The sequence below is a fragment of the Platalea leucorodia genome (assembly GCF_965183815.1).
Source record: "Platalea leucorodia genome assembly, chromosome: Z".
Taxonomy (NCBI): Eukaryota; Metazoa; Chordata; class Aves; order Pelecaniformes; family Threskiornithidae; genus Platalea; species Platalea leucorodia.
The window spans coordinates 73,433,888-73,505,976 of record NC_138858.1 but is presented as its reverse complement, the minus strand read 5'-3'; positions in this window follow the sequence as shown (position 1 = coordinate 73,505,976).

Sequence of the window (72,089 nt, the reverse complement as noted above, 5' to 3'; positions counted from 1 at the left end):
CTATGAGGACTATCGTTTTCTGAAATTGACCTCTTGCTTCCTTGATCTTAGCCTGAACGTGCTGCAAAAGTCATTCCTTCAACACTACAGAGTCAGGCAAAGCTAAAGGTATAATGTGGTTTCCCTGACTCTTCTACTGTTATTACCAACATAGATTTACATGATGCTTCTGGTTACTGACCTAATGTATTATCTACTGAGGATATAATTCTATTAGTATGAGTTCATGTGACAATAGTTTACATAGTATGTATGTATTTGTTTTACTGATGAACAATCCAGATGAATATATTTTCTGGTTTTCGAAGTTCTTTCAGTAACTGAAGAAAGAGTGTTTAGGAGAATATTTTCTTTTTAGAAATACCAAAATAATTGTTGTAATTGATTTAATTCCTGGGGGCACGCTCAGAAAAATAGTGTTTTTACTTTGTTGTTATTATTGTTTTACTCAGGCAGAAGTCCCATTCTGGAAACGTCATGTGAAACAAGGGTCCTGTGGAAACTGTGAGGACACAACCCAATTTCCGTTTCAAATATTTCCAGTTTAAATAGACAAAAGACAATGAAAAATTATATTCATTTTCCCCATTTTACACATAGAAGAGGGGCTAAATGCAGTGGCCAAGGTAGTAATGGAAAGAAATTTCAGTCAGATTTACGCTGTCCCAGATCCTGCTGTAAAACACGCAACTAACCTTCCTTCTATGTATGTATTTTCCATTTTAAAATCAGTTCTTTCATCTTTTACTTTGAGCTCCTTCTAGATCCTGAAACTCCAATAAATGAAGGTATTTCACACCTCGCTTTTTAACTGTAAGTGCTGGAGAATGGATCAGGTACTCTGGAGAATGAGTCAGGTATACTTCTTGCTATATACTTGAATGGATTGTGGGATTCAGGATCTGTTTTAAGTTGCACAGTGCCACCTGGTCACATACTGTAGCTGATATTACTTATTCAGATGTTATAAATTTTCCATGTTATTAATCTTCAGTCTACTTTTCAGTCAAACCTTTGTCTTGTTACTCATTCTTAAAAAGTTTTTCCCACTTTTTGTTCATCTCCTATATTACACTTTGAGTAAAGCACTGGCTTGGTTACTAGTGTGAGTTGAACATCATAGGAAATGGATTAGAGTAATGGAATAAATTCTTCCCTGTTTTTTATTTTCCTTTGTTTTGTTAGCTTTTAAAAAGTTTAATTTTTTCCAGAGATAAAAATTAAGTTCAGAATAGCTGCTATCCACATAAATAACTTATCCAAAAGTAAGATACGTACACTTAAAAGCATGTGTCTTAGATAATGTTTAGCTTCAATAGTTCTTAGCTGTCAAATAGCCTGGGAAGAAGAAATGCTGTTGTTCCTGAAGTTCTAAACTCATTTTAGTTCATGTGGTTCCAAGAAAAAAAAACATAAAAAAAATCAGATGCTAATCTTTTTGCTGCACCCTAACCAGGAATTGAAAAGGACAGAGCTGAAATGTACTTGCTTTCTGGAGTTAATATTTGGTGCTACTTATATTTTAGATCATAAGTTTTAGGATTTAGTCGCCTGCAAAAAGAGTGATCATGTTTTAAAAGACAAAGGTACTGTGATAACCAAGATAACTGCCAACACTGTTCCATTGACAATGTGAGGAAGAGTTACTACCAATCCTAATTCAGCCTTACACCCATGAAACTACCAAGTATGCCATGCATATTTTCCAAACAAGCAATTTATCTCATATTTTCATCATTAAGTATAATTTATTATTTGATTTTCTTCACAGAGAAGAAAAGAATGTTAAGAGACTTATAGTATATAGCAGAAATTCTGTCCATACCTGTTACCAGAGTGGTACTCTTATAAAATGTAGGTGTTCACATACGGTTTAATGACTACTTTAAATTTGATGGTAAACAAAGGGGGAAAATTGGATAGTCTAGCTGATTTATTTTAAAAAGATGAAGTGGTTTTTTTCCCTTGAGGATAAATGTAAAATATTTTCCTCAAATAATCCTGTCAGTTTCAGTAAATCACTGGCAAAAGATAAAAAGATATTACAAGTAGGCAGGGAGGTGGAGAGAGGGACACTACGACTCAGAGAATGCTAGTGTAAACAGCAGAACTTAAATGTGATTCACAGCATCTATAAGTTCTGTTATCATAGCTGTGGATTGTGACTGGATTTGCAATCTCTGCTACTAGTCCAATGGGAAAACTGCATTTCACGGGGAAGGTAGTTTCTGATTGAAAGGAGTGGATATACTACCTCAGTAAAGATGGACGTAGTAAATGTATTATAGGAGTCAAATTCAGTTATGATTATCAGACTATTTGGGACAAACAACTTCATTTACTTATAGTGATGGGTTACTTATTTCTTTTTCTGAGAAGTGTTTTGTGTTGAATAGGTTTGAATTGATCATTTTGATTTTTAATGTCTGTTGACTTTAAGATGCTGCTCTGATAGACAGAGTTTTTTTCTAAGCAGAATTGTAATCCAAAACAAAATAAAAAGACCCCAAAACTAACCAGCAGTGGTGTTATGAAGTTGGAGTTCCAGCTGCAGCTCCAAGAGGAGTGGCCACAAACAGCTACCCACACAGGTAGTTATTTATGTTTCTGTATTAAAACAGTGGCTTAAGTGCAAGAATTTAGCAATCACATTTAGGAGGGGGCAGGGGACAGGTAGCTATTCTAGTCTTTTCAGAGGGACACTTGACACTGCATGGGTTGTCTCCATCGAAACCACAAGTTACATACTGTTCTAGTTGCAGAAGGAAAGATAAGTGGTGGGGAGAACACTGCGTGACCAATCCGTACAATCCCAGAAAAAACATAACAGATTTAGCTAGGATTTCTGATTTTTCCCCACTTTTTTCCAGTCTTTACCTAGAGGCAGGATTGGAAGAGAGTGGCTTGAAACTTTCATGCCTCCTCAAGTCCTCCATGCAGGACCTCCAGACTAGGCAGTAATCTGGCTTCATTTCCCCTGTTTTCCTGCCTTTCCAGAGCTGAAATATAACAAAGTTCTCAGCTAGTCCTCCCTTACTCACTGACCACCAGAAACTTGATACAGTCAACAAGGAGAAGGCAGTTGCTAGAGAAAAGCAGATGGAAAGAATATCTTGTTACACAGATAATTCTGCTTTTTATTTTTAGTGAAAAACTGGTAGGAACAGCAAGGGCAAGATATACAGCTGCAGCAAGCCGGCTGCTCTGTGTTGCCACTACTTATCCATTTATTCTCCTGTCCAGACTAGTTATCGGAATAAACCTTCAAAAGATTGAATCTTTTGGGAGCACTATGACAGAATGTTATTAGGATCTCTGTATTTCTGGTAGAGAACTTGGTCATTTCTTGTTTACTTGCTGAAGAATTAATAGCAGCATAAGAGAAAGATAAGACATCAATCAGTAAATTGATCAAAACTGGAAATTTCCATTTCATGGGTAATTCTGACATTTCATCAGAAAACAAATTGATTTATACATTTTTCTCTCTGTTGGAGAAAATCCCAAATATTTATAACTTGATGGTTATTTAGGCAACCATAGAGCTTTTTCTGTGCAACAGAAAAATATTTTATGTCTTTGACTTTCATAGGTTTAGTATCCACTTCCCCTGCCCCTGTCTACCTGTGTTTTATATATATTTCTGGATCAACAGTGTTGCTTAAGAGTTTTTTGTATGAATTGCAAAATGTGTGAGAACTCTGGGGACCAACAAACTAGAAGCTCTGATGGCAAATTAGAGTTGGTATCATTTTGTAATATGCCACCGATATAAAGTGGCATTGCTCCAATGGAATCCAGGAGCTACCTCTTATTGCCCCCTCCCACTTTTTCATAAAAAGATATCAAACAGAAATATTTGTGAAATTGGTTATTTTGTTCATCTCTTGTGGCTCAAACTGTTATGGATAGCTAAGGAACATATAGTATAAAATGCACAGATAAGACTAGGGAAAAAAACCTCAAAACTATGCTGGAGCAGTTCTTTATTCTTCAAATAAACTTACACATTCAGTTAGGCTACAGTTAAACAGAGTAGAATCTTTTTTTTTTTAATTTCAGGTTAGTATATAGACTTCCATAAAGCACGCTACTGACTGGGAGTGTGAGGGCAGTTACACGTGGATTTAGCTGGGACCAAGCTGGCTGTCTCTTTCTGAGATACCAGACCTGACAGTGGTTGGGTGACAGTGCAATGACAGTAACAAAGACATAAATTGTTAAATTTTATACTTTGGATCAGTACCTGTTCTCAACTAATATTGCTACCAGTATGGATAATGTCTGATGTAGCTCCACATAGCTTCGTGAATATATTTGTTAGTTGTTTTGTTTTTCAGTTTCTTTTCAACCTTTTTTTTTTCCTTCTTTGATGATACAACACATAATAGAAGTTAGCTTTGGGAGCTCTTATTTGAGGAAGAACAGAGATAAAGGCAGAGTGATGACATGGTCAGGTCAGGGCTGTGATCACTGAAATAGATGTCTTCTGTTGTATTCTACCTGTTGTACTGCAACAAATTTTTTTTTTTTCAACAGTGTCCATTGAAACACAGAGCAGTGGACACAGCATATTTAAATAGTTCCCATTTAGCAACAAAAGAGGGGAAAATTTAAAATGTTAAATAAAAAGACCCAAAGGACTATTGCAAAGCACTGAAGTAAAAGAAATATTACTCCTTCCTGATCACGTCTGTTTCTTCATGGACTACTGAACTCCCAGTGTCTAACATTCACCTTAATTTCTAAGTTTCTCTGTGTGGAATGAATAATCTAGGTTTAAATTCTATGAACAGACTCTTTCATGTGTTTTCTTTATGTCTCATTTTCATCAGAGCTGACTGGGAAATTATTTCTCCTTAAACATATTTTGGAGGGAAAAAAAAAAGATAATAGAAAGTATTGGTTGAAAAAAGGTTATTTTAATACCTGTGGTTACTTAAAACGCGATGAGAAATAGTTAAAAATTCAAGTCAATTTAAATCTGATCCTGATGGTACTTGAGGTCATTTGAGTATTTTTACTTAAATGATAAATAAATAATAGTGAATTTTTATAAAGTGATTCAAGAAGAACATGTGAAGACAGGAAGATTCATTATTCCCGTTATACAAATCAGCAAACTGAGGGAAAGGATGTACATTAGATTGTCCAAAGTTACTCAGCAGGCCACAGATAAAACCTAGACTTTTAGCACTCCAGATGTTTCTTCTATTTGTACTATACACTGGCTTAATATTTCTCCTGGATACCACTGTGTCATTCTAACATTAGTGTTAAAAATCCCAACAAAATGAAAACTAGCTCAGATTTCTAAACTGCAGAGATTTTTTTTTGCTAATGACTAGAGACATATTCACTGCATTACTAAACCAAGACAATATATTCTGAATGTGAACTTTGAAAATTAAACCAAAGCAAAACAGTTGGTTTAATAATGTCATCCATACCTGTGCAGGTATCCTGTGCTATGCAACTGCTATAAAAATGAAATAATGTCTGCCTCCTGGGGATGTGAGGTATATCAGCATATTACATGTTTAATGAGCAAACATTCAGTTTAGACATGGAGATGACATGTTGGTCTGATCATGGCACAAGCTGCTATTTATGCAGATTTTTCTTTCAAAGGGCCTGTGGAAGTTGCTGACTCATGTTTTCCTTTCTTAGGAAAAACAACTCTAGTAGAGAACTGGGCACAAATGATCCTGTTTTATCAGGCACCCAGGCACAAGTTCTGCTAAACAGCTCACTCTTCTTCAGCACTGCACCTCTATGTCTAGCAAGGAACACAGAAAGGTATCTACACTCAGCAAGAGGTTTGGCTTTCTTTTTTTGAGTGTGAATTGCTCCTCACTTACAATTTACATGAGTGTGTGGTACATGGATTCCTCTTTAGGCTAAATCTGTCTTTTTCTGGAATTAAAGAAGCAGTATGCATTCTCTCAAGGAGACTTCATTTGTTTTCACTGTTCTCCAAGCTTCTGTTCATGAAAATATGATAAAAATACTGAGCTTAATTCTACATTTTCCTTGATGAGTGAGAAACTTTTTTACCTTTTTTGAAAATGTCAGCGTTTTTATGAAGGTAATACATGGCTTGTCCTGTTCTCTGGGTTTCAGATGAATGAATCCACGTGTTAATGTCATTTACCATTTGTGTAGGAAAACACATCCTCTGATTACTCTGATTATCAGAGTGGTTATAAATCAAATCATCCTTCACTTTCCTCTGTAACAGCTGTAATTCTTAAGATGTGAACATCATGAACTGTTTTCCAGGTCTTCAATTTTATTATCAAAATAGAGCAATCTTTCCTGGATCACTTGAAAATCTCACTTGGAAGAAATACTAAAGTCTTTCACAAAACAGGCTCCTTTTCAATTTTTTTTTACAGTTTCCTGCAGTTACTTTTTTCTGGTTTCAAGAGTAAAATATTAGTAATCTATAGTGACTTGTGCCAGATATGTATACTTTAGGGAGAAATTTCAAGACCTAGATTCTAATGGAATAAGAAACAATTATCCTGACCTAGGCTGACCTTCTGTAAAACATAAATCGAAGAATAGTAAGTCTTGCAGTAAGACAATATTTTTTCTGTCTACACTCCAGGAAGACCCATCCTTTATTTAAAGATTCAAATGTGAGAAAAGAGGAATTTTCTTTAGTGTTTAGTTTCAGGTTTCAGGACTTAAATATTAGTGATCTACAGTGACTGATGTAACTCTAGGAAAAATTTCATGACTCAGATTTTAAGGGTAGAAGAATCAATGATCCTCATCTAGGCTGACCTCCCATAAAATGCACAGCAAAGAGCAGCAATTCTTGCATTAAGAATAAGAAGTTTCTTCTCTGTTTTCTGTGGTTTTGGAGTTCTGTTATTTGATTTTTAATCCATTTAAGATAAGGTGTTAAAAAGCTCTGAATGTCTTTTACAAGGTTATGTCTTTTACAAGGTTATGTCAATACAAGGTATAATCCAAACTTTCCAGATTGTTTAAGAATAAAAGGGTGTGAGATGTGTTAAACTAAATCATCTAACTGGATATAGGCTTCCTTCTTCACTAAATTATCAACATCGCATTTTACTTTTTATTAAACTGGCTGTATGCCGCAAATATTAAACCCATCTTTCTGTTTAAATTCATGTTTAACATTCACATTTTTCTGAGCTCTGGAATTTCCCAGAATTCCAAGATTCTGCAAGTGAAATCCAGCGTCCTACAAATTTTTAAGTAGCATTTGCTCCTTTAGTAGATATTGCTGGATATGACCTGTTCCATGAGAAATGCAGGAAATAGTTGTTAAACTCAGGCATTTTTATCTTACACGTTATTTCTTTTCTGCTCTTCTTAAGTGTTACAGATTTTCATTATTGACATGCCTTGAAGTACAGCTAATGGCTTCTCTTCATAGTTTAACCAGAAAGAAGAGGCTGAAGCTAGAGCAATGTCAGTGAATGTGAAAGCATTTCCGCCTTGCACATTTGTTAAAGAGGATTTTTCTTGCTTTAAAACCCTTTCTCTCTCCCCAACAAACAGAGAAAAAAGATGGTTGTCACACCAGGGTCTGTTGTCCATATTCCAATTTACTGACGATAACATCCTTTTCTTCGTTACAAACAAATGATGAAGCTTCACTCATGGCAGAGGACATTGAATACTCAATAGATCCTGAGGAGCTCCTCCTTCATCACTTATTTTTTCAGTCAGTGACATACCTGCTAAAGGTGTGAGAGCTCCTTATTTTATGACAAATTCTTCTGAATTGGGGCAAACTTTGTATTTTTTCTTCTGGTTGCCTACTTATGAGTGCCTCTGTGCTGGCAGCTTTGTTGAACAATTGATATGACCATTTCTAATAAGTTTGAGAATGCCTATCTACTATCTCACCGGAAAAAGTATTTTTTTTTTTCTCTCCTTTTAGAATGCCCAGTGAAATGAAGCTTTCCAAACTGCCAGGAGCAAAAATTATTGTAAATTTTCTTCTTTCCTTCCTAGCAGTTTTAACACATTATGCCTTCATAGAAGTCCAAAAGTTGTTTAGGAACGTTGGTTCTCTACACGCCAGACAAAAGAAGAACTTTAACACTATTCTCTGAAAATAGTGTACTATTTAATAAACCACATGTGATTACAATAAATGTTATTAAATGTTGATAGCACACTTAATCTTAAGAGTTTCACCTACACTTGCTTGAATATTTTTATGCTAGCATACTATATATTTAATTAATACTTAAAGCAGTGTTTGGAGTAGTTTTCCTTTAATTTCATCAAATTAGCTTGAAATAAACATCATAGCTTAATGAATTTTTGAGATAGCTCAAAATTTTGGCTGTCCAGGCACGTTCAAGAGGCAATGAACTGCTGCATTCAGCAATAAAGCTGGTTAAGGGTCTAGAAAACAAGTCCAATGAGGAACAGATGAGGAAACTGGGGTTGTTTAGCCTGGAGAAAAGAAGGCTCAGGAAAGACCTTATCACTCTCTACAACTACCTGAAAGGAGGTGGGGGTCAGTCTCTTCTCTCAAGTAGGAAGCAATAGAACGAGAGGAAACGGCCTCAAGTTGCACCAGGGGAGGTTCAGATTGCATACTAGGAAAAATTTCTTCATTGAAAGGGTTGTCAAGCATTGGAACAGGGTGCACAGGGAGATGGTTGAGTCCCCATCCCTGGAGGTATTTACAAGATGTGTAGATATGGCACTTACGGACATGGTTTAGTGGTGGATTTGGTAGTGTTAATGTTTGGACTCAATGATCTTAAGGGCCTTTTCCAACCTAAATGATTCTATGATTTTATGATGCTATGATTTTCTCTTGAGGTCTTTTCAGAGGCTGGTGACAGAAGAGCAAACTGAACCACTGAAGTAAAATGAAAAAAAAGATCATAAATTAAAATACTGAATTCTCAGCTTCAAAAGCTAGCATCACACAAGTGTTATACACATAGAATGTGCTTGGTTCTTCATTGAGTGATGTCTTTGTGCTGTCTTTCACACTTATTCAGGCTGTAATGGGAAGGACATCAGATTAGATTATAGTGCTGCTCTTGTTTGCAAATGCAATGACTTTACGAAGTGTAAGATTACAGAAAATGGGAGGCAGCAACGCATTCCTGTAGAAGAAAATTAAAATATGTAATTTAAAATTGACAAAGAAAATAAAATTTTGAAAATCAAACTGCAAGTAGAAGGTCTAGACAGTATTGTAATTTCTGTGTTGTCTTGAATGTCTAGATTCATTAGCAAGGTTAGCATCATGCACCTGTTCATGCTGGCTGTAGGAAGAACAATATACACAATGAAACAAAATGGGAAGGACATGTTAGGTCAGAAGGAAATGCACGAAGTACTGTGCTCTAGAAACTAAGGATGTATGCTATTGTCTCAGTTTAGCTCTGTTTAGTGTGCTTTCATGTTTCTAATCCTTGATGCTTTCTGAACAGTAACTCTAATGTACTTTTGCCATGGTGTGACAATTTGTGAAGAAAAAGCAGGTAGGGCTTGGCCACATCATGAGGGCAGTTAGTCTCAGGAGTCTTTTTTGTACACAGGCAGATGGAGGCCACTCAGCTGCTAGAAGACAGACAGATAGCAGCAAAAGAGCTAACTGATACCTAAGTCACAAAGTTGAAGGTCATGCAGACTCAAGGTTTGACATTTTACATTTAGATTTACATGTTTTATGATGTTTTCAAATACATACTATTGCTTATATATGGTTCCTGTCCCCTCCCTTCCTTGCAACTGCTGATGAACACCTCCCTCACAAAGCCTGAGAAACCCCTGCATATTTATTTCATTACAACAAAAGCTAGGCCAATGTTGGGAGCCTGTCTTTTTTGTCCAGTGAGCTGGTGTCAGTAGCCATACTTTAGTATCTGCTAGGTCTTCAGAAGGCACTATATAGTGATTTCTGTCTAGCTAATCACCTACTTGGAAGAGCGGGAGAGCATATATTATATCCTTTGCTCCTTTCCTTGTTAATATCCTCGACTGCTTGTTTGCATAGTAACAGGCAGGTAGCTTTTCAACAAACTCAAAAACAGCATGCAAAGATGCCATGACCACGGTTTTGGAAGGACAATTAAACAGAAGATTATAACATTCACTTTTGAGGACATTTTTATTTTCTTGAAAGTTTCAATCTCTAGTGAAATCAAATAAACACACTACAGCATGCACATCAGTGGAAAATACATTTGGAAGGATGCATTTAAAAGCAACAGACTGTATTCCTGTGGGACTAAGCCTACCAACCTCATTTTTGAGGTGATCAGATTCTTTGTAATCTCCAGGGAACTGTCAGACCTTACCTCTGAATGGGAGACTTTTTTTTAAAAATGTGTTTCAGGTCTTCCTTCTTTTAGAGGTGCTTAAAGGGATAATCAGCAGCATTCTGGAAGCATAAAATAAAATACATAGCAATGATTTTTAGTGAGCACAGATAGAAATTTACCCACCTATGCTTAAGTAAATAGTGATAATATTGTATCAGCACATATACAGATATTCGGATTTTAGGATACCAGTCTGAAAAATTCCTATAAGTTACAGCTGAAATCAACAAGACAAACAAAAGGTTTAAGAAAACACATGGTTTCTACCATAGGTCTGACTGATCTGACACTACATCTGCATCATTGTATAAGATAATAAACCAGCAAAAATACCCTAGTTCTTATGATTTAAATAAAGAAGATGAACAAGGGGTTGGGGAAAGAAATTATGATGATCCTAATGGCATAGAGAAAATAAATGGAGAGAAAGAGAGATTTTGTGGTTTTCATAGATCTGCAAGTATGCAACAAAGTCAAAGTAGACTATAAAATACCTGTCATACTCCTCAAAAATATTTTTACAATTAAATTTTTAATATATTTCTTATGCAGCCTAATTGAAAAAAATCACTCTGTAAATCAAGCCAAAGGAAGAATAAAGTCAAGAATGAGAACAATAAAAAAAAAAAAAAAAAATCAAGTCAAACTTTTATATGGACAGTAATATATTAAAAAAACATTCCGCTTCAAGCTGTTGTTTTACTTAAGAAAAACATGTATTTTTCTTCTGGCAAGTTTATGCTTTTATAAAAGTCCCTTTATATATTCATAAAGTGGTAGTGACTACACAGAAAAGCATATTTTGTACAGAAAGTATTCTAACAATCTTAGATCCAAATACAAGTTGATCTAAAAGAAAGCCATATTGATTGTTTCACACGGGCAATTGCTTTTCACTCAGGTCATGAAATTTGTATTTGCTTTACAAAAAAACACCAAATCTGCATCCAGCTCGCAAAGAAAGAATACACTACTGTATTCATATCTGTGTTTCATTGCCAAAGGAAAATCAGGAAAAATTAAGAGTAAAACTGGTGTTAGAGCTGATTAATTGTCAGCATCTTGTAGTTGTTTTACTCATCAATTAATTTTTGTTTCTTTTGTAATTTTCTGTTTTGAGACTGAAAAAAAGAAAGCTTAAACCTTTTTACTGTCAAAATAATTATCAGTTGACATAAAGTTTAGAGTCCTGATGATAAAGCTGGCAACAGACTATCTTGTCACTGCAAAGAAAGAGGTTCGTATACAAGAGAATACTCCGTTGACAGAGAGACACAAGCATCTGCAGTGAGCCAAAGATCAAAATAGGCTCCAGGGGAGAGTGCATGGCCTACAGAAATATAAATCATTTGGAACAGAGTATGCATTTCTAAAGGGATATACTGCTTCTTTATACTGCCTTTCCACCACTCTTATTTATGAAGCAGAATGCAATAGAAAATTGTACTCTTGAGCTTCTGAGATTTTTTAGATACGACAGTGCCAACACTTCTGCAGTGTCAGTCCTAAATGCAGCTGATATTAAAAGTTCAAATCCAAGTGGTTTGAACTGGCTAGTTCTGAAGGGAAATATTATTTCCCTTTTTGGTTTCTTGAATGAAAAGAGATAAAATTCAGGCATGAAAATACTTGTATTTAAAGCCAAAACTCAGGGCACTTTGCAATTTCCTGGTTCAAGTTAACAATTGTCTTTAACTCATTCATGAAATAATAGCTTCATAGCACAACAAAACCCAGGAATGACTGTCATTTAAGTGAAGGAAATGGCAGTGAAAAAAAAAAATTATATTACATTTGCTTTACAAATCCATGTGAAGGGTCGTTTTGGGTTTTGGTTTTTTTTGGGGGGGGGGGTTGAGGGGTTTTTTTGTAACTTTCTTTGAGGTCTGTGATAGCAAATAAAGGAGAATGGCTTGAGCTGGCCAAATTGAAAACAGTAAGGCTAACCTGAAAAAGATGTCTTGCAGGATTTCAAAGTAGAGCAGAAGACGAGGTACAAGATTCAGACCATATTAAACCAAGAGTTGTTTTATATTTTCTCACCTTCAAGTAAACTGAGTTGAAGGTCAAACAAATGAATTGCCAATGTTATCAGGCCCTCCAGATCACCCTGGGTACTTCCGTTTCCCTATCAAAGCATAATTAGGCAATTCTCCCAGCAAAACACTACGTCTATGTTGCAGTATAGCAATAGTAGAGAGCTTCTTTTCCCTATCACTTACAATATATAGCTTGGTAAATAGACACAGCAGCAACTTCAGTGTCATTTGTCAAATTATTCTGGTCCTCGGGACAGATCTTTGATTCTCAAGCCCATGCTATACTGCTAGCTAAGATTCTTACCATTTTGTTACATCAATGTGTGTTTTCAGAGAAAGTTATGCAGATGGAAATATTGCTAGCTTGAAGTTTTTAGATAATATAAACATATATTTTGCTTATTTTTAAAAGAATTTCATTTACCAAAGTCTATGATAAAGTATGTTTCTAAAGCCTGCAGAGTTTTGTAAACTATTTGAAGATGGCTCTGTGGAGATATATTCTGTCAAGAAGCTTTGTGAGAAATATCAGTCTGGCAAAGCTGGAGCATCTCATATGTCTTCAGCTGCATCTTTCCCAGTTACAGCTGAGGAGAGATGGGGTTGGACTCAGTGACACTGAAATAAAAATTATAACCTCTTTCATAAAAGATATTCCTAGTTTCTTTCCTTCACAATGAAAATAGTTACTGAAAACAATTGTGAAATTTTAAACAGACAACTGTTAAAATCTTTACACTTTCAGAAAGCCTTCAGAGATTCTTTCCCGCCACCTCTGAACAATTATTACTTTCGGCTCACTGCTGCTTCTCCTTTGCTCCATCTTAAACCCAGAAATTATAATTTTCAGAGATCACCAATTGTCGAGGACTAACCAGAATTGTCTCGACATTGCCGTTCTACCGCCATCTTCTGGGTCCGACATCCAGCCCCCGACGAAACCACCACAGCCCATGCAGAGACCAGGACACGAAAGGCGGGACCATGAACTTGCACACATGCCTGCGCAGAGACCAGGGCATGAAAGGCGGAGGCCAGGACGCGGAAGGTGGGGCCATGGACTGCACGCACGCCTGCGCAGTGACCAGGGCGCGAAAAGCAGAAGCGCAAACTGCATGTACGCAGACCTGTTCTGCGCATGTGCATGGCCCTATAAAAGGACCGCGTGCGCCTTTTGAGGCTCTCTCTCTCTCTCTTTTTTTCTCTTCTCATCCTTCCCCGCTGGAAGGATGAGAAGGAGAAGCTTCCTTGGAAGCTGCTCCTGCGGACACAGAGACTGGACCGACTGGACCTTTGATCGACGGGACAACGCTGGACTCGGAGTGGCGGTAGCTAGTCCCCCTACGTGGCTCTTTTCTCACCCGCCTGAGCACGCTCTTTCTATTTTTGTCTCTTTTTCTCTGTCTCTTTTTTTCTTTTTCTCCCCCCCCCCCCCCCCCCCATCTCCCTACCCGGTCCTCACCCCTTCGTTCGCCAAAATAAAGTCAAAAGGTTGTACGGCATTTGACCTCGTTTGCATCTTAATCTCGTCTGAAACCTCTCCCGACATTGGATAGGGACAGCAATGCAATGTAGAAAGGAAAATAGTTAGGGACAACAAAAATCAGAACAGATCTCAGCCACAGATATGAAAAGGCACCTCCTTGGATATTTCTTTTTTTTTTTTTTTTTTTCCCCCAAAGCTAAGAGTCTGTGGTTGGAAACAAAACACAGAAAGAACATGTCTGTGGAGGCAAGGGAGGGGAAGGCACTGCTGCTGCTTGTGGACAGACGAGTGGGTTGGGCACCTGCAGCAGCCACTCTGTGACTTGATCCCATGGACATGGGAAGTGCCAGGGCTAAACCCTTCAGGAGGGGACCATTCTGTTTCTCCATTGAAAACCCAAATGTGGACCTACCATGTGCATAATAAGCAAATGTAATGCACGTTAGCATTGCAGTGTTATCAAGGCCAAATACAATTCATGTTAGTACTGAAGTGCTTGATAAATGCATGCTATTTGCCTGATAGGGTGAGGAAGTGTTTTAGCCAGTTTAGTAGGAACGCGAGACATTATCACCAAAAAAAACTTCATTTAGGTTAGCTTCTTTTTTAGACCGGTAAACCTGACTTACTCTTACCTGAGCTGATATTTTTTGGTTAGGTTATAATTTCAATTAATTCATTCCCTTGCATTTAGTAAAAAGAAAAGCATATGTATTTTCAGATTTAATTACTTCTAAATCCTGAGTGCCTAAGAAATACCTTGAGACTTGTTCTTTCGGTACTTTTCCCTTGTAGTTCCTTAATAAGCAAAAGTGTCTGATCACATAGGAACAATATCATAAAAACAATCACAGCAGCCAGCTGAAATCTCTTATTAAATTTCATAAAATTTTCAGTCTCCTACATGTTTTCCTGGAGAAGGTATGCAGCACAGCATAGATACAATCATAGCTCACAGATGCTTCCTCCATATTTTTATAAATTAAGTACTCTCTCATGCTGCTTAAAAAACAGAGCTTAAATAAATAAATAAATAAATAAACCGATTAAGATTCAATGCTATCCACCAACATCTGAAACTGTCTTTTTTCTTGAAAAACAAAAAGTCATATGAGGTGCACAAAAAGTTTACAAGATTTGCAAGGTTGTTCTCTGATGCTATTCATGGCACCTGAGAATACAGGTCTGAGACTTAGAAATTCAGAATAGGCTCATTTGGAAAGGAGGCAGTTTACAAACTAGTAAGAATTAATCCAAAGGATATGCTGCTCATTAGAGTTTTAAGAGGTTGCACTTTCAAAGTTTGAAGCTCAGTTGCTTCAAATCACCCATGCTTACAGGCATCTAAAATATTCATAGTCTATGGATCTCTGACAGGATAATACGCATCAGGAATCTCACATAAATATCAGCGTGTGAATTCTTTTTAGTTAGTTAGTTGAAAAAAATATGATTCGATGTTCTCTAAGGTGTGGATCTGTGAAATAATACTGCCAGAAGTGATCATGCCCATACGAGAATGAGTAAGAAATGCATATCCTTGTAACACGTAAAACATTACATCCCTAGCAAGTAAGTCAATCTAGCTAATTCATATCATGTGGTATGACTAGAAATATTTTTCACTGATTTGAAGAATGATATTTTCAGTCTACATTTTGTTAGTGAGGCAAAAATAATATCTACCTGTTTAGAAAAGAGTCTCCTTTTACAGCTGCTCTACACACAATTAATACAAAAAGAGAGTGAGAGATTCAGCTGGTATTTACAAACTCACTCCACAGAGGCTATGGTGATTTATACGTGTAGAGAATCTTCCCTGCAATACTACTTTTGCAAAAATTAATTATGTTTTAGAGTCATAGTAATATGATAATATGATGCAGAAACTTTATCAAAAGCCATATTAATTAATTCTGGCACTAGTCACTGATCATTAGTTCATGCACTGTAATAATCAGTACCAGAATCAACAAATCCTATGTTCTCAGTTAATTTCTCTGTTTTTAAAAGGGAGCCAGCTCTAACACTCTTTTAATAAAATGAAAACGAATCTCTGATATTTGATAGATTAGAAAATTTTAATCAATTTACACTTTATTAAAAAAGCTTGAAGAAAACTTATGTTCCTATTATATTGCTACCAGAATCTGGCAAAGGTTTATTATATCTCAGATTCTTTCTTTTTATCTGTAGCCATTTTATTTTCTTAACTAAATGAGAGTGCATCCATGTCCTTTCTTTGGGTTTTGGCATTTAAACAATATTTTTTACTTTGTAGTAGAATTTAGGTCAGCATTTCTAATTATCCAGTTCTTTTTAATTTCATCTTGCCTAGGCATAAAGGACATCATAAATGCTAGAGTATCTTATAGGAATATTTTACAGTTGTATGTTACTTAAAATATTACTGGAAGGTTGGGCCCTGCAAATATTTGCACATTTATTTTAAAGCATATAACTTACTCGAAGTGTTAGTTCAAAAATGCGTGATGGGCTGAGATCACAATGTCCTACAAAATAATTCATATTACAGAAGAAAAAGTTAGGCAGAGAAGCAGGCAGACATAGTGTGCTTGTCTTAAGCAGACACTTAAGAACTTCCTTTTTTTAAAAATCTGGCTTAAGGTTGCCAAAAGTTATACTAGCTTCAGTAAAGCTGAGATTTTAAGCAAGCTGCAGGAAGCAAGTAGAAAACAAGAAGAGAATGCCCAAGAGGAGAAAAAAGGAATAATATTATTTGCAGCATGTCTAAGAGTGGATACAATTTCAGGATTCCAAAATACTTCAATATTTGGGATCAAATCTGTCCAGGAGTAAATCAGTGAAGTTTCACTGAATTCATTGGAGCTATACTGAAATAGTTTTTAAATTTAATCTCTCACCTTCCCCCATACACCTCATATTATCAACTCCTCTATTACCTTGGCAACATCTCTGTCATTAATATCTGTGAGCCCTATATAGGTATTGCTTTAGCTGATCTTCATGCATATTTAAAATAAACTGTGCAAAAATCTAAGTTTCATTTTAAGGTAACCAAGTCCAGAGTTATCTTTTGGGCTGTATCTTACCACAACATGGTTCTTGCATGAAGAATTCATATGACTTTTCTACATTTCAAGTATACACAAACAGATTAAAAAATACGCAAATATGTGCAGGTACACTTCTGGCTGAACAAAAAGATCAATCTAAAGCAAAGATGTTCTTATACTAATGAAGTTACAAGGCATACAATAGCCTCACCACCATATCCTGTCTTTTAGAAAGTCTTTGCGTCTCACAGAATTCATATGTATTAGCTGCACAGAATTGCAGAATAGCTGAGGATGACAGATCATGGATGGACGGAGATCATCTAGTCAAAGCCAGAGTCAAAGAAAGATCACCTACAGCAAGTTTTCTGGGACAGTCTTCAGGTTTTAAATATGTCCAAGGATGGAGACTCCACAACCTCTCTGGGCAATGTACACCAGTGCTCAGTCACCCTCACAGTAAAAAAGTTTTCATGTTTAAATGCAATTTCTTGTGTTTTAATATTTATCCCTTGCCTCTGATCCTTAACCCCTGAGAAAAGCCTGGCACTGTCTTCTATATGCCTGCTCTTCAGGTATTTGTACACATGGGTAAGCTTTGTGCCTGAGCCTTCTCTTCTCCAGGCTGAACAATCCCAGACCTCTCAGCCTGTCCTTATAACAGAGACGCTCCAGTCCCTTCATCATCTTTGTGACTCTTCACTGGACTGATTCCAATATGTTCAAGTATTTTGTACTGGGAAGCCTGGAACTGGACCCAGCGCTCCAGATGTGGCCTCACCAGTGCTGAGCAGAGGGGAAGGATCATCTCCCTCTACCTGCTGGCAATGATCCTCCTAATGCAGTCCATAAAGCTGTTGGTTCTCTTTGCTGCAAGGGCACCTTGATTGCTCATGTTCATCTTCCTGTCCACTGGGAATCCCAGGTCCTTTTCTGCAGAGTTCCTTTCTAGCCAGTTGTCCCTCAGCATTTTCTTGTGCATTGGTCTTTCTTTTGCTGCTGATGTACCTAAAGAAGGCTTTCTTGTTGCCTTTTATGTTCCTCACCCAGTCCAAATCTGATGTTTTTCTTTCTTATCTCCCTCCCTGCATCTTCTAGCAATGTCTATATTTCTCCTGGGTCATCTTACCCTGCTTCTAATTCTTGTAGGCTTCCTTTTTGTGTTTGCGTTTTGTCAGGAGATTCTTGTTCATCCACGCAGGCCTCCTGCTGCCTTTGCTTGATTTCCTGAATTTCTCCATTCAAGCTCAAGAACAGAGATAGACCATTCTTGAGCTTGGAGGAGATGATAATTGAAAAAGAATAATTTCTTCTGGACCGCTCTTCACTCCAGGGATGTTTCTCACTGCATTCTTCTAAGCAGTTCCCTGCCAAAGTCTGCTCCCCTAAGGTCTGGGATTTTGATCCTGTTTTTGCCCTGCTTCTTCCTCTCAGGATCCTGTACTCCACCATTTCATGGTCACTACAGCTAACGGCTGTTGGCAGCTTTCCCTAACCAGTCCTTCCTGGTTTATAAGAGTTACACCCTACACAGCATCTCTCTTTGATGGCTCCTTGATCATCTGTATTAGAGAGTTATCATCAATGCACTCCAGAAACCTCCTTGATTGCTTGTTCCCTCTTGTGCTGTCCCTTCAGCAGACATGGGGGACTAGAATCACGCCAATGAGGACCAGGGCCTGAGAAGTGGATGCTTCTTCTAGTTGTCTGAAGAGGGCCTCATCTACTTCTTAATTAGAAGGTCTATGGCAGACACTCATGTTGGTCTGCCCTCTTAACCCTTACCCATACGCCCTCAGCTGTCTCCTCTCCCATTACCAGGTCACCTAAAAGATCCTGACACAGAGCCCAGAAGCTGCTGCACAAAATCCTGCTTCTGTTGGGTCTCTCTGCTAGCTGTGCTTCCAATTTTTATACAAATAAAAATGGAAACTTTAGCAATGCAGGCACTTATGATCCAAATATATTCTTAGAAGCACAAAGGTAATTACATGGACATAATTACCCACTTTCATAAAAAAAATGTTTTATAGCAGTTCTCTAAAAATGAAGTTTAATTAAATAAATAAGGATACACTGGATCTATATGGTAGGGTAAATAAGGTCACGCTCCTTAATAAAACAGCTCGTCACCTGTTGTCACCTCTTATATTCATGTGCAGAGCACTACAACCTACTTTTCCGACTACACGCAGAAAAAAGCAAACTTCCTTTCCCACTTCTAATCACAGTTGCTCTAATACCATCACAAATTAAATAATTCATTTGGAAAATACCAGTCTTTCTCTTCTATTTGGGAAGAAGTAGTATTGATGAGTTGTTTTGCTGTTAAGCGTTCATTTCTTCAAACCCAGGTTAATCACTAAATGACTAATTTAATTAATAATATTTGACTAGTTAGTTATTCTTTTAAAGAAAATCTAGTTTTTTCACACATCCTTATTTTTCAAATATGAAATTTTAACACTTTATGATAATTCAGAATTAAATTTTTCACATGTAGAATATGCCCAAAGGTAGTTGAAAAAGTTCTCTAAAGCAAAAAATACATTGATTTAAAGCTATTGATTAGATGCAAGGCACCAATTAAATGCCCAGCAGTTACATTAAGGCTGTGGCTACTTGTCAGTGCTACTTAGATGGCTACTGTCTGGAGATGGGGAAAAAAGTACAATAACAGAGGAAAGAAAAGAGTTTACATTTTTTTCATTGCTATATTCACTTACAAGTCAAAAATGAGCATTTCTTAATGTAAAGATGAGAGAGTAGTTGGAGAAAGGAAGCATGTATGATACATTTTTAAACCATGATTATTTCTGGCTTGAGACAAAATAGATAAGCAACAACTGTTTCTATGTTGTGATGCATAGAGTGAGCTGATACAGCAGGGAAAGATTGTGGTACCCTTGTTCTATGAGCAGGAACCATTAAGCAGTTGCTCTAGTGAAAAAGAAACAGAAGTTGATACTTATTTCTGATTTGAATTCGGTAGCCATTTAAAAATCAATTCTGTTTTCTACACTTTTAATTAGGAAGCAATCCATTAGAACCAAACAGCATAGATATCTTATGAAAACATTAACGCAGTCCTAGCCAGGTTTGCATCAAGAGGTTTATGAAGTTAGGTATTTAGAGATAAAATAATAAGGGAAAATTTCCCCATCTTTTCTATTCATCAGTCACATTAATGGTACCAAAATGTACCATAACGTTCACCTTAAATTAACTATATAACAAGGAAATGGATTTTTTTTTCTCATTCTTGTGTCTCTGCTATAACTTTTATCAGTCCTTGTAGAATAAACATAATGTCTACTGGAGAACTCATGGACAATTCATATTCTCATGATAATCTCTTCTTTTTTTTTTTCCTTTTTATGAAAGTAACACCTCACTTTATAACAGCATATGGCAACTTTTTTTCTGCTTGGCTTTCTCTTTTGTGCTATGCTTTTGTATTACCACAGCTTTACAAATGCACCCATCCATTTCCAAAAGACCATTATTTCACTACTAAGTTAGAACATTGTTTTCTATTACTGTGTGTACTCCAACTGTTGTTGTTACTAATTTAGTGGAAGTAACATGTACTATAGCTTCCTTTCTTTTAAAGCAAAAACTGTTTTGTCTGACAAGACTGGAAGTCAACTATGTTGCTGTTACTGAAAAAAAAAAATCTCATGAAAATTCATGCAAAGTCACTTTATGTGAAAAATTCATAATTTAAATGTGAACAAACTTTCTCAACTCAGTTAATACACCTTATGTCATAAGAATTAAAGATGCAGTAGCCAAAAATTCTCTGTTCTTTCAGCAAAGAGAAGGAATGGTGCCAAAATGGCCCAGTTGTGAACACTCTAGGATTGATGAAATTTTGAAGAAAAACAAGCTGGTAAGTTACTCAGAGAGGTGGTGTATGTATTTACACGGACTGCCCGTGACCCATCTGAAATTTGTTTACACTTTTACCATCAAAAGCTATCTATGAATTCAACAAATCAAGATTTCACAGAGGAAAGTTCTATGAGCCATAACTACAACGCATTGTGGTGAAAGTCTTAATCCACTGGGGGACAGTCTTTGAAGACCTTTGAATTTTTATTTTTCATTGTTACAACAGACCCAATCCAGACACCTACTATTTCAAGTCCAGATAAAACATGCTAAAAGGCTGCTGCTTCCCTAAGCAAAGCCTAAAATAAGGAGACAGAAATTTAGGAGTGTGTTACTCCTAGTTCACAGGAAAGAAATGGAAGCAGATGACTACTTACTGCTCACTACTCACTACTCATTGCTTACTTCAAACAGCAAGGCAAGCCCCTAATAGAGGTGGAGGTGGCAGCTCTGTGTCCTGAGGCAGCTCAACAAGCTCCATTCTCCAAATGCAGATGACTGGAGAGTTAAATCCACTCTGCCCAGTAGGCTTGGAGCTATTACGGAAAGGTAGGAGGTCTGTGCACATACCCTCATATCACAGGCTATAAAGAAAAGGTCAAAGAGTAAGATCGAAGGAATGGGGCCAACACCACAGATCCTTAAACTACAGCTTTCCATTTTTTCCTGGAAGATAGCTCTCAGTAGAAATGGCTTGGCATTTTATTTCACCATTGTTTTTTCACTGGACCTTGCTGAGAAAAAGGAAATAATGAAAATACAGGAATGTAGTGCTATGTTCTACATGTTTCCTTCTTCCTAAAAATATGTTAAAATGTCCTTTCTAACAAAGCAACACTTACTTAAAAAAAATGACAGATGGCTTCTGAAACTAATAGTTCAAAAGCTTGTTTTAAAATAACTTTTTGGCTGACCAATTTTCAAAGGTAACTGAATTAATTGTATTCTAGATAAAATTATCCAGAAGGAAAATGAATTAAACTAAGAATAAGGCCATAATGTAAAATTTTATTTATAATTTTTACTTATATCTAGATTTTATTAATAAGACCTCCAATATATTATGTTTCAGTGATTTTTTCATACAGAGACACTGATCTAAGATACATCAAGGGAAAAGACTTACCATTCTAGTCTGGTGTAAGTAGCTGTTGAGTTCAGTGCTGTGAGTATATTTCTCAGGAAAACTGTGTGGTTTTTTGTTTTCTTTCTGTGAATCATATATTCCTTTCAAAAATTAGTGCAGTCTCAAACTATTTGAAGCTTCAGTTCGTGTTCTGCAGGTATAACTGTTTCTTTGCAACACACCTCAGTGATAACAATAATGACCAAAACCCAGACATTTCTGCTTGTTTAAGTACTTCCCAGTGTTGCTGCCATTCCCATGAAAAGGTAGGTGAGACAAAACCCTTTATGCTCACTATTAAGGACATTTATGCAAGATAAAGAAAGTGGAGGCTGAAAACCTTCAGGCTTTTTAGAAAAGTACATAGCACCAATAGGGTATACTGATGCTTCTAGACCACTGTTGCAGGAGAAGAGTCAGAACGCTCAGACAGATCTGATCTAGTAGTTAGTTTATTGAGTTTTAATCAGTAAATTTAGGTATGTAAAATATTTAATAAGTACAGATGGATTGGCAGTCAACACTAGTTACTACACTTAAAATTACTATGGGATACAGAGATTATCGCTTAAGCTTACTATTCATATCTTAAAAGTTACATGCATGAAAAAAATGTCACTTATGAACTCATCAACATCTGGTGTCAGGTAAGGGATCTCTCAGCCTCGAGGGGTAACCTTGAGAGGCATCCATGCTCAAGGGGAAATCGCTGCCGTGCAGCCAGCTGCTATGGAGGGAGAGCTCAACCGACCCTGATGGCTGCAGATATTTATAGCGTAAAGTGGTTGATTTGTAGTCAGATTTTCTGCTGTGTTTATACAGTTTTGGCTGCTTATCAACCCAGTCTCCAGCTAAACTGTGGGTTTTTTTGTTTTCATGCTGCATTCTCACAGATAGCCTCACACAATAGGATTAACTTGGGCTAGGCCTACTTGCTGAGTATCTGCTTGGACCAAAGTTCAGTTAATTCCAACAAGAGAAGTGCATCTGTCAGAAACATATGCGGTGTTAAACAATTAGGATGCTCCATCAGTCCCGTCAGAGCATTTCCAAGCCCACCACCACCTCCAGGAGTCTGCTGACTGCAGAAGTGATTCAGACTGAGGCACAGTCACAAGAACAGGATTAGTGTCCTCTTCTGAAGCACTGATCAGGAGTAAGACATCTTCACAGGAACACCAAACTTTGTATCTCTTTATTCCCCCTTTTTTTCCCCTTCCAAGTTCTTCGCAATCACCAAAGTACTTTCTAACAGCTCCCTCCTGTTTATTCTTTCACCGTAAGTCCTCATTTTGCTGATTTATGCCCTTCCTTACTACCTGTGATAGGGTTGCCCTGGTAATTTCTCTCTTGACCAGTAATTCATGTTAATTTCTCCTTCTGTTGCACAGTTTCTTATTTCTGTCATTTCCCACGTTGCTATGTTGTTAGTTCAGCCACTACTGAAGGTTGTTCAAGCTGTATATCCTGTACCCCTTCTTTGCTATCTGTAAGACCTTGTAATTTTTCATGCTGTTATCTTCTTAGTGCAGCCACACTTCAGGGTCGACACTCCACATGTATGCCAAAACATAGTTAAAAAAACCCAGATGGCAAAAAAACTTCTTACAATCGCTTGTCAATGAACAGCTTTATGAACTGTAGCACCAAATTGTTCTATAAGCAAGTCATTCTCTCCTCCACCAGTATTCAGTCTCCCGTGTTTGAAACTTTTCTTCTCCATCAGAAATGTGTTTCAATAGAAATGAATGATCCATTTTATGGATTATAAGATAATAATTTCACTTTCACTGTATCACATCCAGGATTTTCTTCTCGGTGGCCATTATTGCTGTCAGTAGAACTGAAGTTACAATAAGTCAGACCAGAATTTCTGTATAATATTTTTCATAAAAGACAAAATCATGCTCAAAGGTCTTTGAAAGATGTCACCAAGTGACATCAAGATGTCACGATGTCTTTCCAGGAGCTGTTGACATATAGGCACTAAGTAAGCAGCAATAGAACAGCAGTATAAATGCAGTCTTGTGATTAAAAGGTTTTTGCCTTCCATAAGATTTTTACTAGGAAATCTAATAACCTTATAGCCAGTTTGTACAAGAATTAAATATTTTACTCCTGAATACAGATATTTCAGATCACCATTTCTGACACCATTTATGTTGACTGCTAAATGATTTCTATATTGTCCCTTTAAACAGATGAATCACCACCAGCATCAATATCTACATTTGCTAAACAACAGATGGCATTTGTTTTCTTGGAACAGATTCCCTACGAATTCCTTGAAAGAAGGTACTGTCATGTGTGTGGAGGAAAAATGGGCTATTCTGAAATGGTCTGTCCTTGTCATATGCCTTGGACCCCATTTTCTGTCTTTTTATGTGTTGGTATATTTTTCTTCTGAGGAAGTCCCTCTTTCTTGGAAGGAAACTGCTGTATTAATTGCCATAATTTTATTCTTCACTTCTGCTCCTCTCCCCATCTCTGGATGTTATGAAAGAGATAATTATGCAGGGCTTAGCACACAGAGAATTCCAGTCTGCAAAATAAAATTATAATACTTTTCATGAGAGGTAGAATTACCAGCCTGCACCACATATGTTGTCATTGAGTAATGAAAATGTCCTAGGCCTCAGATTTTCTTGTGTGTACGTGCAGTCTATCAGGCAGGAAACTCTGTCTGCAAAATAAAATGATTACAGGACTCTCACTCACAGAGAGAATTAGTATTCAAGAGAGACAATGATTAATGAATGCTGCTCAGGGTTCTGCAGCAAGGTCTGCACAACTTGGGTCCCAAAATACAGATGGAGAACAACAGTGGGTTTAATTAAATAATGCAGGAAACACTAATTTTCTGCTGCTAACCACTTTAGCATCTTTTCCCACAAAGGCAGGAAGAGTGAAAAACAGTACCAGTACAGAGTGGAAATATTTGCATCTCTTTTACCACTGCATTTTCTCTTTCTGAACTATGATGGTACAGAGCATTAAGCAGATATACTCTTCCATTTAAAAATGTGGAGTCAGCTGCCTAGTACTAACTGGAGATGATCTATTGAATTCATAGTAATCTGTGTTTAAAAACACACATGAAAGCCTGGACCACAATTTTAAATTTTTAAATTTTCACTATCCCCTTAACTATAAATTGTGTTTGGCTTTATTTCAGCCAGATAATTAATTACAGACTGTATAAACACTTGTATAAAAAGAAAAGATTCTTACAGATTCTTATTGCCCAATGCTTCAATCTATCTAGATCCCTCTGCAAGGCCTCTTGACCTTTGAGGGACTCAACTGCACGTCCTGGTTTGGTATCTTCAGCAAACTTGCTAATGGTGCATTCAACTCCTGCATCCACATCGTTGATAAAAATATTGAACAGAACTGGCCCTCGAATTGAGCCCTGAGGAACCGCTGGTGACCAGTCACCAGCCAGATGTAGCCCCATGCACTACAATACTTTGAGCTCTGCCATCCAGCCAGTTCTTCACCCAGTGCACCATGTACCTGCTCATCTCACAGTTGGACAACTTGTCCAGAAGGATGTTGTGAAGGACAGTATCAAAAGCCTTACTAAAATCCAGAAAAAATACACCCACTGCCTTCCCTCCATCCATGAAACGGGTGACTTTATCACAGAAGGATATCAAATTAGTAAAACAGGACTTTTCCTTTGTTTCCACATTGACTCTGCCTGATGATTGCATTGTTCTTTGAATGCTTTTCAGTAGTACCCAGTATGATCTTCTCCATAATTTTTCTGGGTACTGAGATTAGACTAACAGGTCTGTAGTTTCCTGGGTCTTCCCTCATGCCTTTCTTGTAAATTGGAATAACATTGGCTAGCTTCCAGTCCAGGGGCACCTCACCAGACTCCCAAGACCTTTGGTAGATGACTGAGAGGGGTCCTGCCGTAATACCCACTACCTCCTTCAGTACTCTGGGATGAATCCCATCAGGCCCCATGGACTTAGGAACATTCAGCCGATACAGCTGCTCCTTTACAATCTCAGTGTCCACAAAGGGGAAGTCAATGTTCCTGCAGTCATGGTCCTTCAACTCAAAGGACCAGGCAGCCCAATGTCTATTGGCATTATTAAAGACTGAGGCAAAAAAAAATGTTGAATGCTTCTATTTTTTTTTTCATCCTTCTTTTTCAGGTGACCCTTTTCAACAAGTATCAGTCCAAGGTTTTCCTTGGACCTCCTCTTGCTATTAATGTACTTTAAAAAGCCTTTCTTGTTGTCTGATACAACACTAGCAAGTTTCAACTCTAGTTCAACTTTAGCTTTTCGTGTCTTCTCTCCTGCATATGTGAACCACAGCTCTGTAATCTTCCTGCAAAGCCTGACCTTACTTCCAGAGATCACAATTTCTTTTTCCTCTTCAGCTTCATGAGGAGTTCCCTGTTCAGCTAAGCTGGTCTTCTGCCCTGTTTTCTCAACTTATGGTGCAATGGGATTGCCTGCTCCTGTCATTTTAAAAGGTAATTCTTAAAAACTGACCAGCACTCGTGGACTCCTAAGCCCTCAAAGGCAGTTTCCCAGGGGACACTGCTAAGTGCTCCTTGAGTAGCATAAAGTTTGCTCTCTTGAAATCCAGGGTGGCAACTCTGCTGACATTTTTTATCCTTACACTGAAAATTTTAAACTCAACCATTTCATGATTACTGTGCCCAAGACAACCACCTACCATCACATACCCCACGCGTCCTTCTCTATTCACAAATAACAAGTCTAGGAGGACATCTTTCCCAGTTGGCTCACTGAGTACTTGTGACAAGAAATTATCTTCAACAAAGTTCAGGAGTTTCCCAGACATGCTTGTCACAGCAGTACGGTATCCCTAGTTGTTGTCTGGGAAGGTGAAATCTCCCATGAGGACAAGGGCTACTGATCCAGAGATTTCTCTAATTGCCTATAGAATAACTCATCAGTGCTATCATCTTGGTTTAGTGATCAGTAATAGGCACCCACTATGACATCTGCTTTGTTTTTAATCCCCCTAATCCTCTCCCAGAGGCTCTCAACCACATCATCGCTAACTGTAAGGGCTGTACAAGCAAACCTCTCCTTTACATACAGTGCAACTCCTCCACCTTGTCTGAGCCGCCTATCCCTCCTGGACAGCCTGTAGTGCTCCATCCCAGCACTCCAACTGTGGGACTCATTCCACCAAGTCTTGTTGATATCAATGACATCATAGCTCTGGGAACTGACCAACGCTTCCAGTTCATCCTGTTTGTTTCTTATATTATGTGTGTTCGTGTACAAGCATTTCAGATGTGTTCCTAAGCTCTCAGTGTTCCCTTGAGCAGTGTAAATGCTCCCATTAGCATTGCCACCCTCAGGTGATGCCATGCCAACCCTTGGCTTAGCTTCAGCTCTCCTGATGGTACTCCCTTCCCCCACTGGTTCTAGTTTAAAGCCCTCTCAATCAGTCCTGGCAGCTTAGGAGCACAGAAGTATTTTGCCCATTGGGACAGGTGGATCCCATCAGGCCCCAGGGGGACCTGAACTGGCCTGTGTAATTCTTCATATTTTTTTGTGTTAGAAAGTTATTAAACTTAGGTTTAGAAAACTAAAAAATGTGTTTCCACTGGCTGCACAGGACCTCCTAAATATGTTTCCTAAAGGGACACAACCTGAGACAACACTATGTTTTTTTGCTTTATGTATTATTATATACTACTGATGTACAGAAGAGTAATTCATCTTCCCTGACTCTATAATTTACCTTCTTTTCAAACCTTTCTTAAAGTCTGCCCTTGCTCTCCTGGTTACTAATTGTACCAGGGGAGGAGAATGGCTGGATAGGAAACACTAAGAGTTAGTGAAAATCCATGTTATCATATTAAGAACAAAAGCTTTTATTGGTAAGATTTGCCAAAAATGAAATGTATGTCTCAGGATCTAACTTTGGGATGTTTACCTTGACATTCTTTAAGGAACTTCTCTTTTCCACAAAACGTCTCCTGAAAACAATTTGTCTTTGAAATAATCACTTTCCTTTTTTTTTTTTTTTTTCTTTTCTGCTAAGGGACATTCAAAATTCACTAATACTCTGAAACACCCATGTTCATTCAGAGAACAGAGCTCACTTAAGGGTATTGAAATTTTCCATAGAGACATATGGAATAGTAGGAGCAGATGTGATTACATATAGCAGAATCTTTTCTGCACAGAACTATCCAGATGTGAAAAATTTCTTACAGAAAAGGGGACATTTACAGAAATATTAAATAATACTCTAATATTTAAAACATCCAAGTGTTGTTTAAAACTTTGTAAACTACAAAAGCAAATAAAGAAAATAAATAATTCTAGTCTTGTAAAATGGCTCTGAAACCTGAATGTCCAAACCCATAAAAATTGTTTTAAATGAAACCTTTGTTTCTACTCTGTTACAAAAAATGCCATATGATACTAGTTGCCTCCCTCTCCTGTTTCAGATGTACAATTGTTGTATGTTATTAATTTTTATTCTGTTTTCTGCTCATAAGAGCGAAATTTATTGTGACTGGAAGGAGGAAAATCTCACCCTGTTTAACACTCTGTACTTATATTGTGACATCCAAAACACAATCAAGATTTTAGGCTCTGATGAGACTCCGCTGAGTGCAAAAGAGGAATGGGGCCTCAAGAATGGGCCAGTCCTTAGGGCAGTTCTGCAGTGTTAAATATCCCATCACATTTACAGAATATGAGGAGCAGTTGCTCTTTCTTACTCAGCTGGTGATGTCTTTGACCATAATGTGTACAGTAAACCATCCTGTTGACGTACCATGTACACTGAGATCATACCCTAGCTCTAACTTTCTCAAATATACTATATTAAGTATGGCTTAATTATACTCCCTCTTTTTCTTAAGGAGCCTTGATGACTATTAGCAAATTTTAATTCTCACTGCACTTGCTGGCACTAACAAAAACTGGCCAGAAACTTGACTGATAAAAATAAAAATCTAAATATATAAAAATATCTGAATATTTTCTAACATTTTGTAACAGTTCTCTCATTTTTTTTTTCAAGTAATGGTGACTAAGAAAAGCCACTTTATTATTTTAATGCTGCCTATTAGCAATGAAGAAAAATAAGAGAAGCTTAAAAGTTTGTGGGAAACAGTGAGGATGTCAGGTACACTCTGCCAGTAAAACGATTGCAGTGCATCTTGCCTTTTGCTGTGTGAGAGGCCCAGATGGAGTTATTCCCTGTCTCCCTTGGTCATTACCGCTTCCCAGACATAAATGAACAAATTCCTAAAGGACTTCTTGAACAGGTAAGATATATAGAATATACTAAAGGACAGAGTAATTGCTTCATTGGACTTGACCTGAGAGGACACTGAGTGGTACACAGTGCAGAATTTCAGCTGTGAGAAAGATAAATGAAAGTACTGATGAAGTTATGAGTTGCGGTTAACAAATAATTTTCAAAGGAAAACTTTTGTGAGGGAAGCAGGAGACAGCAAGAGAAATTTCATCTTCTGTCAGGAAAAACAACCACAAAATCTCTGACAGAAGGCACCTCGCCAACAGGGTGAACCTCACCACTGTATCTGTTTGCATGGAAGCTTGCTGACAAGACAGTCACTAAAAAGGAATCAGAGAAGCTGAATGAAGACAGATCTAAATTAAGCAGCAGCAAACAGCTCAATCTTACTTTCTGTGAGAATCAGTTGGCAAGTGCCACTCTCCCTCCGCTCCCCTGGAAGGTGCTTGATAGTGACCATATGCACCCATAACCTTCTGCACCAGCTATGCCAGCTGAGACTTCTGTTTCTCATTTTCGAAGCCTTTTTTTCTCCCTTCCTCCCATACCAATAAAGACTGATAGCTGACTGAAAAAAATAAATCACGCATGGTGTTACTATTCCTCTGCTTTTATCTGCTTTTGAGAGTAGGGTCAGGACCTCTGGAATAAGAGATGTATCCTCCAGAATGAATACAGGCTTATACTACAGGGTGCTTCTCTGCTAGCTGCATGAATAATACGTTACAATAAACCAGAGCAATAGACTGTCACGTTTTTCATTATTTATTCATTACATTTTTATAGTAAAAATCTTCCACAGGTTGTCAGCAAAGATCCAGCCTTCCACATCATCCATCTCCCAGTGGGTCTGGTTAATCTACTTCAGGAGCAGGCTTTTAAAGTCAAAACAAACCAGTGTATTATATTTCTAGAAGAACCACCAGTCTTCTTTTAAAAAGCAATTCTGATACAGAAACCAAAAATACCCTTCTTTTATCTTAGCTTTTCATTGTAAAGGACAGAACAAATAAAGATTTTAAAAATGAACATATAAAGTAGGTCTAGTGGAAAAAATCAAGATCAAGATTTTGCAAGGTTTAATTATAATAACTTCTAATGATATTTTTCTGTTCCAGGAATATAAATCTCCTCTGTGAAAGCTCGGTCTCTTGAGTGTTTAGTTTTTAGGTAGACTGAATGCATCCATACTGAAAACACACATACAAACAGAGACATATCTTCACCAATGTTATATTTGGCAGTAATTTGTGTATCCTAAATATTCCTTAGGCAAAGAATTAACAAGATAAAAACACGGAAAACACAATACCTCAGGAAGAATCAATGGGACAGAAAAGTTATTTCTACTTTTGTGATTGACCGCTTATTTTAAGTTAGGAAATTATGTGATCTTTCTGCAATCCTCTGTTCTCTTTTAGTCTTGCCAAAGTTTTCAATGCCTGAAGATAATGAACCCAAGCACAGCTTCTGCCCATGAAGGAGCACCTTGACTCCTTCCACTCCAATACTAAATCTTTAGGCCACAGCTCTCCTGCTTCATTATTTGACTGTCTGAAAGTAACCTGAATCTACTCTGAAAGAGAATTAGGAATTTTAGGGAAATAGTTGCAGCCAGCACTAAACTAGAGTGAACAAAGATATTTTTTTCTGATAAAATACTTGCCTCCTGGTAAAAGACGGGACTTTATCCCATTCCTCTGTTTAGAAAGAAAACTGAAAGAGAAACTGCATGGGCTCCCATAACAATAAGGATTAGTCTTGAATCTCTACTGTATCAAGAAAAAATAACAACATCAACAACAACAACAACAACAATAATAATAATAACAACAACAACAACAACAACAATATGAACAGATAAAGTGACTACAAATTTCTGTGACAGAAAGGGCTGGTGGGGAATGTGAAGGCTAGGGGCAGCTTTGGCTGCAGTGACCATGAGATGGTGGAGTTCAGGATCCTGAGAGGAGGGAACAGGGCAAGAAACCAAGATCACAACCCTAGACTTCAGGCAGCAGACTTTGGCGTCTTCAGAGAGTCTGCTTGACAGAGTCCCATGGGATAAGGCCCTGGTGGGAAGAGGGGTCCAAGAAAGCTGGTTGATATTCAAGGATCACCTCCGCTAAGCTCAAGAAGAACACGTCCCAAAAGTAGGTAAGCAAGACAAAATGCCAGAAGGCCTGCATGGATGAACAACAAACTCTTGGCAAAACTCAAACACAAAAAGGAAGTATACAGAAGGTAGAAGCAAGGACACGTAGCCTGGGAGGAGTATAGAGACACTACGTCAGCATGCAGAGCCATGGTTTGGAAAGCCAAGGCTTACCTGGCGTATAATGTAGTGAGCGTTGTGAAAGTTAACAAGAAAGGCTTCTGTCACAGAGGCAAATGAAAGACTAAGGAAGATATGGGCCCACTGCTGAATGGGGCAGGAGCCCTGGTGACACAAGACATGGGAAAGGCTGAAGTAGTGAATGCCTTCTTTGCCTCAGTCTTTACTAGTAAGACCAGCCTTCTGAAATCCCAGGTCCCAGAGATCAGGGGGAAAGTCTGGAGCAAGGAAAAGTTATCCTTGGTGGAAGAGGATCAGATTAGGGAATACTGAAGTAAACTGGACATACCTAAGTCCTGATCGGATGCACCCACGTGTGCTGAGGAAGTTGACTGAAGTCATTACAAGGCCACTCTCAGTAAACTTTGATCACAGAGACTGGGAGGAGTGCCTGAGAACTGGAGGAAAGCAAATGTCTCTTTGTCTTCAAGAAGGGCAAGAAAGAGGACACAGGGAACTACAGGCCAGTCAGCTTCACCTAAATCCCTGGGAAGACGAGGAATCAATTAATCCTTGAAACCATTTCCAGGCACATGAAGGACAAGAAGGTGATCAGGAGTAGTAGCTTGACCAACCTGATAGCCCGTTATGATGACATGTCTGGCTTGGTAGCTGAGGGGAGAGCAGTGGGTATTTTATACCTTGGCTTTAGTAAGACTTTCAACACTGCCTCCCATAACATCCTAAAAGACCTTTTTACTGTGAGGTTGACTGAGCACAACAATAGGTTCCCAGAGATATTGTGGAGTCTCTGTCCTTGAAGATATTAAAAAACTTACTAGACATGGTCCTGGCCAACCTGTTCTAGGTGATCCTGCTTGAGCAGGGGACTTGGGCAAGGTGGCCTCCAGAGGTCCCTTCCAACCTCAACCATTCTGTGATTCTGTAACACTTGCAGAAGCACCTGACAATGAAGGAGTATCCCTAAATCTAAGAACGTGAAAACCAATTTGCAGCATCCAGACCCAAATGAAAGTAATCTTACGTGTTCATGGAAAGAAAGTAGTAAAAAAGCCAAGATCTTGGAATTATTTTAAGGTTTCTTATGACTCTCAGACAGCAGAGGTACAAGAACCAATGTTCAAAAGCATCAAGAAAATCTTGTTATTAAAGAACTAAAATTGACAGCAGTAATAGCAGTGAGAAAACAGAAGCAGCACAAGGTTTAAAATGCCATTTCAGTGATACTGAAGCTGATGGATTAGCTGACAAAATCAAGGAACACCACACAAAGCAGAGGACATGAATCTCTGAAACACTCATTTCGGATAGGATGTAAGGTCTGACTGAGAGCCTCATTTACACAGGTTTACCTTTTGGATGAAGACTAGTTTTGTAAGTGAGTTCATACGTCTGCACTGCATTTTGAAGAGCAACTGCTCTTCCTTGCCACCAAGCTTTAAGAATTATTTTTTTAAACAATAATTCTTATTTCAGAGCTGAGGCATAGAAGGCTACAGAATTTAATATTTTTAAAATACTTAAATTTAAATGCATAGCACTTGAAAATACTTGTCAGTAAAAATGAATGTCTCAAAACCTATATGGTAAATGTTCATGACCCTTTACATGTCTTTTAAAACATCCTTTTTTTAATGATGATAAATGTAAACCAATACCATTCATCAGATGTAAAAGCTGATTGTTAAAGTCAGCTGCGTGAGAGCAAAATTTTACTTGTTAGATCATCTTAAAAATGTGAAGGCTATCCAGAGCTTTCAATGTCTTTTCTAATGTTATCCACCAAGACCTCTCCCAGACAATTGGAAAATCTAGTCTTGACGCTGAATTCCAACCTGTGTTTTACAAATAAGCCCTCTTTCACCACCGTCAGCATGAACAGGCCCCCCCCCCCCCTCTCCCAGCAGTGTTCAAAATACCAAATTCAATGTAAGATATTTGACTGTTTCACAAGGGGCATTTTATTGCGTTGTGGCCTCAAATCCATCTCTAAATTGCAGAGGCTTCAGGATAACATGCTGCCTACAGTACATTAAGAAATTGCAAGTGTTTATATAGACTATGTGATGGCTGAGTATTCTCTCCTGAAATATTACTGTTTCAACAAGCTCCAATTCTCTCCCCAACACGAAAAAATACTCCAGAGTGATCACACTTAGCAGGGAACCAGTTCTATTAAGATTTGCTTGCCATGCCCATATCATGTCACAGCTGCAGTCTCTGTAGCAACCATCAGTGCTGAAAGTCTCAGAGATGTGAAACAGAAGTATATTTAATTGCCTTCTGAGCCATCATTTAAAGCATCAGGGAAAGAATTGCATTTTCCACATTACACAGAAGAAAATTAAAGCAGTCTGTAGTATGTCTGCTCAAGTTGAGAAAAAAGAAAAATCTGGAACAACTAATTAATCTGTTTTTGTCCTAATTCTGCTGCAGAACACCTAGCACAAAAGCAGAAGTCAAAACAGGATATCCCACAAGTATTTGATAAATCTATAGTGTCCTGCAGTCAACAGAGGTGGCAGATACATTAGTAGAAAAGGAATGACTACACAGGTAACAGTGCTAACATAGAACGGGTTATGATAATCTCTTTGCATGCTGGAGAGTTACTATGAATTTTCTGGTTTCTAAATTGGCTTAGGCTGAATCTGAAAGTTATTGTACTTGCACAGATCCCAAGCACTTAATCTGATTATCTGTTTGTGCAACTTAAAAGAAATATTTGCTTTTCAAAAAGTGTTATCTTTACAGATAAGTGTGGGTTGTGGGTTTTTTCTTTTTTTTTTTTTTTTTTTTTTTGTTCTTCTTTACTATGACTTCCAGCCTAAGAATTTATACATTTTGCTAAACTTCAGACAACAAAAAGTCCTTGCTGTGAAAAGAAGGATCTTCACTCAGAATACTGATCATGAAATACATGTGTAAACACTGAGATCTCTAAAAATGCTTTAGGGCCTCAATCTATTTGTGTTCGTTCATGACTACATGGTTCTGATGGATGATGTTAAAAAAATGTTAATTTCTCATCACCATTGTCAAAGTTCTTGACTGACTAGTTAAACTGGAAATTATAAAGAAGCTCTGAAGGCTATTGCTCACTGTAGCTTCCATGTAAAGAGCTTGATGTGATTACTATCTTTTTGGTCTTCAATACTGTATATGCATTAATAAGGACCATATTGGAACAACAAATACTGGCCTAAATTTGAATTGAAACATTGAATTTTAAAATAGCCACGTAACTTACAGGACCTCTGAGAACTTGTCAGTATACCTGCACAGCACTGGTCAGTTCTGTGTGCAGGTGGATGTCATCCAGGTCTGATCTGAAGGTGCAACGTAACAAACAATCTCGAGATTTGACCATGTTTGGGAAACTACAGGGCTGTCAGGCCCTTTGTATTTCAGATCTTTCTTGTTGCATGCTGACTGTGAAAGCCATCAGAATAGATATGCCTGACAGTTTAAAAGACTGGAGATACCAATTATTTGACATTAAAGGATGCTACTTCATACAACTGTACTGGAAGGCAAAATCCCGCCTGAGCTCCAAGACTGATCCATAAGCCAAAAAGACAACAGTGCTGGCAGTATCATCAAAACTTTTGTAGGACAAAGGCCTCCAGTCCTAATGTGATATTACGATGCTGCCCTAGACAGCCTTTCTGACTCACTTTCTCTCTGAGGTGAGGTTATAGCTAGTGAATTAGTCAGCAACTGCTGTATAAGTCAAAGACTTATTTGCAAATTAAACTGTCTGAGCTTGACAGCAGCAGCTACACTTACAATTCTAGAAGGCCTTAATAAAGAGTTTGGAATTGGTCCTTTTCCACCTAAAATAACATAAAATGCATACTGCTGCTGTAACAAGCAATCCAATCAGTCTGTTTTGCTACAAAGCCTATTTGGCTTGGCTAGACTTAAATGATGATGCTATAGGTAGGCAGAAGGTGGGTTGTATGTCCAAGGACAGACCTATGGGTTTTAAGAGCTCAGAGCTCTTCTGAGTATGTGGTTATGGCAGAAAGGTGGGAAACTAAATTTTCAATAGGATTCTGGGAAGGGAAGGGAAGGGAAGGCAAGGCAAGGCAAGGCAAGGCAAGGCAAGGTAAGGATAATTGGAAGGGACCTACAACAATCATCTAGTCCAACTGCCTTACCACTTCAGGGCTGACCAAAAGTTAAAGCATTTTATTAAGGGCATTGTGCAAATGCCCCTTCAACACTGACAGGCATGGGGCATCGACCACCTCTCTAGGAGGCCTGTTCAGTGTTTGACCACCCTCTTGGTAAAGAAATGCTTCCTAATGTCAAGTCTGAACCTCCCCTGATGCAGCTTTGAACCATTCCCATGCATCCTATCTGGATCCCAGGGAGAAAAGCTCAGCACCTCCCTCTCCTCCTCTCCTCCTCAGGAAGCTATAGAGAGCAATGAGGTCACCCCTCAGCCTCCTTTTCTTCAAACTAGACAAAAGAAAAGACTAGACTAGAAACAAGAGGCAAGATCTTCATGGGCTTGAATCACACTGAAAAGATAACTTCAGGATTTCTGGAGAAGAGATTTGCATCATCTTTGTTCATTCTTACAGTGTTCAGGGAATGTGACCTGTTAGAAAGGTTTGGGAAGGGAAGGAGGGTAAATGTATCAAGAATGTACTTGTCTCACATCAATGACTTCTCATCTGAATAGAGCTGTTTGAGTCAAAAGGTCAATGCTATTAAGCTCCCGCTTGCCTTTCTGAGAAAGACAAAAACTTCATAGCAGCTTATCATCCACAAGCATAACCTTTCATCTTACAATCAAATTGAGCTGTGGTCTGCAGCACTAGCCAATAAAAAAAAAAATCTGTGAATTGAATAATATGTTTCTTAAACGGTATTAGACCGGCTTTGCCTGCTTTTTGCTCCTAAACTGTGTGGGAAAACTGGTGAATGAGCTTTTAGGAAAGAAACTGTATGTATATTACAGCTTGTACCTATCGTTATCGCAAATAGAACTGGTAACACAGTTTGCATGCCACACTGATCATGTTTACAGTATTTGCCACACAGGCCTTTAGAAATGTCTCTGTGACAGAGAAAGGCATATTATTCTATAATATGCTCCTAAGTCATGTAGCTTTTCTAATAATGTCTGTCCACAACGGGTATTTAACTATCCATTAAATGACTGGAGGCACAAAGAAGTCATGGACAGCCTTTAAAAATTTACCTGCCTTTATAAGAAATCTAAATCTAAAGTGTCCAAGAAGCAGTTTTAACACTGCTGCCCTGATCAATGCTTATTGTCAGCATGTTGAAATAAGTCCTTAAACATTTTTAGAAAAACTTAAAGACAGTACTCCAGTACTCAGTCCACATTTACGGACAGATTTTGTGTATTCAGGCCAACTCTTGTCCCTTTCTTGTTCCTTTCGGTTAAAAGAACCAACATCGAAAGTTTCATAGGGCTCCTGAATTATGTTCCTGGTAGATAATGTTGTTCTTGCTGTCTATTGTGAAGAAAGTGATTGACGATTAAATAGTCCACTATACACTGTCTCCCCTGGAATCAAAGTGATTTGGAACAAAAACACAGTCCCAAGTCTGCAGTGAAAAAGTAGCAGAAACAGAAAAATCAGGAGCTGTTTATTAAGCAAATCATTTAGACACACTCTTCCCCACTTTGGGTTCTGGACTTCTGTACTTTGTCCCATAGTCCTGGTCAGGGAAACTGAGAGAAAGAGCAGCCTGAAAAAATTGCAGGATTTCCCACAGGTTCATTCAACCCAGCTGAAAATGAACTCTCCATGAGCACAGCATTTGGTCGCTAAAGAGTATCCAAAAAATGAATTTGTTGTTACATCCTTCTACTGTAATCCCATAGCACAGAGAAATATGTCATCTTCTCCTGACTTTAAACCACAGATATCCAGCAGAAGCTACACAGTCATGCTGCAACTGGAAGCCTTAATGAAAAAAGCAGAGGGATTTTGCATGAAGTCATAGACAGAGGCACTCTGAGGGATAAATGAAATTCTGCTTCCTTCACTGCTTCTTTGTGCTGGTAGGAGAATGCAGCTGGGGAGATCCATGGGCAAATTTTAGCTCTAAGCAAATGTATCAAAGTATTGCAACAATAAAACAGATATTAAAGATAGGTAAAGTAAAATCATAGAATCATAGAATCATAGAATGCTTTGGGATGGAAGGGACCTTTAAAGGTCATTTGGTCCATCCCCCCTGCAATTGGCAGGGACATCTATAACTAGGTCAGGTTGCTCAGAGCCCCATCCAGCCTGTCCTTGAATGTTTCCAAGGATGGGGCATCTACCACCTCTCTGGGCAACCTTTTCCAGTGTTTCACCATCCTCATCATGAAAAATTTCTTCCTTATATCTAGTCTGAATCTACCCTCTTTTAGTTTAAAACCATTACCCCTTGTCCTATCACTCTTGGCCCTGCTAAAATGTTTGTCCCCATCTTTCTTATAAGCCCCCTTTAAGTACTGGAAGGCTGCAATAAGGTCTCCCCACAGCCTTCTCTTTTCCAGGCTGAACAACCCCAGCTCTTCCAGCCTGTCCTCAGAGGAGAGGTGCTCCATCGCTCTGATCATTTTTGTGTCCCTCCTCTGGACCCTCTCCAACAGGTCCTTCTTGTACTGAGGACCCCAGAGCTGGCCACAGTACTCCAGGTGGGGTCTCACCAGAGCAGAGTAGAGGGACAGAATCACCTCCCTCAACCTGCTGGCCCTGCTTCTTTTGATGCAGCCCAGGATACAATTGGCTTTCTGGGCTGCGAGAGCATATTGCTGGCTCATGTCCAGCTTTTCGTCTTATCAGTACCCCCAAGTCCTTCTCGGCAGGGCTTGTAAAGGTACCTGGAAAATGTCCTTGTCAGCCTGCTGCAAGTTAAAAGTGAAATCTCTGGAATTCATATTGTAGCAAAACCATAACATCAATATATTTAGGTCATTCATGAATTTGATTCAAAATACTAAATATGTCACATTTATTGATATCAGTTCTCAGTTTTCAATTCTGTGTTTGGACTTTATTGTCTAGAATTCAGAGAAAAAAATTCATAGTCCCCCAAAACAGTAATTCCTGGTATTCCTGAGAATGAGATCAGTGATCATAGATGCACAGTAGCTGAACACACTTTCAAGGACTTGAAAAAGAGTACTGTGAAGTAAACATGAGAGAATAATTTCCATACTGATTGGGTTTCCAAAGGCTGTTTCTGACTAGTTGTAGGTATATCTATATTTAGTTGTAAGGGTAGAATCAGTGTGGGAATGATAGTTAAATACTGAAACTGAATAAGTTGAAGAGGTAATAGAGACTGTCTTCTAATGAGCATTGCGTTCCTTTCTTTGTATTAGCAAAAGAGTCAGTCCTCACTTTTCTTACTGTTGTTTTTTCACCATTATTTTCCCTAGGATTTTATATTCCTTGAATTTAAGGCAATGATTTTTCAAACAGCAACTGTTTTCAACTGAGTACTTAACCTTTCTGTGGCAGATTTTGCCACGGTCCTGTACCTGAGTGGCGGTACACTCCTTAAGAGTGACGGTACCCTGCACCAGCAGGAAGTCCCCCTCCTTCTGGAGCCCTGGGGTGTGTAGTTTTAAAAGTTTTCCTGTTGGGCAAGGCCAACAACGACCCTTTACTTTTCTCAGACTCTTAAGGCTATTATTGATTGCATTACAGGTACTGTAGATCTCCTGAGTGCTGTGGTCAATAAAGAAACTCCAAATAGAAGACAGCTTATTTACTCTGCTAGTTGCATTTATTCTTGTCAGTGTCTCATAGTAAGGTGTCATGGTAGTTTTACATGTGATGAAACATGTTAAATTGAGAAGAATGAGGACATGGATCAAGCATACTTGAAAGTAGGTAATGTGTCCAGTAGGTTTCTTCATGTCACCACCTCTCAGAGAAGAATAATGTCAAATCCAGTAGAGTTCTAGTAGAGTCTGGAAGTTCCCAAAAAACTTGTGTTACTCTTTTTATGAATCACCAGTATGTACTCACTTCAGGCTTATAAAGATTTGTACTACTGGAATTGTCTTGTTTGTCTAACAGCCTCTTTTCCATGCTTCATGCTTTGTCTAATATCTCTGTTTCGTGGCTTAATATTATCCTTTTTCACAGTAACTAATGCCTACCCTACTTCACTGAAATGTGGTGTATTATGTAAATGAATAAACAGCCCAGAGTCTGAGACTCTGCATCCTTTATTTTGAAAGCCTTATTCGTCCTGAATAATAATCAATGAATATGTTAGTGGAATTCTGTGAAAAGATAATATTCATCCCATCAGAAATAAAGTTAAGTAAGTCCACCATTGCATTCGGAGCTGCAACAGCAGCAGAGACATGACTGCAGACTCTAACAATTCTCTTGGGGTCTTTGGGCAGGTTTTTCTGCACCTACTGCTACCCTTTTTACCGTCCAGTATTTATAGCTCTCTCTTCTGATACCTGTGATCATTAGATGTATCTCAAACCTAGCTGATAGGACAAACTGTTGAGGGCAGTAAATACATATTTTTACTTACTGTAAAGCAGGATGCAAATTTACACTGCTATATATGCATTTCTTATTAATATGCTCTTTTAAAATATGTCAACATGACATATATACAGTTTGGGTTTGATTTTCAAACAAGAGAAACAATTTTATCTTATTGCTTCCCTCACTTAAGTTGAACTTCATCTTATTAAACTGACACAATTTAGCACTGTAATCTACTTTTGGGAATATTTCCAATTTAGAAGATAACAATTTGACAGCATTATGAATCTTCAGGATAGGAGAACACAGAAAAAAGAGGAAAAAACATTGATGTGTATATATATAATATATATATATGGTATCTTTAAATATACATACAATATGTCTAGACATCTTCTTTTGGAAATAGCTCAGAATACCTGCCAGGTAGCTAAATTTTATCTAGTTCCAAAATAATAAACTAGGTCTGACTCTTTAACAGAAGCCTGTTCAAGACTTAGCATAGCATTGCATTGCAAAAAGATACATCAGCACTCTTGAGATTGTAATTCATAGCTGCAAGGGCCCAGGAGAAAGAGCTCAGAAGAATTCAAGAGCATTCTTTAAGTAAAAATACACAGTAGTCAACCAGAGTTAAAGAGGCAATTGTTACATGAATATAGCTATAGGTCTCCTCAACTCTAGATTAAATCTTATCCCAAGACAAAAGGATAAGCAGAGGAAAAGAAATAGGCATATATATGCACAAAGGTGATGCCAATAAGTAGCACTCCCCCGACCACTTATAAAAATTATTTATGATAATCTTATACACATTCAGTATTGTTCTGCTTGTGGGTTTGGGGTTTTTTTTTTTGGTTGGTTGGTTGTTGGTTTGGGGGGGGGGGGGGGGTTGCGGGTTTTCTCTGATTTTGTTTTGTTACTTTTTCTGCAGGGAAATGAGTCAATTACATCAAAATCTTCAAAGCCAGAATACAATCTGGATGTACCGATGGGTACTGGAGAATTCATGTATTTCACCTATATGTAGAAATCAGAAAACATGTCTCATTCCAGTTTTTAGGGACAGGATTTTTCTTGGTATCCTAAAATGCTTACATACACACAACTATCCATGATGTAGAATTTTGGATCACCTGCCAAGATCTGCATTTCTACTTCAATAACAGTTGCTTCTCTTCAACAGTGTCAAAGAATCACAGAATGGATAAAGTTGGAAGGGACCTCTGGAGGCCCCTTCATCTTGTCAAGCAGAGTCACCTAGAACAGTTGCTCAGGACCACGTGTAGACAGCTTTTTTAGTATCTCTGAGGTGGGAGACTCTACAACCTCCCTGGGCGATCTATTCCAGTGCTCAGTCACCCTCACAGCAAAAAACTGTTTCCTGATTTTTAGATGGAAACTCTTGTATTTCAGTGTGTTCCCATTGTCTGTTGTCTTGTCACTGGGCACTACTGGAAAGAGCCTGACTCCATCCTCTTTGCATGCCCCCTTCAGGTATTTATATACATTGGTGAGATCCCCCTGAGCCTTCTCTTCTCTAGGTTAAGTAGTACCAGCTCTTTCAGCCTTTCCTCATAGGAGAGGTTCTCCAGTCCCTTAATCATCCTTGTGGCTCTTCATTGAACTCCCTCCAGTATGTCCATGTCTCTCTTGTATGGAAGAGCCCAGACCTGGACACAGCACTCCAGGTGTGGCCTCACCAGGGCTGAAAAAGGGGAAGGAACACCTCCCTCAGACTTCCTGGCAATGCTTTATCTACTGTAGCTGAGGATACCATTTGCCTTCTTTGTGGCAAGGGCACATTGCTGGCTCATGTTCAACCTGGTACCCACCAGGACCCCCAGGTCCTTTTCTTTGCAGCTGCTTTCCAGCTGGGTGGCCCCCAGCATACAGTGCTGCATGGGGTTATTCCCCCACAGGTTCTGGACTTTGTACTTCCCTGTGTTGAACTTCATGATGTCCCTGCAGTCCGTTTCTCCAGCCTGTAAAGAACCTTCTGGATGGCACGGATATGATCCTCTGGTGTATCAGCCAGCCACTCCTCCCAATTTGGTGTTGGCTGCAAACTCTGCCCCATCATACAGATTGCTAATAAAGATATTAAACAGGACTGGACTCAGTAGTGATTCACTGAGGTACACTGCTAGGCAGTGGCGTCCAACTAGACTTTGTGCCACTGATCAACACTCTCTGGGCCTGGTCATTCAGCCTGTTTTCAGCCCACCTTACCATCTACTCATCCAGCCTATACATCAATAGCTTCTCTATGGGGATCTTATGGGAGACAGTGTTAAAAGCCTTACTGAAGTCCAAGTAGACAATATCCACTGCTCTCCCTTTGTCTACCAGGCCAGTCACTTCATCATAGAAGTTTATCAAGTAGATCAAGCATGACTTCCCCTTGGGGAAGCCATGCTGACTATTTCTGGTGTCCTTTATGTGCTTGGAAATGGTTTTAAGGACTAGCTGCTCCGTCACCTTCCCAGAGACCACAGGGAGGCTGACTGGTCTCTAGATCGCTGGGTCCTCCTTCTTACCCTTCTTGAAGATGGGGGTGACATTTTCTTTCCTCCAGTCTTTGGACACTTCTCCCAGTCACCATGATCAATCAGAGATTGTCAAGAGTGGCCTTGCAATGACATCTGCCAACTCCCTCAGCACTTGTGGGTGCATCGCATCAGGGCCGATAGACTTATCTATGTCCAGTTTGTTTAAGTATTATCTGACCTGATCCTCTTCACCCACAGTATATCTTCCTTGCTCCAACCTTTTCCCCTGGATATCTGGGTAGCTCTGTCTGTTTTGTTAGGGTTTTTTGGTTTGTTTGTTTGTTTGTTTTTGTTGGGGGTGGGGGTTGGCATTGAAGAATTTCAGCTTGATAGACATTTTCAAGCCATGTCTCTATAGAAATACAGAAACATTCAGCTTTGTGTGATTTAACAATGTATTCTGAAGTGAATTTGGGAAATACAGCCCAAAGATACCAGGCGTACCCTCCGTAATACTCAGCCCAGTCCCATGAACAACAGACTAACAATTATGTAGTCTCATAAATGCATGATATGACACCTAGATCCAGATGTCCATACTCCATGGATTTACAGCTACAGTTCAGTGACAATTTGGCAATCTTTGCAGTATGCTTCATCGCATGGTAGAGACATGCCCTTAGGCAGCAAAAGACAAGAAATACTTACTGGGCCATATTTGAATGACACCAGCGTCTGTCTGATTGGTGTCAGTCAGACGTTTTTTCTTCTTGCTGAGACTGCATTCACTGCAAAACACTGCTTAGCTATGTGGCTAAGCACAAAGTAAGACATGAGCTAAGATTTCAAAGCAAAACAAGATAAAACCCTCCTTCCTTCACAAACTTCTGCTTTTTTCCTTCTCCAGACCTGAAGGTATTGTGTCCTATGCCATTCATTTCAATTATTAAATAGAGACATGGTGTGCTCATTCAAAAATCTGAGAAGCTGCTACTTTTAAACTTTCAGCAGTACATATGAAAAAAAAAAACAAACAGAAAAATAAGTAGTGTTTGTCAAAAGTTGGAGAGGTAAGCCTTAAAATTCTTTAACAGACTTCAGAGAGGAAGAAATAAGTTGATTTAAAGACACTGTTCTTCACAGAGATGTCTTGTTCATTATGAAACTATGATTTGCCTCAGGGTCATGGCTGGATTATTTTGGGCAAAAGTAAACATGGCTCTTTCATGACCCACTTTTTTAATAACTGAGACTTGATTTCCCCCATTCTAAATAAATCAGACTGTTTTTTTATAACACTGTCATGGTTTAACCCTAGCTGGCAACTAAGCTCACTCACTCCTCCCTGGTGGGATCAGGGAGAGAATTGGAAAAGTGAGAAAACTTGCGGATTGAGATAAAGACAGTTTAATAGGTAAAGCAAAAGCTTTGTGCACAAGCAACGCAAAACAAGGAATTCATTCACTACTTCCCATCGGCAAGCAGGTGTTCAGGCATCTCCAGGAAAGCAGGGCTCCATCATGCATAATGGTTACTTGGGAAGACAAACACCATCACTCCGAATGTCCCCCCCCTTCCTTCTTCTTCCCACAGTTTTATATTGCTGAGCATGATAGGTTAACGGTTGGACTCATGATTCTATGATGTCATATGATGTGTAATATCCCTTTGGTCAGTTGGGTCAGCTGTCCCAGCTGTGTCTCCTCCCAACTTCTTGTGCACCCCCAGCCTATTGACTGGTGGGGTGCTGTGAGAAGCAGAAAAGGCCTTGACTGTGTGTAAGCACTGCTCAGCAGTAATGAAAACATCCCTGTATTATCAACACTGTTTTCAGCAAAAATCCAAAACATTACCCTGTCCTAGCTTCTATGAAGAAAATTAACTCTATCCCAGCCAAAACCGGCACAGACACACAATAATTCTCTTTAACATTGTACCCATATGCTAAAGAACTATTGTGCATGTTTTTAGCAAACACAGTTTTGCATTTCTACTTTCAGAGATTTGTTATCTAGGTTTTTAATAAAGATGCTGGAATAAATTATTAAATACTCATTTTGCCATCATTTAGATAATAAGATTATAAAAATTAAAAGACCTACAAGAATTTAGGAAGAAAAAAATCTTCTTAAACCACATTTTTCTTATTTTTAACCAAAGCCCAGCACCAGTAGATAGAGGGAGAAGAATATATCTGGTATACTTTTTGAGATAGTTATGTATGTTACTTGTCAGTGCTAACCAGAAAAATATGGAAAGCAAACAGAAGTACAGTAAAGCTGGGTGTACAACTAACAGTTACAAGACAGCTGTAATTAGTTCAATTGCTGACATACCAAGAAGAAATACTTAGTATGTAACAGTTCTAGTTAGTGATTTGGATGATACATGAGAATATGTGCCTATAATATTTATGTATAGGTAATTTGCATTGGGAAGAGTTACAAGCATTTTGAAAGGAAGGTTTGAATTCAAAGTGATGTTGATAAATTGCCAAAACACTTTGAAATCAATAACATGAAAATCAGTACAGACAAGTGAAAAATGCTACACACAGAAAGGAAAAATCAAATGCAAAATGCTAAACCTAACCACTTCTCTGGAAAACAGTCTGTAGATTATGGAGGATGTAGACTGAACACTGGACTACAGATGTGATTGTGTTGCCAAAATGTTGGGCCATAGTATGGGGAAATCTTCATAAACTGAAGACATTTTCTCTGCTGCAACATCTGACAGGAATTCTGATGTCAAAGACTCTGGTTTATGTTAATGCAAGCCTTTTGCTACTGTTTTCTCAAGGAGTGAAGGGATAAGGATTGGAAAAAGCAATCCAAAAGAGTAAACGTTGAGAGAGAATATATAGAGCAACAATGAACAAAGCTATAGATTAGAACAGAGAATGCTGCATGGGCATAGCCAATCACTTTGAAAATGTGAGCAGTCCTGTGTCATGTAACATAAAAAAGAATAAAACCCATGGATATTAATAAATTTTGATTTATCAAAGTTTTTCTATACCTTAAAGAAATCACACCATGCTTAAAAGTAAGGTTTTTTACAGTAAATTTAAACAAATGTCCATGTACTCAACCTTTTGAATCTACTGTTAAGTACTGGAATGTTTAAGATTTGAAAACTAATATGCTGCTTTCAAAGGTCTTGAGCATGGATATAAGCTGTATATTAAGTTTTTTCTTCTTGTCCATCTTGAAAATTTAGGGCACAGCAGCTGACTCTGTCATGACTTAAGCCAATTCTAAACTTATCTTACAACCCCACATATTCTGCACAGCTCTTGAATCAGAATAGGGGATCTTTTCAGCTCTTTTATAGCTTCATGTTTTTTTTTCCTTTATTTCCCTTCTGATTTTATTTTTCTTCCCTTTCTTTATTTCCCTTCCCTTCCCCTTCACTGGTCCTTTGTCTGATAAAACCATACTAGAAAAGAGACTCTCTTTACAAAATGTTTGGACTATATTTATTAAAAAAATAACATCAAACAAACAAAAATAAAAGAAACAAACAAACAAACAAAACCAAAATGCACAAATGCCTGCATGAAAAGCATTTTATTTGAGAAGAACAAGCAGGTAAATCCTTAACTTCATGCATGTTAAATACATGCATGCCTGTTTTCATGTTGAATGTTTCCATAGAAGCAGGATCTATGTACAGTGTTTGCTTTCTTTCTTTCTTTCTTTCTTTTTTTCTTTCTTTCTTTCTTTCTTTCTTTGCATGCAAAGATTTGCCCTGTTGACAGTTGCTGGATACTCTGGGCAGAATGGCTTTATTTGCCTGCCAAACACAAATAGGTGAACTCAATGCTTAAAATTCATTATTATGGAGCCCCAAATCCAAACAAGCTTGTGCATTCTGCAACAGCTGAAAAAAAGGTTTGAGTCAACACTTGCAATTCTGGGTTTCCATTTGTAAAGATAGTATTTAAGGAATACAGCTTATAATTCATGGTTGTAACAACATAAATAAAAGATTTCCTACCCTGTTTTAGTTCTGGAAACACCAGGATGAGACCAATTATTGAAAAATACTGTCACTGCTGCATCCTGGCAAGTTACAACCTTGTACCCTGAAGATTTTCATACTGATGGATGATGTACAGAGACATGGTCAAGTCTGTGAATTACTGTGTCCTAAATAAACCCTTGGATTCAAACCTGGGGCAATTCTGGATTTGATATAAACATGAATATTCTCCTACAGAAAACCCAAACAGGGACATGTATTACAGAGACTGGGTCTCCACACCCTGCCTTCATGTCTCAGAAGCAAATCAAAAATAAACAAGAAAGCACTATAGTAAAAGCCTGATAGTCTTTGCTAAATGATGATCTGTAAATATTTTACTGTTAAATTGTTTTTTATTTTTAAAGTCTCTTTGATCAAATTTATAGTTTAACTTGCATAAAACTCTTCATTCCCTACAGTGTGGGTTTTCTGCACCTAAGCAGAGTAACTAAAAAGCAATAGCTGGATTAGAAACGCTGTTCAGTGATCTGAATTACTGAATATGGACTTAAATGACATTTGGAAAGGCCTTTAAGTGGAAAGTCTTCCCTTGCATTCTTTAGTTCACATTATTGAACATAAGCTAACAGTTTAAACAAACGTCCCTAGATTTATTAGCAATCTTACGTACTCTTTCCTTGTAATGTGACATGTGAGTTCCAACCTTCATATCCAGTTTGAAGTTAAGAAGCAAGACCGTACTACATTTTTGTACGCTGACGGTTAATAAGAAGGAAAAAAAAGAAAACAATCAAAACTGTCATTGTGAACAGATACTCCTATCAAGCTTCACAGAAGGAAGATGACAGTTTTCTCCCCCCTAGTAAAACTGCTTTCACACATGATATGAAATGGTAAATGCAAACTGTAGTTTTTCTAACCTTTTGAGGTAGAGTGATAGTCAGCTAAATTAAAATGACTGCTAATGAGGACATACAGTCTTCTTAGAACAGAGATTTCAAATAGTTGATCATCCAAGAATTCAGTCAGCTCTTGAAGTTTGTTAAGCCTATAAGACCAAAATGAAAATCTTGTCAGAAAGAGGGTCTCTTAAAATTCCTGATGCTCTTATTTCTAACAGAAGTCTACGCTAACAGCTGGCACAGTTTGGAGACACAAAAAAATTATCTGGAAAAAATATCCCAGTCATATTTCATGAACAAAATTAACTTCCAGCTATGCACAAAGATGCTCATTTTAAAGGACTGCGAAAGGGAAGACAATGATTGTTGTTTGTGTTTGGTTGTTGTTTTGTTTCCATTCTTCAGAAGAGGCAGACTACATAATTAAAAGATGAAAGAAACACAAACTTTTTGCTACACGATGTGAAAGAAACAGACTTTTTTTGCTACACAACACCTGAATAGTGCTTCTAGGAACTATCAACTTTGCTGGGTAGGTAATGGTGGGTTTGTCAACATCAGAGGCTTATTTTGCAACTAGTCTTATAAGGCATGAATCCTGTTCTGTCATCCTGTGCAGCTTGGCATAGTACAGTAATGCATGTGAATTTCATCATGATGCACATGAATTATTTTTTTTCATTGCCAGCCAGCTGTATTTCAGGATACAGGCTTTTCTACACCCCCATTTCCATTTTTCCCTTTCTTTTTCTGTCAGTATGCATGATTGACAATGACCTTTCAAAGTGAGTTTGATAAAGACCTCAAAAAAACAAATCAAAAAGTATATGAATAATTTCTAGATTATAAAAAGTTTTGTCAAATAATGATATCTGAAGTTTAAACCAATGCCACTTCAACTGCTTTTCTTAGACCATTTGTTTATTTTGAAATATGTTTCTTTTTTTTTAACTATAATACAGTTTCTCCCAACTTAATTCATTTTTTACTTTCACAGGTTTGATTATACTTCTCTAGAAGATTAAAAAAAATTTGAAATACATCACAAATATTGTAGAAACCTGTAATTGTAGCTCAGTGATTTGATTACATTGTGTTTATTCAATTACTTTAGCTTACAGTTGTACTTCCACTCCAGCACACTGCTAAGCAGCGTAACGTTACAGAAGGCAAGCCATGTCACTCTTGGTTAATGGTCTTCCAGCATTACAATTACATTTATGATATTTTGCCTAGCTGAGGCTTCTGTTACCCACTTATCTGAATGCAAAATTTCCCTTTAGGTTGAAAATTGACATACATGATAATCTCAGTATATGAAGCACTTTCTTCTTTACATTTTAAAATAATAGTTTAAAGACCAATTTGTTAACTCCCGATCTGATTGTCAGGCTCGGGGAAGGTTTGTAATGATCCCAAGGGCAAAATTAAGACACAAACGAGGTCATATGCCGCCAATCAGAAGTTTTATTGGGTAAATATAAAAGAGTAAAGCGATAGGAAAGGCAGGAAATATTAGGAGGAAATTAAGCAAGCATCCAGAGAGAGAGAAGCAAAGAATAGTCACCACCATGGATCCAGCGGCATCCCGTTGGTCCTGTCTTCAGTTTTTCGGTGGTGGATGGCCACACTCAGGTTTCATTGTGCCGTCTTTTATCTGGTGTTGGAGAGGGAGTTTGCCCTCTCGTTTCCGTTTGGTTACCCAGGGCAACATCACGTACCAAACACATGCACATCTACTGGTGGGGCAAGCGGCCTGACCAGATACCAGTTGGTGTCCTATTCTTGGTGGTGCCCGATAAGCCAAAGAATGGCCTGCTGCTTCAGCAAGTTTGCACAGGTTTCCTTGCAAGACAGTGCTACCTGATAAGCCAAAGAATGGCCTGCTGCTCCAGCAAGTTTACACAGGCTTCCTTGCCAGATGGTGGTACTTGATAAGCCAAAGAGTGGTCTGCCCTCGGGTCTTGTCAGACAAAAGAGTGGTCTACTGTCCGGTCTTATCAGATAAACACACAAGCAAGCTTTGAGACAATTGTTCTTAACAATTCAGTCTCTTACACAATTCAAGTCAGAAGAAAAGTTCTGAACATCTTCACTGAAATATGTATTACACTCTGCAAAACTCATAGCCTAAGATGGTATTAGCTTATGTGACCAAAGGCCCATCCCCACACCCAGAAAGGAGTCCAAAGGCACTGCAGCCAGCTGGGGCACCCCAATAACCCAGTCAGGTGAATGAGTCTCATCTCTCATCCCCTGGACTGTCCCAGAAGACCCCCAACCCCAGGAGCAGGGGGACACTCACTCATTCTGGGGGGTCATGAGCAGCAGCGCTGGGGGGCACTTCCCATACCTGGGGGATCACTAGCAGGGGTAGGGGGCACACTGTGGGATGCAGGGGAAAAGGGTTTTGTGATTGCACAGGGCTTATTATGGGATGTTTTGGGGAGGAGCTGGCGGTGGGGGAAGGGAGGGATCTAGATCATTTAGGGACAAACAAGTGCAGGAAAATCGAGGGATGTGTGGATAAAAGGGGTTAGTTTAAGGGTCAAATATTGGGGCCTAGGGTCAACTACTCGGCAGACTGAATGTTTGAGCCCAGCTGCTGGAGGGATCCACCTAGTATACATGTGCGTATACATACAACCTCCCTAGCAGACATCTATCCTGCTCAGAAAGAGGGGGAAGTGGGATGAGGCTATTGGTCCTGTTTGTGTGAGTGCTGTATGTGTCTGCTTGTGTTAATCTATGTGCATGGCCATGATACATGCATGTATGTATATATATGTATATATATGTGTATATGTCTATCATATGGGTGTGTTTATCTGTGTGCCTATTGGGAATGCATGCTCAGCCTCACTGCCAGTTGGACCTGGAGACATGGAGCCTCTGTCAGACTGCTGGATCTGGCAACTCCCTGGCCAAAACCAGCTGTGAACAGAGATGGAGGGGCCCTCTTCTCCCATGCCTGCCATATATTAGAGGTTGCAGTGACAGGGATGGGGGGAATCTGCAAACACCTCCAGTTTCCCTGGCACTGGGAGCACTGGGAGTCCACAACAGTCCTAAACACAGTGCAGACACAGCTACAGCAGAGTTGGATCTGTCCCGTAACAACTCTGTCATCTGGTGATGAGGCCGTGTACCACCAGCATGGTATAGCTTGCTGATTTTAAGCAAGAGGACTATAAGAAAAATGAGCAGACAACAAAGCAATGACTGCAGAAGAGACACTTCTTAGAAGGCTGAGTAGCTCATATAGTGGAACAGAAGTACAATTTCATCTTCATATTGTGTGCTGATATCCTGTGGAACCTGCTGAGCTAGTTTTAGGGGAGAAGAAAAGCTGAGAAGCACACTCAGGAGAGCTCAGAAGAGGAAATGGAGAAGGATCTGAATCTCACTCCCCAGAAAAAGCAGTCTTGAAAAATTGTTCAGGCTGACAACAGAGACATCTGAAGAAATTGAGACACATTAAGGTGACTATAATAGGACATCAAAGCCACACAGCCTATTCCTTTCTGGAACAGACAGCAAGATTAGACAAACATGGTAAGAATATTTTTTAAAAATTTATTTTCTTTGTTCTCATTGTTAATGTTAAATATTAGTTCTGTTTAAGAGGGCTGTCTAGTAACTTTGTCTACCAGGAAAGGATGGGACAGTTGTACCTCCGGAGTAAGCACAGTGGAGGGTACTCCTGGGTCAACCTGTGAGCAGAGGGTCTGCAGCATCTCAAGCCAGAGATAAAACGATGGGAGGTCTGATACCTGAGGGGTTTCCGTCAGGGGGGTAATGACAGTTAGCCAGTTCTGCACTTTCAACTGTTGCTTCTAGAAGTCATATTATAGGCTGATCCCCAATGAAATGGAAGAATGAGAAATTTAGTGAAAGGGGAAATAGACATTAGAGATTAATTACTTTAGTGAAGACATAATTAATGTAACAAAGAAAGAAAGGTAATCCTATTCCTTTTAAGACCAAACAAGATATCGTTTGGGATTTCGGTCGCCAAAACTCTAGCACACATAAAGACAACATATATTATCCTGGTCATTCACAATAATAATAGAAACAAAAAGAACGATACATAGTCTTCTAATTTTTTTCAACTTATTTTTCACAGTTTGTTTACTGTTTGCACTATAGCAGAACTGCAAATTGGCATCCTACTGGGTTCTTGTGCAAACTGTAATACTTTCTTAGTCTTGATTCATTGTGTGTTGACTATGGTGTTTGGCATCTTCTCGGCCTCTGGAAAAAACACGCTTCCTCTAGAAAAAAAGATGATAGAGACTAGCAGTCAAACTTATCCATCCAAGTTAGGTAAAACTGGATAGCAAAATGAGAATTTGTAATATAAAGGAGTAAAAGGTGACCATGGAAATACAGGCATAGAAAAAACAACTTGGTGCTCAAATTTGACATTTTCTCATTCCAAAACCACAATTTTATGTGTCATTCACAATCTCCTCTCTATTGTGGAAACTTAAAAATTGGTTAATTTCTTTTATGTACCTTGTTATTCCCATCCTTTTTGGGTTTCAGAAAGGTGGCATTTTCTCAGTAATGGAAGCCGTATTTTTTCATGTATGCCCTTCTCTATTTATCTTCCCAGTAAGACAGAAGCTGGACATGAGCAAAATTTCTGCATGTGTGAAAACAGCTAAGCACTGTAATGGGTTACTAGGGAGTCTGTGGGACCTTCACTAGTGGAGGATACAAAGAAGTTAGATGAAACCCTGTAGGATTGCTATGGTTGGAAACACCCTAAATTTGGAAGAGAAAACAATTCGTTGGCTTCTCAAACTGCCCTTGGTGAAGGAAGGCAACTACAGCTTTCCTTGAAGCACAAAAGGTTTTGTCTGTACTTTTTCAAGGTGTAGTTTGTATGTTCTAACATTCTGACCTTCAGTTATATAGTAGTAAATATTAATAGAGTATTGGTTATTGTGGGTAATCTTTGTCTTCCAAGAGTATCTTGTTTTGTCACATCCAATGTCACATATCTAAGCATGCTCTAAAATTTAATGTTTTTGTAATTTATAATTTCATTCTCTGGTTTCCTTTTACACATTAAACCTTGAATTTCATTTGAACATTTGATCCCTATTTTCATAAGTCAGAGCATTTAAGATATTATGTGTTGCCATAGAATGACGTAAAATGGATAAAATACTAGTCACATAAGTAACTTTCACTGCCAAGTGAGTACGGTGAATGCCTTTTGGATCTTTAAAAATCCAGTGATATAAAGTGTTGTGAGATCACTAAATCTGCATCTTTCACAGGCAATGTAATTATTTAACTACTCAATTATTAAACAGTAATAATGATCAGGACAGATTACAATGAATGGTAAAGTCAAGAAAACTTAGATATGAGCCTCTCTTAAGAGGTCTAAAGACTATTGTGATTCAGGCCAGAAATGTTTCAAACATTTTTTCTACATGTCAATATAATAGGAATGTTAGCCTGTGTATATGAACCCTGAAATGGTGTTACTTCAGCTGGGTCACTTAGAAAACATTTGCATTTTTTCTGTTTTAGGACACCATTCCAGACAGGTTCCTCTTATTGTGGCTCAAGAGTCACAGCTACATATCAATTCATCATTTAGCTTGAAAAGAACAGTGAAACAGAAATGTTAAAATGGTATGAAATAAATCCTTGAGACTGCAAGTGACAGGTATGGACAATACTGCTTAAGGTATACAGAAGTCATACTATTACCATTAAAAAAGTATTAATGTTATCATACTATTTACTTGAGCCACAAAGCATGGTTATTATGGTAACTACCTTATGTCACAGATAAAATTGAGCAAGGTATACAGTCTCGATAAAAGTGCTAGAAAACTAGCAAAAAACTGATAGTTATCAGAGAGTAGGTATCAATAATTCAACAGCAGACAGTGAAGGAATGTCAAATGGGTCCTTTAGACCTTTGTCTTGTATCTGACAAATGTCCTGTATGACATAATATTTTCATTATAACTTGGATGGCTGAACAGAGTGTGTGCTAATAAAATTCGCAGGTGGCACTGAGAACCAATGAAGTGGAAGAACATGGGTGCAGTAGCAAGCAGGGATGGAACTCAAAACTGACTCAATAAGAGAGAGAAAGTGCCCTGAAAACATCCATTATAAAGAGACTTTAGGTGGTTTTCTTGGGCAGAAACACTCACATGTACAGAGACGGAAAGGATTGTAACTGGAAAGGTGTCTACATTGCAGAAGTGGATCTGGACATTACTGTGAAGTAGAAATGTAATAGTGATGCAATACTGTTGACAAAATAGCTGGAGCCGGGACAAAGCCAAGGTGCACCTGAGGAGCAGGAGTGTGTAGTGTACATCTCAGGGCAGTCTTTCTTTAAAGAAAAATTTTCTCGGCTGTTCTGGAAGGAAATTGTAATACACTAAATACTGCATTACAAGTGACACTTTTATATACATAAACAAACCCATAGTTTTTGCAGGTAAAGATCTGTTAATGAAAGATACAATTAAATACTTAACTTTAATGAAGATCAAAATGAACACTAGAACCATCTACTTTATTGTTTATCACTACTGAACTTAACTCTCTCCATTTATATATTGCATTCAGTGAGATAAATGCATTCACATTTTGTAATGCTTTTCTCACGATTTTATTTTTAACACTTAACATTACCTGAAAGAGATGTTTCAGCTTATCATAGGAACAACAGACTAAGTGTTGCTTTTAAGCATGAAGTCAGTCACTAAATTACCAAACCCACTTCTCCAGGTAAAGGTATGTTCCTTTTGTTATTAGCATGTTGAAAGGATTGCAAAGCAGATTTAAATATTGATGAAAGTCCCACACTTTTATTTTTTGCAATGTAGCAGACAGAAAGCCTAGAAAAGAATTCAAATACAATAGACCTGAATCTAGAACCCCTTCATCTATATGTAAAACCCTTACTCATAATAATATGCCCAGAGAAATTAGTGGACTGAGATGGACCGGAATGAATGAATACTGGACTTAATTACATTGTATCACTCAGAGTAAATGTATAATGGATTACTTTCCTGGTAAAGAAAACCTGCACTTGACTCTGAAATAATGAAAAACAGTTATTGGGCCTTATCAACATAAGCTTATATTTTACTCACATTAGCACAATAGCATTATTTCCAAAGAGCTCAGCCTACTTGATTTTTGTGGTTAAATGAATATTTTATCTGATAACATTTCAAGGTTCCGGTTGAAAAAATATGATAGATTGCAGAAAAAAATAAATACATTAATTAAAGAAGAATAAATTAATAACCCTTCGAGTTTTGTCTTATGACATCCTTGTTTTGGAAAGATATGAGAAATCTGATCTCTCACTGTTAGCTGAAACCAATGTTCTTTTATTATTTCTATTTCAAATTACATTCGCCCTTACGTCTAGAAGTTTCAAGGAAATTTAAGTGACTTCAAGTTTTTTTATTAATCTGTTAAATCTAATTAAGAGGGTACCACCAGACCCCAGTCAAATTTCCCATGAACTTTATCATGAATATGATTGGTATCATTACTTATTCGCTCTGGGAAAATAACTACATAGACTATGCCTGTAAAAAAAAAAAAAACAGTGAGGGAGAGGAAGAGAGGAAGGAATTGTCTGTGAGAAAGGAAAAATAACAAAAGCTCAAGTAATATGTACATTTACTAAGACTCAATTAAATATTTATGTTAGAATCAGCACACTTTAAAAAAAAAAGTGATTACCTGAGTTGGATGGCATAGCTTTCCTGGCACCAGCCATGTTTGATCTGCCTTCAGGCAATTTTAATGGTAATTTAAAAGTACTCAGTACTCATCATTTTATGGCAGACACTCATTTGAAGACATTACATAAAATGATATGAAGCTCTTATATCCTCATCTCAAAATACATTAGTGATTTCTGCTTAAGCGTTTATAGTGGCATTCTCCTCCAATTGTAATATACAGAGCTGAGATGAAAACAACTTATCCAAAGCCCTTTTTCTCCTGTGGGTTACTTTCCTATTTATCCTCTGGGTACGGAAATATATTCCTCCATTTAATAAATAGGTTAATCATCATTTTACTTCCTTTCAACCACGAGCTAAACTGCTATAATATAGAGTGATATGTGGAGATTGTGTATCAAAAGCAGCAGTTTAAAAAATAGTGGACAAAGTGCTTCTAAAGTGTCTCTTCATATTTTTTTAAATGAAATAAATTAACATATCGCATTTTATTGATAGTGCTTACCATCTGCTCTAAGTCAACAGAATCTCAGGAGTAAAGACCAAACCCATATATACCCAATGCTGAGAGCTGAACCATAATAATCAATATGATATTGAAAGGAGTTTAGAAGAGCAAATCAGTCCCATCTCTTCCAGCATTTTGTGCCTGCAGCCATACTGCAGGACTCACAGAAGCCCTAACGACTGTTTGATTTTCATTTTCTGTAATGACTTACTCTGATTGTGGCTGTGCTTGCTCTGATTTCCTGATCTGAAGTAACGTTTACTGAGAAAGCAAAGCAATTCATGTTTACACATAAAAGCAGTTAGCTCACTGCAGTGTAGTTATTTTATCCCCTTTTTGTAGGTGCTTTCACAGATAATATGGTTGCAAAGTTTTAATCACAGCAGATTATCAAAGCCATCTTTGAATCCAAATCTCATTCAGACTGCCATATTTCTTTCACATATGCTACTGCCCTATTTCTTTCACATATGCTTTTCTCTTTTTGTTCCTTACTCCATTTTTTTTTCTGACTAGTCTCATAAGCCACTCAATTAAAGCAATCAAAATTACATTATATATAATAATCTTAGGAAGGGTAGTTATGGAAATAAAAAGGACCAAGAAAAGATGTGGATTACCAGAGAGAAGCTGTAAAGACAGTAATTTTTGGCATCTATTTAACATTATCAAAGTAGGGGATTTTTTTTTCCTTACTGAAAGCATTTCACACACACACCCCCCTTTTTTTTTCTCTTTTTTACTCCTGTAAATGCTTTTAAAACTTTTTTGGAAAAGCCGTCATTTTCCAAGTACCTATAAGAGCATGTAATCCCTACATAATTTTTTTAAAAAATTGCTCTTTTCTAAAATAATAGCAATTTTCCACATAACTAGTTTACACAATAAGGAAATGCCTTAGGCTTACTTTGAAAAAGGTAATGCAGTAGAGATGGATGTTTTTTTCCATACTTTGGAGGGAGTATCTTACCAGCAAAAAGACAAATACTCAGATTAATGTTCATTAGTGAGTAATCAATACTCTTATCAGAAAAAAAAAATCATACTTCCTAGTATCAGACTCCTAAACACTGTTGGGAGGAAAGTGCAACATTGTATTTCAAGGCTTTCCAAGACTTTCCAAAATAATTGGTATGAGGGAGAGCTAATACTTCTAATAGCGCTAAAAAGAACACAAAATTTTGAGGGGAACAAAAAGACAAATGAGTCCTGCGCTCAGTGAATTAATCAAAGGGAATTCCACTGAGTCCAATGACAGGGTTTGGAGGTTCTCATTGTAATGGTTATAGGACTGGAATGTATCAAATTTAACATTGACTTGGTATCACCTTTTCAAAATTCATTAACAATTTGCTGGACTTCTTAGTATTTTGACGTAAATCAATGCAACAATATAAATCAATGCAATAATATAAATCAATGCAATAATATAAATCAATGCAATATAAATTATGCAATTGCCAGCTGTAGAAAATTTTTGGTTTGTAGATAGGTGTAAGGACATGTAAGAGAAAGAAAAAGAAAACAAAGAAAATGAAGGTTTGCCGTCTTAATGCTTTAGTTCTTCTACTTTCCAAAATTTGCTGAAGTATTCATTTCCAGGCTATGGCACACAGACACAAAGGCTATGGCCAGTCGAGGTTATCCCATGAAGTATTTATTTTGGCTGGACAACTCTGCAACACTCATATATATGAAATTTAAATAAGAAAAAATACATAGATGTGCAATAACATTAAAATTACTCCCTACGAAATAAGGGAAAGGTGATTGAAATTTCCAGCTGAAAACTCAATCACAACTGCGCTATAGTAAATGGTAACAAAAAAGTTGGAGGAAAAGGGCTATAGAACAGAATCAAAATCTAGCATCCAAATATGAGTTTGGCATCTGCTCATTTTATAGATTTTTCAAGATAGACACTGAGCTCAGCATAGTATATGCAAAATGAATGATGTCCTATAATAGAAGAAGCATCATGGTTTTCTGGTAGCTGTATTTTATCTTTCTTTTGACATGTGTCATGACATTTGCAGATGTACATGTAGTCTTTTCTATCTAGCCATTGTTTCTGGATGCAGGAGTTGAATACACCATTAGCAAGTGTGCTGATGATACCAAGCTGGGAGGTGCTGTTGACTGTCTCAAGGGATGAGAGGCCCTGCAGAGGGATGTAGATAGACTGGAGCATTGGGCAATCAGCAATGGCATGAAATTTAGCAAGAACAAATGTCAGATTCTGCACGTCAGATGGAGTAACGCCAGACACAGGTATAAATTGGGAGAGGAGTGACTGGAGAGCAGCCCTGCAGAAAAGGTTCAGGGGGTGCTGGTCTACAGCAGGCTCAGTAGGAGTCAGCAGTGTGCCCTGGCAGCCAAGAGGGCAAACCACATCCTGGGATGCATCAAACACAGCATAACCAGCCAGTCAAAAGAGGTGATTATCCGACTGTATTCAGCATTGGTGCAACCTCACCTTGAGTGCTGCATGCAGTTCTGGGCCCCACAATTTAAGAAGGACGTGAAGGTACTCGAATGTGTCCAGAAGAGGGCAACAAAGCTAGTGGAAGGGCTGAAAGGCATGTCCTATGAGGAGTGGCTAAGAACTCTGGGTTTGTCTAGTTTGGAGAAAAGGAAGCTGAGGGGTGACCTCATTGCTCTCTATAGCTTCCTGAGGAGGAGAGGAGGAGAGGGACGTGCTGAGCTTTTTTCCCTGGGATCCAGTGAGAGGATGCATGGGAATGGTTCAAAGCTGTATCAGGGGAGGTTCAGACTTGACATTAGGAAGCATTTCTTTACCAAGAGGGTGGTCAAACACTGAACAGGCTTCTGAGAGAGGTGGTTGATGCCCCATGCCTGTCAGTGTTGAAGAGGCATTTGGACAATGCCCTTAATAACATGCTTTAACTTTTGGTCAGCCCTGAAGTGTTTGGGTAGTTGGCCTAGATAATCTTTGTAGGTGCCTTCGAACTGAAAAATTCTGTTCTGTTCTGTTCTATTCTATTCTATTCCTATCTATCTATCTATATCTATATCTATATCTATATCTATATCTATATCTATATCTATATCTATATAATCTATATAATCTATATCTATATCAATATAATCTATCTCTATCTAATTTCTCTCTCTCTCTCCTATATCTATCTATATCATCTCTCTATCTCTATCTCTATCTCTAATCTATATCTAATCTATATCTATATCTATATCTATATCTATATCTGTAGCTGTAGCTGTATCTATATCTATATCTATATCTATTTCTATATCATCTATATCTATCTCATCTATATCTATATCTATCTCATCTATATATCTACATTTATCTATACCTACAATTTATCATTACTAAGTTAACATGTTTTTCCTACAGAAAAGGAAGAAAACTCAGGGGCAAACTGAATAGGAACCTCTCAGGTTAAAGCTACAAGTATTAAAGAAGAACAAAATAGAGCTCTTTCGTATAAAGGGAAATACTGGGGTTTTCAGAATTTGATTTTGAAGGGGACTGGTACCATGAAGTTGCTCATTAGAAACAGGGAATATATAGCAGTAGAAATAAAATTTCAAAAAATAGTGTTTTCAATTCACTCAAACTATTTCATCTTATTTTCTGTTTAAAGTATGAAATATATCTTATATATATGCATATAAATTGAAGAATGCTTTGAGAAATGTATTTTAAAAAGACAAAGTTTAACGTGTAGCCATATAGCCAGACGGCAAATTATTTTTATTTCTTTAATGACATTTCTCCAGAATATCTTTGAAAATGTAATGTAAAATCAATATTCAAAATATGAAGAATGTTGTCTTCACTATGGCAAAATTGTTGGCTTTATAGAAACTAGGCTTCATTAAAGTAAAATATGGAAAATTTGTGGTCTTTGATAATATTTTCTCTAAAATATACATGTTTTTAAGATTGGACTTTCTCTCCAGTTAACTTTCACAGGAAGCCGGAAAACAAAGCAGTGGAAAGAACTTTTATAAGTTTTCAAGAGTAAGTGAAGAAAAAGTTCCTTTAATGAATACTTAGCAATGATGTTTAAAAAAAAAAAGATTGGATAAGAAAACAGCAGTCTCAAAAACATGTGAAACTTTTCTGCTTTTCAGAGGGCTTTTAGCTGTTACTTCTGTTGTTATTATTGCTATTAGTAAGTATTTTGGAGGAAATCTTTTAGCAAATGCATTTGTGCAATTATTGCCTTTTCTAAACAGAACCATGTGAAACAGAATCAATGTTTATATGTCACACTGAAAAATTCACAAAACATCCTTATATGGGAATTGGAGATAGTAATGCAAGTATTGAGAAAGGAAACAAAAAAAAACATTTCTAGGAAAAACTAAGATCTTAATTTTTCTCTCCTATACAATTCGTTAAAGATAAAATAAAAGAAGCTGAGAAAATAGCTTTACTTTCACCCTATTATATTAAAAGATCTTTTTGCACATAAGTTAACAAAATAGTCAGGTAATTTGGCTGGTTGCCTTCAGGTTAGTTTTGGTTTCAATTCTAGCCTTAGAATCATAGAATCATAGAATATCTCAAGTTGGAAGGGCGCCATAAGGATCATTGAGTCCAACTCCCTGCTCCTTGCAGCACTACCTAAAACTAAACCATATGACTAAAAGAGCATCATCCAGATGCTCCTTGAACTCTGGACCACTTCCCTGGGGAGCCTATTCTAGAGACCAACCACCCTGTCAGTGGAGAACCTTTTCCTAATGCTCAGTCTGAACTTCCCCTGATGCAGCTTCATTCCATTTCCTCGTGCCCTATCGCTGGTCACCAGAGAGAGGAGATCAACCCCTCCCCCTCCACTGCCCCCCTTGAGAAAGCTGGAGACTGACATGAGGTCACCCCTCAGCCTTCTCTTCTCCAAGCTAAACAAACCAAGTGACCTCAGCCGCTCAGCCTAAATCTTGCCCTCGAGGGCTTTCACCATCTTCCTCTGGACACAATCTCATAGTTTGATGTCCTTCTTATATTGAGGTGCCCAAAACTGCAAACAGGACTCGAGGCGGTACCACACCAGTGCAATGTAGAGTGGGACAATGACCTCCCTTGACTGGCTAACTGTGCTCGGTATACCCCAGGGACACGATTGGCCCTTTTGGCTGCCAAGGCACATTCTTCAGTAATATTCAACCCATCACCAACCCAAACCCCCAGATCTCTTTCCATGGGGCTGCTCTCCAGCCTCTCGTCCCCCAGTTTGTATGTATAACCAGGATTACCCTGTCCCAAGTGCAGAATCCAGCACTTGCTCTTGTTGAATTTCATACAGTTGGTGATTGCCCAGCTCTCTAGTCTATCCAGATCTCTCTGTAAGGCCTCCCTACCCTTGAGGGAGTCCACAGCTCCTCCTGTTTTAGTATCATTGGCAAACTTACTTAATGTGCATTCAATTCCTGCGTCCAGGTCATTTATAAAAACATTAAAGAGCACCGGCCTTAAAATTGAGCTCTGGGGACCGCACTGGTGACTGGCCCCCAGCTTGTAATAACCCCATTTACTACAATTCTTTGAGCCTGACCCATCAGCCAATTGCTCACCCACTGTATTATGGACTTGTCTAGCTGTGTGCTGGACAGTTTATTCAGAAGGGTAACGTGAGAGACAGTATCAAAAGATTTTCTAAAATCCAAACCCACCATATTTACTGGCTTTCCTTGGTCAACTAGATGGGGGGCCTTGTCATAAAATGAAATCAAATCTGTCAAGCAGGACTTTCCCCTCATGAACCCATGCTAGTTATGACTAATGACTGCGTTGTCTCTCAAGTGTTCTTCACTAACTTCCAGAATAACCTTTTCCATAATTTTACCAGGCACTGAAATGAGACTGACAGTCCTGTAATTACCAGGGTCTTCCTTCTCATCCTTCTTGAAAATTCGGACAACATTGACAGCTTCCAGTCAACTGGGACCTCTCCAGACTCCCAAGGCCATGGCAAAACAATGGAGAGAGGTCCCGTGATGACATTGTCCAGGTCTTTCAGTACCTTGGGATGAATCCCATTGGGCCCTATAGACTTATGTGAATCCAGCTGGAGCAGCAAGTCTTGAACAAGTTCAGGATTGGCTGGGAGTTTATCATCCCCTCAGTCATGGTGTTCCAACACAGGGCTCCGGGGGTCCCAGGGCCCATCATCAATGTTGAAGACAGAGGCAAAGAAGGCATTAAACATGTCTGTTTTACTTGCGTCCCTATTTGTGAGGTGACCAATCTCATCAAGTAATGGACCAATGTTATCTCTGATTCTCCTTTTGCTATTAACATATTTAAAAAAGCCCTTTTTGTTGTCCTTCACAGTGCTGGCCAGCTTGAACTCTAATTGAGCTTTGGCTGCACAAATTTTCTCCCTGCAGTGGCGAACAGCATCTCTGGTAGTCTTCCCATGTCGCCTGTCCTTGTTTCCAATGTCTGTATACTTTTCTTTTCCATCTAAGTTCTAGAAGGAGATCGCTGCTCAGCCAAACCAACCTTCTGTCCTGCTTGCTTGACTTCTGACACTTTGGAATTCCCTGCTCCTGTGCTCTTACAAGATGGCTCTTAAAAAGTGACCAGCATTCATGGACCCCAATACCTTCAAAAGCAGATTCCCAGGGGACCTTACAAACTAGCTCCTTCAGCAGCATGAAGTCTGCTCTCCCCATATCCAGGGTTGAAGTTTTGTTGATGGTTTTTCTCCTATTGACAACAATTTGGAAATCAGCTACTTCGTGGTCACTGTGACCAAGACGGCCACAAATCACCACTTCCCCCACGAGTCCCTCTCTGTTTAGAAACAAAAAACGTAGGAGGGTACCTTTCCTAGTCAGCTCCCTTAGTTCCTGCACTAAGAAGTTATCTTCAATGTGCTTCAGAAATTTCCTGGACCTGTTTGTGTCCTCTATATGATATTCCCAGTTGATATCTGGGAAGATAAAATCTCCCCTAAGGACAAAGGCAGTGGATCTAGAGATATCCTTTAATTCCTTGTAGAATAATTCATTGGTGTCATCATCCTGCCTGGGTAGTCAATAGTAGACTCCCACAACAACATCCACTTTATTTGCTTTCCCCTCCATTCTTACCCAGAGGCTCTCAACCATGTCATTGCCAACTGTAAGCACCACACAATCCAACCCGTCCCTTACATGCAGGGCCACCCCCCACCTCCCCTGCCCTTCCTATCTTTCCTGAAGAGCCTATAACCCTGCATCATGGCACGCCAGTCACAGAACTCATCCCATCAGCTTTTGCTTATGTCAGTGATGTCGTAGCTCTGGGACTGGGCCAAAGCTTCTAGGTCCTCTTGCTTATTCCTCATGCTGCACGCATTAGTGTAGACACTTCAAATGTGCTCCAGTGTCCTCAGCACATTGTGGAGCACACTGAAAGACTGTCCCTCAGACACTGGCGTGCCACTCCCAAGCTTATCTCTAGGGAGCCTGGTTTTATCCCTTTCCCCCTTCAAATCTAGTTTAAAGCTCTTTCAGTGAGCGCTACGAACTCTTACGCAAAGATCCTTTTCCCCCTTTGAGACAGATGCACCCTGTCACCAGCAGGCCTGGTGTCGTGTAGACCTACCCATAAGCAAAAACCCCAAAGTTCTGCTGGTGACACCAGTCTTGGAGCCAGGTATTGATCTGCTGGGTCTTCCTGTTTCTTCTCTCATAATTCCCGGCAACTGGAAGGATAGAGGAGAACATTACTTGTGCTCCTGATCTCTTAACCAGTCATCCCAAGGCCCTGACGTCTCTCTTGATTGGCCTTGGACTTCTTATTGCAAATTCGTTGCTGCCTACATGAAAAATCAATAATGGTTAATAATCCGAGGGCTGTACCAGGGTAGGAAGTCTTCTCGTCACATCTTTTACCCAGACCCCAGGAAGGCAGCAGACTTCCATGAGAAATGGGTCAGGCCTTGCCATTTGGCAACTTGTAAAATCAAACTGCAGATGAAGAAACTTTGATGCAAGTAACTATAACAATCTGTTTCTTAACTTATCTCTTCCTGGTTGTTTTTCACTCACCAGGACTACCAGCAAGGTGTGAAGGCTGCTATCTTGAGGGATGCCACTTTTCCTGCCTACATGCTATTAGGCAATGGAGGACTCCACTGAAGATGCTTTTCTTCATGTATCTCCTCCATTTTTTTCTTCATTTGTTTTTTTTAAAGACTCAGGTTAATCTTTTCAGGTATAAGCACAAAAGAAATCTCTCAAGATTTGAGTGAAAATTTGGGACACAGATATCACATGCATCCGCATATGTACGTGGGGAATTATATTCCTTTTGTTTAGAGGTCACCTATAAGCAAAAGTGACTTATGGACATTAGTTAATTTCATCATTGGATGATAACATGATGCTATTAATATATTTGATTGTTTCCATGGAGACGAATGGATTCTAGCAAAACAATCCAGGTCAGGAGCTCAATAAAAATTGCATGAGATCTTGAGATAGGTATGAAATTGAAACAGGTCAATACAATGTAATTTGCAAGGTCAGAAACACATTTCCCACTTTCTTTATTATTAGACAAAATAATAGGCTCCCTATAATTCTTTCTAACATCTATTTAAAAATCACAACTCTAAAATATTCATTAACTTTATTGCTTTAATTTATTCAGTTTTGAAAATCCTCTGCAACTTTGTTTTGGATTGTTTTGGTGGCTGTTTCTTTGGGACAGGAAACTCCCTTCCCTTCCCTTCCCTTCCCTTCCCTTCCCTTCCCTTCCCTTCCCTTCCCTTCCCTTCCCTTCCCTTCCCTTCCCTTCCCTTCCCTTCCCTTCCCTTCCCTTCCCTTCCCTTCCCTTCCCTTCCCTTCCCTTCCCTTCCCTTCCCTTCCCTTCCCTTCCCTTCCCTTCCCTTCCCTTCCCTTCCCTTCCCTTCCCTTCCCTTCCCTTCCCTTCCCTTCCCTTCCCTTCCCTTCCCTCTTCTCCTCTTCTTTCTCCTCCTCTCCTCTCCTCTCCTCTCCTCTCCTCTCCTCTCCTCTCCTCTCCTCTCCTCTCCTCTCCTCTCCTCTCCTCTCCTCTCCTCTCCTCTCCTCTCCTCTCCTCTCCTCTCCTCTCCTCTCCTCTCCTCTCTCTCTTTTCTTGCCTCTTTCTTTCTTCTTTCTTTCTTCTTTCTTCTTTCTTCTTTCTTCTTTCTTCTTTCTTCTTTCTTCTTTCTTCTTTCTTCTTTCTCTTCTTTCTTCTTTTCTTTTTTCTGCTTTCATTTTTTCTTTTTCTTTTTTCTTTTTTCTTTTTTTCTTTTTCCTCTCCTCTCTTCCCTCCTTCTAAAATACAATACAGTTCCTGTCTTTTGAAGCTGGAAGACGTTAAAAAAAGCATAACAGTAAATGAATTACAAAAGGGACACTTAAAACTTGGAACTATCTTGAAAACTTCTTGATGTTTGATGCCTTTCGGAGACAAACGTATAAGTTCCCACCAATCAGAGAAAGGAGGAAGAGGACACTACCTTCATTGCATGACTAAGGCAGAGAATATAAAAGTAGGAGCCCAGGTTAAAGCTGGTAACAGAATATGCCCAAATCAGCCCCAGGCTGTTGCTTTTAGAGGTTCATTCCTGTCAGTATTTATGGGCTGGTTGGGTAAATTCTAGTACTAATATGCAGATAAGAAATAGCACTAATATTGCAGGTTTTTTTACTTCCCTCTCTTTTCCCCTACTTAAAAATATTTTGTCATTGAAAACTGTATTATAAAATTTATATGAGCAATATATTCCAAGAGAAACATTAGAAAATGGGGAGAGCAGCAATTCAAGTTATTATTCAACTTACTAAGCAAATATTTACATAATTCCCATATTTTCAGAAATTCTGTTTCTTACTTGATAATATCCACATTTTTGAGTAATGGAGACCTGCTATGTAATAGAATTAACTCTAATTTTATGCTCTGATTATCGAGGCATGGCATGTTTAATCTATTTCTGAGAAGATCCCTAACCTTGACCTTCTATTTGGTATCTTCTTAGATCACTTATTTTCAACCTTGTCTTCTGCTAGATTTATACATTGGCTTTTGTATATCATTAAAGGAAATCTATATAGTACTTGTGTTTTGGAAAGAGTAACTTCTAACTTTTGTAACATGTGCCATTATCTCTTAGTTTGATGTGAATCAGGAATAATCAGTCCATTGTATCTTTGACATGGTCTTCCTGGAGAGAGACAAAGGATAAAAAATGAGAGAGCTTTTTGGAAGTGTTGTTTTATTGCAAAATGGCTGGATGTATCTGACCAGGGTAAGAATTAACTCGAAGAAGCATTTACAATGATCTCTTAGTCAGATAATATTTTATATTGTCTTTCATGTGATTGCTATTATAAGAATAAGAAAAATGAGCATTTTTTTAAAATTATTTTCACTTGTTTGAAGGATGTAATACATTTTTTCAGAAATTAATCTCCTTTTCTATTGTAGCATTTGCTGATTTCTAACAGTTGTCTTCAACTCAGGCCAAAAGAGGGAAATATTTTTGATATTATACAGGGTTGGATACATGAACATACTTTGGCCCAATCAAGGCAATGAGTACAAAGAAAGTACAAGGAAAGGTATCCGCTCTCTTGATTCTGCCAGAGCAACTCATATAAAGTCTATGCACAAATTGAAACTGTGCTGAGAAATAGGGAGTCCCAATAGGGTACTCCAGAAAGAAGTATCTACTTTCTCTGATATAGCTAGGATCTAGATTACTTTAGTTCCACTGAAATTGAAGCAGTTGGTTTGAAATACTGCAAGAATTCAATGATATAACACTTCTCCACATGTAAACCTTTGAGGAACAAATGTATCTTGTGTAACTTTTAGACGTATGGAAAAACATTTTAAAATGTTTCCATAAATCATCAGCCACTATGAATGACCAAAAAGGAAATTTCAAAATAAATTTTAGGCAAATTAAAAGTATTAGGAAACAAAGATTTTTGCAAGATTTTAGGGTAAATTTTCATTTTTAAAAGCCAACTAAAAAAAAAAAAAGATGTTTGATACTTCAAAACTCTTGTGGAAGTTTTGTGGACTTCTTGTCACTGACAAATACTTAGGTGTTTTGAAAAAAGGCCCACAAACATTTCTAAAACAGTGACCTACTTCTAATATAAAAATAAGTGAAAATGAGCACTCTTCAGTTCTTTTATAGTTTTACATAAAGGTGACTTAGAGAGTTAATCATCAGATTTAAAGGCTCATCTAGAGCCCCTGGACCTACAAGTTTAAATTTTAGAAAAGAACTATCTTTGATGAACACCAGAAATTTCCTGGATCGCTTGTGGTGAGCCACATCAGGAGAACAGTGGGATGATTCAAGTCCCCATGAGAGCTTGGGTGTGCAATTGTGAAGCTCCCTCCAGCATCTAAAAAAGCTTTATCTACATCCCCTTCTTGATCAGAAATTCTGGAGCAAATGCTCACCACAATTTCACCTTCAGTCCATCCTCTGATCTTTACCCATAAGTTCCTGAGATGTATATACTCAAGTTGATTCCTTGTGTACCTCCTTATCCATCTTCCCCATCATACCTCCCCTGTCTTCTGTATTATTATTACATAGCTCATTATATATATATTTATATATAAATCAATATATAAATATATATAGAAATGTATAACTATAGTTATTTATTTTTATATATATTTATATATGTAAAATATGTAAATATATATAGTTATTTATTTAAGCTGTTTGGTATACATTCTTAATAAATAAACTCTTCTTTTTCCTGCTTAAATGTGAGGGATCTTTATAATCAGCTCCATAATGTGTGGAGGTCAGAAGAATTCAACCATGCACAACACAAATCCCTGTGCTTGGAGCAGTTGCGAGAGATGCAGGACTTCACCTTTTGATTGCATCCTTTCCCCACCGCTCTTCAGAGTGCTCTCCACACACTCCTCCCAGCTGCGCAGGGTGATGTCTGCCTTGGTGCCCTCTGGCCTCAGGTGCTTGACAACTTTTCTTTGGATAATATCAGTGAGGACAACATCTGGTCTCTCTCATTTCTGGGATTATAGCTCAGAGCACTGTTCAACCTTTCCGATGCCTTTTGTTGACAGATTATTTCAATGTTTTGGATGACTGCAAATTTGAAAAACTGCCAAGTGGAGAGGATGAGTTCAAAGATCTTCCCAGCTTAAAGTGCAGATGGTATGACACCTGTCATCTTCAAACAAAATTGTGATAAAGCTGCTATGTGGAAAAGTTGGCTACCTTTTAATTTTCTTTCACTTTGAGGGGGGAGGAGGACACAGAGTGTTTTGACCCAGCCAGGGAGACATAAAACCACCCAAAATTGGCAAACATTATTACAGGAGCCCTGTACCCATCTTTGCCTCTTCATCTTATGTCTTTGCCTTTGCATGTGTGCTGGAGTATGTCTGGGCAGCAGTCTGCCTGCTGGGAGGCTTTCTGAATCATTTTGTTACAGGAGATACTTCATTTGGTGATACTTTATCATGCTTAAGATGTTTTCTTCTTTTGCCATGTGTCAGGCATGAAATGGAAAAAGCAAAAAGTAGGAGAAAGTGTAAATTTTAGCTTTAGTAGTAACAGAAGTAGACATCTATGGAAATTGTTTGAAGCACATTATTATAGTGGGGTCATAGACTGTGGGAGTATTGATTGTAGAATATAAATTATAATTTCTCATTTAGGCATAGAAGATTACATTTTCTGTTTTGTTCAGCTAACTGGTATTTTCTCTATCTGCCTTTCAAACCAGTCTTGAGCCACAAAAAATAGTTATCACCACTGACTGCTTAGAATTATAAAGAAAATTATCTTTATTTGTGGACAGCTGATGACTAATGTTGGACATTTCCACTTCTGAATCTCCAATTTGAGACATCCATTATGTTGTCTTATTATTGGAGATAAGTCAGATATATCACATATCACTTTGGATAAGTCAGACCTAAAAAAGTCTTGTATAAGGACTACTTGTATACATTGACCTCTCATGTCATTACTAGGACTAAACTTATAAAAGTAAGCTGTCACCCAGACTAAGAATAATAGTGTGATGGAGAAAAAAGAGACCCTTCAGCTCCAGGAACCTTTAGCTCTAAGGATTTTTGGACTGAACAGATCAGGACTAGTCGTAAGTATTCTTTCCTATGTTATGATGTAGTATTGCTGTAATAATGGTAACAGCAAACTCTGAATCAGAGCTCATCACTGAAATGAAATTTTTTGAAAAATGAGACTAATACTATAGTGAAGAAAGAACTTTATGCAAGTGAAACTGTTCCACTTGTTTCGCTTCTGGCATTACAGTCTAACAACAATATTTCATGTAACTCAGTTTCTCACAGAGTAGTTACAATTACAATTTGCAAACTTCTCCCATCTTTATTCCATAAAATAAATAATTAATTTCCCTGTTAAACTACAACTACATCCTTCTTTTGAGTTATGAAAAATTCAATGAAATGAATACACTTTGGGTTTTGGTTTCCGTTGGTGTTTTTTGTTTAGGTTTTTTTTTGTTTGTTTGGTTTTTGTTTTTTGTTTTTTTTTTCAGAAACTGAATATTTCCAAAGTTTCAGTAACTGCTAATTTAACAAGGAAAATGCAATTGCCACATGGCTACCTGAAGATATTTTGGATTGTATATTATGTCAACACCAGAATAGAATTGTGGTATGTAATGTCAGACAATTTTGTGCTAGAATTCCTGCAATTATGAGTACCTACATTTATTTATGTGGGAATTTCATGGCTTTTAGGACTTTAAAAGGAAAAAAATGCTTCAGGATACTTACACTTCATAGTCCCATTGCATTAAATGAGAATTTACATAGGGAAGTCAAAGTTTGGTTCCACGTTTTTAAGAATGTGCAAGGGACAGGTAACTAAATTTGAATTAAGCCTCAAATAGTCTCAATGTCTTTTCCAGATTTGTGGCATTTTGGTGGTCTAACAGGGTAAGCTGAAACTGACAAAGAAGTTTCCTGTAAACTTCTACAGACATGATAGCTTAGAGTATCTTCTCTGAGTTCAGATAATAGGCTAATGGTATAGAAATGTTTAAATACATAATCAAAGATGCCAAATGTCAGTTAGCATTTCCAGAAGCTGAGAGAATTCTCTAAATAACATTATATGATTAACAAATAATCTGTTTTGTTGAGCTTTTGTGGTTTTAGCAGCTTTTGTGACAAAAGAGCACGGGATGACTGTACTTTGGAGCATATTCTTGGATAGTGGTAATATTTTAACCACTGATAACTGGAGCTATTTAAGAGTCAGACTCTTAAGAGGAGGATTTGTTATTGCATATTTGATGATGGCCACAAGTGTCTTACACAAAATGGCTGTTAGAGAGTATCCTGTGCTAATGGATAGCTGATACTGCAAGTACTCTTTCTTGAATTAATTTGTCTTCAAGTTTTAGAAAATACATTGCAGTCAACAATGAGATTGAAAACTGACTAAACGTCATCTATCTAATGTAAGGATAGATAAGATATAGATACAGCTGTGTGGTGAGTTTAATTTAGAACAACTGTTTCTGCGTTTCTTATATGTAAAGCTTGAAGTACCAAAATCAGAGTCTTCATGCACCTGGCTGCGACAGCTTTGCCAATAAAAAATGTTGAACAGCATGAAGTTACTGTCTAAAATACACATATATGTATAAACAATTATAGTCCCAGCTCTAAGCTCTATAGTTTATGCTCTTCTGTAACTCTGGAGCTTGATAGGGTGACTTAGAGGTGTATTTGGAAGTTGTTATTTGATATTATTGAAAAAAAAAAACAGGAAAGAGGAGAAGAAATCTATCAAGTCAGTCTGAGAGGCTTTCTTAGGTTTTTTTTTTTTTTCATTTTATTTTTCTGTAGAAAAAATCTTTCTATTGAGTTCAAAATATTTCTTTTGATTTGCAGACTGTTTCGTTATTTTTATGAATCTCAGCAAGGTTTTGAATAGACTTTTTTATCAGAGGTAATGATCCAATCTTTTTATTTTGAAAGTAATGGTGAAAATAAATATATTCTTTTTCTCCTGTTTTCCACCAATGAAAACAACAAGATGTTGTGAAAAAATATTTGATCAAAACCAAAGTACTCTAACATTTATAGAAGTTAATAAAAGTAGTTCCTCTTAAATTTAGACCAGTTTTTTGTAGTACAGATTCCAGTCTAGTAATTCTAGCATCTTCCAAAAGTCCCTTATGGCTTAAACTATCTGCAGCTTATTATTACTATCAGTACTTTTTCTATTGACATCTCCTGTGATGAAACATGTGAGTATCTCCCATTAGTTTTACTAACCAAGCACAAACAGATTAAATGTGAGAATATATTTATCTCATTGAAATCAGTTTTTGTGATAACACTCAGATTTCAGAGTAAAAAGCTTTGAAAAGCAAGGATCTTTTTCAGTATCTTATATTCCTGTGCACTGTATCCAAGCCCTTTTTTCCCAGATCAAACATGAAAGAGAGGATTCAGAAGTATCTTTACTTTTCCATGCAAACACCTCATAGCTTACACGAATACTCTATCAAAAACTGGCTGAGGAAGACCTCAGCTACAGCTGGCCAACCTGCTGCCAGCCCTGAGAATAAGATTTTCAAAGGACATCGTTATTTGCCTTTCATAATTGTTAATGCTCTCTTACATGTTTCTTTCAAATACAAGGTAATTGTATCCGTAATGCAGTAATTTCTGTTGTTTTCTAATAATGTCTGATTCTTGGTTGCCAGTCCCCTATTTCTAGTTTATAAACACAAAGAAATCCTTCTGCCTAGACTTTTTTGGCCTCTTACAAGTACAGTAATCATACAATTACAAAAATTCTTTTATAAATATGTTGTAAAATGGCATCCAAAGATAACGACAATCTAATCACTTCGGTGCATGTTTATCAGTTAAATATAGTTGCTAATACCACTGTTACCTGTTGGAGAGAACAGGCATCTTTTGCCAATAAATGTTTTTAAAAGATTTTTGTGACAGTATCCCAGATCCTTGAGATGGATCTACTACAAGTTTTTCTTTGAAGCAAGAACACCAACACATAAAAAATGTTTTCAGTCTCTAGACTACATTTCATTAAAACAACAAAGTAATATAGTTGGATGAGGGAAATAGTAACACAGAATTTAAGTCTTCTGGGTGGGTCAAAGCAAATAAATACCTGAGAACAAAACCACTTTTTGCCTTAGGTCTTACTGCACAGATGAAAAAGGGAGAGAAAAAGGATTACCCTTTCTCCATACTACATTCACAGCTGAGCAACTCTCTGTAACTCCCTGAATCTCCCTCCAAGTGGACAGCAAGAAAGTTTCCTTTTCACACCCATCTCTGGGACTTCAGTTTGAGTTTGTTCTCTGCTGCAAGCAAATTTTTAAAAGCCTCCTGCTCTTCCTCCTCACTGCAGTGCACTGTGGGCTTGCTTGCTCTCCATCCT